This window comes from Castanea sativa, chromosome 8 (assembly GCF_040712315.1).
Source record: "Castanea sativa cultivar Marrone di Chiusa Pesio chromosome 8, ASM4071231v1".
Taxonomy (NCBI): Eukaryota; Viridiplantae; Streptophyta; class Magnoliopsida; order Fagales; family Fagaceae; genus Castanea; species Castanea sativa.
The window spans coordinates 15,390,130-15,462,218 of NC_134020.1; the positions used below are offsets into that span (position 1 = coordinate 15,390,130).

Genomic DNA, 72,089 nt, shown 5'->3' on the forward strand with positions numbered 1-72,089 from the left:
CATGAGATGCATAGTATGTGATTTATGTGATTTAGTCATAGAATATATAAGTCACAAGTTCTTTGTAAACTCAGAATTTTAGTTCGCAATCGGTGATGAAATTGGGCATTTCATTTGCGAAGATTATAACATATCAACTAAGATGATTTGTCTTGATCATGGAAGTGTAGACTTCTAGTTGATATGTTGATATGTTTTAAGAGTTAAGACATATTGAACTAGACCGCTGTGAGATTTATTATTTTCCTAACGACTGTCAAATGAATAATAAATCTCACGACTTTTATTTACATGAACTCTTAATCCTGAGAGAATAATGGACCTGATCATGAAGTGTAGGTTGCTTTGATATATCAGGAGTGAGATCTAAAGTTACGGTCAAAACCTCAGTATGTTGGGGAACCACATTTAGTGTTGATGGAACATATATTCTCAAGATGGAATTCATAGTCTCTTAATGGGGATATAAAATATTCCTTTGAGATAAGTTTAATGGGTTTAGTAATTCAGAGAGTTAGGCCTAACCACTTTGATAAGAAGTTACTAAAGTATATATTTATGAAATTGGATTTCATAAATATATGTTGAATAACTTTGAAGGATTAAACCGGGTACTCAAGGATAAGATGTAGTAATCTACAAAGTGGCAATCTACTTTCATGACTTTGTATTACTACGGATATTTTATGAAGGGGTTGCATGTATAATAAAGTCTTGGGATATAATTTATGAATAAGGCCTAGAGTGCAACTATATTTATATAGTGGTATTAAATATAGTTAATGGTAACTTTGGACTTGTCAAGAGTTGACAAAAAAGCCCAAGGCCCATTGGAGCTAATGTCTTATTGGTCCATTTTGGTCCCACTCCAAGCCACACACTAAAGCCCAATTGGAAAGGCCCAAAAGGCTAGCCTAATTAGATAATCAATTATAAGGAGATAAACATACAGATTTTTAATATATGAAAAAGTGAGACATCATTGTGAAATGGTGTGTATGTGAGAGAGAGAGACACTCTATCATTCTCCCTTAAAAACTAATTGACGGACCACACAGCTTGGGCATAAAGTGGAATTGGAGTGAAGATTAAAAGTGTTCCCGAGTACTTCAATCTTTGGTTTTGAATTTCACCGCACCAAGGTACGCTCTCTTGTTCTAGAATTCTGAAATTTACATAGGACATGTTATCAATTACGAATGAAGTAGATCCGTTAATTTTTCGCTGCATACATGTATATTTCCAACAACTTTGATGGTGCCTAAGCCTATCTTTGGTATTGATTCTGAGAAAGAGCCATTAACCTTGGATGGCTTTGAGATTGAGAGGTCTGACTTTGAAAGGGGAGAAGAAGAAGTGGAGAAGATCTTGATGGACTTTGCTCCCTACAGTAATAACAATGTAGTAGCAATGATGAGAAGAATGAACTACCTTCTGGGGATGAACTTGAGGAGAACTGTGAAGAAGCCTACTATTCGGGTCCCAATGATTCCTACTGCCACACCACCTTTTGGGCTAGGCTGTAAGCCTACTGATGATGACTTGTTAGAGATGGAAGTAAGAAAGATGGCCAGAGCCAAAGCCAAAGCAAAGGGACTTCCTTGTCCCCCGAAACCCCTAAGGACCTATATTCCTACATTGATTGGAAAGTTTGTCAAAGCTGGGGAAAGTCAACGTTATTGAGGAAATCCTGAACCAAGACTTGATCCTGCGATGAGGACATTGGTGCCTGGGTTAAAATTACTACTTGAGTGTAACAATAAGGTTCCAGAATTGAAGAAGGAAGATGCGACTTGGGTTCCTACTGATTGAGCTAATTACATGGACCCTGATGCCATGACTACACTCCTTAGGGATGGTATTTGTAATATAGAAGATGAAGAGTATTGGGAGGCCAGCCAACATGCATTGAAGAGCCCATATGAACTAAGAGCCAATGATGAAGATGAGGAAGGGGGAGCAACCTCTAGTGATGATGATGAAGGAAGTGATGCCAAGAGTAATAGTAGTAGTGACAGCAGCAGCAGTAACAGTGGACATGATGATGATGATAGCAACAGCAACAATGAAAGCAATAATAGCGAAGACTATGATAGCCAATATAGTGGCAATAACTGGGGTGAACCCCCTAGTGATAGAGAAGATGAATACGCAGATCTTTACTATGAAGAATCTGATGATGACGTAGACTACTATGATGAAGATGTTGAAGATGATGCTGAAGCTAACAGGTGGAGCGATATTGATAACAACCAATATAGGTTTGAGGGATATTCTCATTTTCACAATTCTCATTTTTTGTCAAAAAGGTAAAGCACTAGTTCTATGCTCCAAAGTTTTAGGTTTGAGGGCTAGGAAATCTTTGAAAATTCAATCTCAATTAATCATGGCCACTAAAATTAGTGTCTTTGTTTTACATTGACTTCACTTTCCAAGCTCTATCAATGAGGGGCATTCTGTAGACACTCGATTTTGTACCCATGATTTAATCAAGGAAGATGACTGAAATGACCATTTACGTACCCAAAATTCATCATTGTATTACACGCATTAATTTGTTCATTGCATATCATAAAAATTATCTTAAGGTTCTAACGGTTGCGATGGTATGCCGGTTTTCAAATCGGACTGTCGGATCGAAAGATATCACATGATCAAGTTTGCACGGTCAGCATGCATTGTGTCTAGGTAGAGTTGACCATGCATGATAAATTCAAATTAATTTTGATTGGTTAAACAATTAAAATTAATAAAATAATTTTGTGATTGGTTGATAATTAGTGTTTAAAATAGGATTGCTTGCATAGGAATAAAGGGGATAATTGGATAGTAATAAAATTATGGATAATCTTAACTTTATCAAGATTTATTTTGGAGTATTTATCTACAAGATAATTGTTGCTGAAAAGACCTGAATTATCCTAAAAAGACCTGAATTATCCTGAAAAGTGATAAAAATCTTAGATTACGGATTGAAAACACGCCTAAGTGCAAGGCCCGGCTTAAGAGAACCTAAAAAATGAGTCCAAAACATACCCGAACACAAAAGTGCAATCGGCGTCCAAGAGTACCATTTAGCACTTTTGGAGTACCAAACAACACTTTTGGAGTGCCGAACAGAACTTTCAAAGTGCCGAATGGCACCCTTTTGTGCTATGGATAACTTTCTTCGGGTGACGATAAGGCACATCTTTTTCGCAGAATGACGTGTCCCGATTTGCATTCTACCAGTTGTTGCTTATTTTCTAAGCACTTCAGCACACTCTTTCACGCTCTCAAGAGAAACTTTCTCACAATATCAAATTTTTTACCCCCTTTTCTGATATTCTCTCTTAAACTAGGGTTTTTAGGTTTCAAAGATAATTGCATAAATTTCTTTGAACCCTAAAATATTCTATTGAGAAAAAGAATATGTCCATGCAAGAGGTAGTCTTTTCTTTACTTTTTCTTCTTCTTTCTTTTTAGTTTTGTGATGTATGAATGAATATTTATGTTAGTATTGATGTTACAATTCTCATCTCATATGTTGTCAATATATTTTTATTAGAATGTGTTCATAATGTTGTTATTGTTGAGATCTACTTTTTTATTTCAAAAATCTGCTTGTTCCCATTTTTTTTTCTTTAATAAAAAACTGATCTACATCTTCATTAGATGTAGATCTGAATTTTTCTTAATTCAAAAGCTGATCTATACCTTCATTAGATGTAGATCTAAATTTTTCTTAATCTAAAAACTGATCTACATCTTCATTAGATGTAGATCTGAATTTTTCTTAATTCAGAAACTGATCTACACCTTCATTAGATGTAGATCTAAATTTTTCTTAATCCAATAACTGATCTGCATCTTCATTAGATGTAGATCTGAATTTTTCTTTAGTCAAAAACTGATCTACATCTTCATTAGATGTAGATTTGAATTCTTCTTACTCAAAAAATGATTTACATCTTCATTATATTTCAATTTGATTCTTTTTAAAATTAAAAAACTGATTTGTGTCTTACTTAGATACAGATTTGAATTTTTCTTTAGTCAAAAATTGATCTATATTTTCTTTAAATGTAGATCTGAATTTTTTTTAACAAAGCAGATTTTGAAATAAAAAAGAGTCATGATTGGTCTAGTTTGTTTTGTTTGATGCATGTTACGTAGGTTGATTTTATGAATATAATCCTCTTCTAAAATCCTTTTTCCACATAAAAAATAGATCTGATTTTTTTTTCTAATCCTCTACACCCAAAAAAAAAAAAAAAACATTCTTTATTGCAAAAACAAATTTGATTTTTACAAACCCAAAAGCGAATTTTTCTCGTTCCCAAAAAATAGAGCTGATATTTTTTACCAAAAGATTTTGTTTTACTTTACTTCAAAAATAGTCTGACTTTTTCTTTCACTAAAAGCAAGCTTTCCAAATTCACAAAAAAAAATCTAATTTTTTTTTTCTAAACCAAAAATCAATTTTTCATCACAACACAGATCTGAATATTTCTAAAAAAAAAGAGGGTGTATTCCTAAATAAACTTGCGTAATTTAGTTTTTATTATTATTATATGTGTATGCAACATATCATTCATGTCATGCATTAAGGGTACATTGGTCATAAGAGTCTAGAAGACTAGACTTTTTTTTGGGTAGAATGAGTGTCTAACACCTTCCCATTTCGTAACCTAACCTCCAAATCTAGTTCTTTTGGATAGGTAGATCTATGCCTTATCTTTATTTTTGTTTTGGGTAGATTATAACTAGGACAAAAAGCCATGTAATTATCTGGTAGTTTGTAACTAGGACCCAAAGCTATGTAATTTTCAAATTTTCAAATATGTACTTTTTTTATTCAATCAATGATAAAAGAACAATTCAGTCATGTATTTTATATTTCTTTTTTCTTTTCTTTTTTTTTTTGGTAAAAAAATAAGTGATGACTCCACACCACTTACCCAAAAAGAGAGGTGCCCTAAAAAGAACTCCAAAAATCTCTTTTTTTTTAGAGGAACTTTCGAGGTCTCTCACAAAGCCTATCATTGGCCTTCTTTTAGAAAGGTCCACAAGTGCTATCTAGGCGCAGTGCCTCATTGAGAGGTGGTGGGATACTACTCACACCTTTCATGTTGCTTAGCTGGAGATGACGATGACTCCCTACGACTTCCACCGCATGACCGCCTTAGCTTTGAAGGGGCCATCATCAACTTGGACGGGGAGGAAATACTCTATCGAGACCATCCGCTACTTCAACTTGGTGTCGGATTATATGCTTCTCCCACAGAGGACTACAGAGAAGCATGTCCATATGGCTAAGGCCTTCCTTCTACATTTTTTAGGAGCTTACCTCTTCGCCAATGGTGGGAAAACAATATCCTTGAGGTGGTTGACCCTTTTTCAGGACTTTGGAGATCTATAGAGGCCCAACTAGGGGCAGGTATGTCTCGCCTATCTTTACTCCACCCTCAATACTCTCAACTGAGGCACCTTGCGGCAGCTTGTGGGGTCTTGGAAGCTCTTAGAGGTTAGTTCTCTTTCCATCTTCTATTTTCATTTGTAGCTTATAGTCTTGCAAACTGTATCAACTTGTAAGCTATCATCTTGCAAACTATTATCTTGCATCTAACTTGTGGCTTGTGCTTCTTTTTGCAGTAGTGGGTGGTTAGGCATGGCCTCATAACCCCAAGCAGTGATCTAAGTTTGAGGGAGTTCCCTCGAGTGAGGGCCCACCTTGTTGGGTTAACTTCGAATGAGGTAAGTTAAAGAGTTCCAGTTTTTCATGCTTCTTCATTTATTTCCATTAGGATACTCTTCTTCTAACCTTATGTCATTTTAAGTTAACTAGACTCTATAGGTCAGCCAACCCCTTTTTGCTTCTCTAGACTTGGAACCTACTGCCCTCATTGTTTTGGAGATCACCCAACCCTCTGAAGGAGCGGGCTTAAGGGCCCTATACTTGGCGGAGAGGGTATAGTGCCAGTTGGTGGGTAGGGATGACGCACAGATTCCAATAGATCCTCCTAAGTTCATGTTGGGCCCACACTCCATGAAAAATGTTAAGTATAACTCATGAGGGAGTGATGTTCCCTACGCCGAGCAACTCCTTAAAGGATTGGACTATGAGGAGTTTAATATCACCTGCCTCGTGCCTTCCTTTACTACTCAAGTATATGCTCTATCTTTTCTTCTTCTTTTCCTTTTCCTTTACCTTGTTTATCATGACTTCTAATGGTAGGAAACTATAATAGGAGGAGCTTACTACTAGTGAGCTCATTGACCCTCCACATCTCCCTTGGAAGGTCTATACTTATGGTTATGATGGCTTTGCTAGAAAGCGCGTCATGCCCCGTAATCCTAATGTCATGGGAAATCCTTTTCCTCCCAACACCCAGGCGGTGAGTTCTTCCTTCCCTTTGTTCTATCTCTTTTTGGTTCGGTCACTAACCCTTCCTTCTTTGAATTGCAGCCCACTATCCAAGAGCATGAGGAGTTGGTATAATTGGCTGAGAATCATAAGCTGAAGGTGACCAACTATTCAAGGAACATGTACATTCCTAGAGGGTCGGCCCACTCGAGCAGAGGTGATGATGATGATGAAGATGATGGTGATGACTGTGGTGGGGAGGAGTATTCAGAGAAGACTCCTAGCTACCAACCAAGGAAGAGGTGGCGCCATTAATTACATGTAGTCAAGACATATAGGCATACAACACACAACTTTCTTTTCTTGTTGCTTTTGTTGTTTTTTATTTCCTTTAGTAAACATTTTAATTTAATTTAAGACAAACGATTGTATTTAAGTACATCTTTTTATATTTGTGCTTTTAATTGGGACTAGTACTTAATTTATAAGATATATGGTTAATTGTATGTTTCTATACAACATTGCTTCTATGATGCTTGAAATCTTGTGCTTGGAATGTGTCTTGAATGATCCTCTAGGTTGTAGGAACCCTATGAATGCCTTGGAGTGAAAAACCATGCTTAAAATAGGGGAGAATAGGCTTCTACCAAGTGCCGTGTGTATGTAGGGATGGGCCTGCATATGTAGCTTTGACTTTGCATACGTAGGGTTGACCTTGCATACATGGGCCGTGAGTCAAAGGAAACTCTAACCGCCCTACTTAAGTATAAAAGTAGTTATTTGAGTTAAAAACCCTCACCAACATATTTTTAACCCAAAAAGCCCTTTTTGAGGTCCCCCAATAGCAGAAAACTCTCCACTTGATGTCTTAGCTTGGATTGGGAGCCTTGGTCCCGATTTCAAAGATTTCATCGCCCCCTATGGTCTTTCTTGTGTCTTTCCATACCATCAAATAAGGGTGGATGAGCCTCTTCATCAGGCTACTACCAACTATTCAGTTCCTTCTTGGCATGTTTTCTGCTTCAATGGAATAGAACTATGCCCCACTATTGAAGAATTTTTTGCTATCATAAGTGAACTGGAGATTGATAATCTCATCTTCCCTACCGTGGGTGGGGATATCCCCTCCCTGCTGCAAGTTGTGTTAGGCGTCCCTTCTGCCATGGTAAATAGGTGGTGTACCTTCGGCAAACTCAGCCTTTGGTTGGTTTTTAAGTACTTTTCCAGCTCGGCCCTTCCCGTGGGTGAGAGGCCACATTTATACTTTCTTCTTGCCATTTGCTTGTGTGCTCTTGCAAGGTATTTCTTAATTCAAAGGTCATATTGTGTGGACTTCTGAATGTGCATGGTGGCTTATGAGCAAAAGAGAGGTAACCCGGTAGGCTTGATCTTGGTAGAAACTCTTAATGGTTTGGATGTCATAGGAAGGAAGCAAGTTTCTTTGAGGGAAGTCCTCTTCTTCTTCAGGTATAATCCCTAACTTTAGCCTAGGTTCTCAACCCAGCGGGATCCCTCTAATTTTGCATGAGTTGCCTTTCGGTTTTCAACCCATCGAGACACCTTATATCGTCTTTCATCATTTTTTATATTTTTTTCTCACTCATGCTCTCTCTTCTTTTTTCCTTTTCTCTCTATTCTTCTCATTCTCTTACTTTTTTCTCCCTCTCTTTTTTAGATATGGCTACAAGAGAGGCTTCGATTGCTTCAACCTTCTACTATACCTCCTAGCACATACCTCCCTAGGCATCTTATGGACTGTCGGTTTCATCAAATTGACATGAACTTTGAGGCGTACAAGGAGCTTATGGGTCACATCAAGGAGATCGACATTAAATGGGTCGTGGAGTGGTGGTACATCTCAAGCATGGTCCACAATAGTTGCAAGGACTGCTGTGTGCCTTTAGTTGGGTTTCATTGCTGCTCATACTACTCCATTTGTCCTATCTCAAGGAAATTTGGGGAACGTCATGGAGCTCCTGATGATGAAGGTGCCTTCCACACCGAGGTGTTTACCAATAGGATCTTGGGCAAAATTAGTAAGGCTTGCCATGCCGTAGGGTGACGAAAGGTATTGTTCCTCCTCGATCATCTATCTCACTACGAGGTACAAGTAATGGTTGGAGGATGACATGAAGTGGATTTCGAGGGATGAGAATGCTTAAATGAAGACTAGCAAGAAAGTAAGGAGGACCAAGTGACTATCTTGATATGCCCCATATTTTACTTTTTAGCACTTTTATGATTCTTGTGTTTTTGTTTTTGAACTTAATAAAGACTAGAATGTTCCAAATTCCCTATGAAAACAATCTTATTATCTTTTAATTTGAGCAATTAGAGAATCACCTTTTCATTATCTTTGCTTATTATCATCTCTTTTTTTTTTTCTTTTCTTCTTTTCTTTTTCCTTCGCTATGTAATTTTTGCCCATGACGTCCCTTTAGGAATTTTTGCCATGCCCATGGTCTTTTCCCCTAACTTTTGCCTGGACAGTCCTTTCGAGTTTTCAATCTAGCGGGGTTCTCTTGCCTTATTTTTGCCTAGGTCGCCCTTTCGGATTTTTAACCTAGTAGGCTTTTTCTTTTTTTCTTTAAATGTAGTATTTCCAGAGTCTATCCATATTAATTGGGTGAAGCATCTCTTCCCCATCTAAATTTGTGATCCTTGTAGCAACCCCAGGCATGATCTTCTTAACAATAAAAGGCCCAGACCACTTTGGTTTCATCTTTCCTCTTGGATCAAAAGTCTCATCTCTAAGCACCTTTAGGACCAAGTCTCCTTCTTTAAGGTTTCTCGGTTTTACTTTCTTGTTGAATGCTCTAGCAATCATTCTTTGGTACCATTGTGTATGATACTGTGCCCTAGCTCTTTTTTCATCTATCAAAGCCAATTGTTCATATCTCGCCCTAGCCCAATCCTCTTCTAGGACCTTGGTTTCTACCAATACGTTCAAAGATTGTATCTCCACCTTAATAGTAAGCACCGCCTCATTACCATAAACCAAAAAGTTAGGTGTTGCCCTAGTCAATGCACGGATAAAAGTTCTATAACCCCATAAAGAAAATGGAAGCTTCTTGGCCCAATCTTTGTACGTCACTACCATCTTAGCTAGGATATTCTTCACATTCTTATTAGTTGCTTCTACAACCCCATTAGCTTGTGGTCGATACGATGAGAACTTGTGATGCTCAATGCCATAATCTTCCATGACCCTTCGAACTTCACCCTCAAAGTGGGAACCATTATTAGAAATGATCTCTTGGGACACCCCAAACCGACATATGATGTTGTTTTCTAAGAGCCGAGCCACATGCATAGCCTTTAATACGGAGTAGGAGGCTGCTTTCCACCCACCTGGTGAAATAGTCAATTGCCATTAGAATGTATTCGTTCCCATTTGAAGCCTTAGGAGCCATCCTTTGGATCACATCTATGCCCCAAACTGAGAATGACCACAGAGAAGCCATGTTATACAACTTACTAGGTGGTACATGGTTCAAGTTGGCGTGCGTTTGACATTCATGGCAACTCTTCACATAGTCCACACAATCAGTTTCCATCGTATTCCAATAGTACCCTATCCTTAGGATTTTCTTGGCTAACATTCTTCCATTCATATAAAGGCCACAAATCCCTTGGTGAACTTCTTTCATCACCCTTTTGGCTTCTTCCTTCTTCAAGCAACAAAGGTGTACATCATTGTAGGACCTTCAATCTTTCCTTTGTGCACTTCCTCATAACTTTTCTTAATCTCCAAGGGTCTTGTCCACACTCCCTCAGGTATTTCAACCATAGAGGCCAAGGTAGCTAAGGCATCCACAAATTGATTTTGTGATCTAGAGATGATTTTGTACTCAATCTTGTTAAAGGTCTTGGTCAAGTCCTCCAAGTATTGTTGATAAGGCTTCAATTATTCCTCCTTCACCTTCCACAACTTTTGTGCTTAGGCTATAACCAAAGTTCAATCTCCAAAGACTTCAACCTCTTTTACCCTCAATTCTCGAAGAGCTTCTATTCTGGCAATACAAGCCTCACATTCAGCCATGTTATTTGTTGCTTTAAAGTTCAACTTGATTGCCAAAGATATGTGAGATCCTTCGGGAGTCATTAAGAGTATTCTTATCCCATTCCCATATTGGTTTACGGCTCCGTCAAAGTACATCTTCCATGTCCCTAACTCAACATCCAAAATGTCCTCATCTAGAAAGTCTTATTTACCATCTTCCCCCTTTATAGGATTCTCAGCACAAAAATCTGACACGACGCTCCGTTTGATAGTTTTCCTAGCCACATACTTCAAATCGAATTTTACCAACAAGATCAACCATCTTGACAATCTTCCACTCAAAGAGAATTTCTCAAAGAGATACTTCAATGGGTCCATTCTTGCTACCACCTATATTTGGAAGGGTAAGATGATGTGTCTCAATTTCTGTATAGTCCAAACAAAAGCAAAGCATGACTTTTCTATAGGAATGTTCCTAGTCTAATAATCATGGAATCTCTTGCTCAAGTAGTATATGACTATTCTTGTCATCGTTTTCTTGTGCAAGCATGCTTCCATGTTATGGAGGCACTAGGATAAGCAGGTGGAGGAGATATTCTTTGATAAGTTTAAAGGCTTTTTGGCACTCATCGTTCCATGTATGTGGTTCATTTTTCCTTAGGAGGTTGAAGATGGGCTCACAAGTGGAAGTGAGCTTGGCAATGAATCGACTAATATATTGTAATCAACCAAAGAAACCCTTTATCTCTTTCTCGCTCTTGAGTGGAGGCATCTCCAATATGGCTTTGATCTTGGATGGGTAAACTTTTATCCTTTTATCACTCACTAGGAAGCCTAGAAATTTTCCAGTGGTTACTCCGAAGGTACACTTTTATGGGTTCAATCTTAGCCTAGACTCTTTAATCCTCTCAAAGAACTTTCTCATGTTTACGGTGTGGCTTTCTTATCCTTGGATTTCACTATCATGTCATCAATATACACCTCTACCACATTATGCATCATATCGTGTAGCAAGGCTATAGCCATCCTTTGGTATGGTGCCCCGACATTCTTGAGGCCAAACAACATCATCGTGTAACGATAGATTCCTCATTCGGTAGTGAAAGTGGTTTTGGTGATATCTTTTGGAGCCATCTTGATTTGTTGTATCCTGAAAAACTGTCCATGAAAGACATCGTGGCACTTCCCGCCTTATTATCCACTAAGACATCAATGTGAAGGAGAGGAAAGTCATCTTTAGGGCATGCTTTGTTCAAGTTCCTAAAATCCACACACATCCTCACCTTTCCATCCTTCTTAGGTACAGGCACAACATTGGCTATCCATTCAGCTTGGCTTACGAGTTTGATGAACCCTACTTTTAATTGCTTAGTGACTTCCTTCTTGATTTTTAAAAGCCATTCGGTCCTCATTCTTCTCAACTTTTTTTTTATGGGTACCATGTGATCGTGAGTATCAATGTGATGTTGAGCTATCTCGAGGTAAAATCCAGGCATATCTTCATCGGACAATGTGAACACCTCTTGAAATTCCATAAGGAGATCTTGAAGATCTTTCTTTTATTTTTCATTTAGATTTGAGCCAATTTTAATTAAGCGTGGATTCTCATCATTGCCCAAATTAATAGTTTCAAAAGTTGGTTCCATAGGTTCTCTTTGATCACCATGGTAGGCTTCTCCTTAAAGGTGAGTTTTTCATCAAAGATCATTTCCCAATCCGAATACACATTTCCATCCTTACCTACCCAAGGTTCGGGGAAGCCACAATAAGGGAAGTTTCCTCCTTATTTCGCGAAGTTCCTATTGAGAGTGCCATGGTTTTTCTTGATTCCATCATAGCTTTCAAAGAATCCTAAACCTTCTCTAGTCACTTGAGACTTGACGTTGGGGAACTCAACTACCCCTTTTCCTTCTTTTCTAAGGCCCATACCAGGGATGTATCCCATGTTCTTCATTATTGCAATCACCTCGTGGCTACAATATGGGAACAAGTCAGTAACATACCTTTCATCCTTCAACCCATAGTTATCCATATTCATTAACTTAAAGCCACTCATTTGAAGCTCACTTCCTCCTTCCTCGAGTCCACAAACCGGTGCTAGAATTTTTCCATCTCCAAGTACTATGGTAATCCCTCCATTCCATAGGATCTTTATCTTTTGGGGTAGTGAGGAGGGGATTGCCCCATTGGGGTAAAGCTAAGCTCTTCCTAAGAAAAGGTTGTAATTTGGGGTGATATCCATGGCATGAAACTCCACAACAATTTTCGTTGGCCGAATCTTGTAAGGAGCCTTCAAAATACCAATGACCTTCCTTAAAGTGTTGTCATATGCCCTTAAGGTCAAGGGAGAAGGGATGATAATCTCCATATCTAGGCCAATAGTGAGGGTGATCCTAAAAGGACAAACATTCAAGGGGGAGCAATTGTCAATAAGTACCATTGGAACCTATGCACCCATCCATTCAATGATGATTTGCAAGGGTCTAGTGTGAGTAGCTCTTTCAGGAGAGAGATATTCATCAGAAAGGGCGAGGAGGGGATGTGAGGAACCCTCAACTCCCGTGAGAGACAAAAATTCTCATGGGGTAGTTTCTATAGGTACTTCTTTCCTATTTAAGGCTTCTAAGAGGGTCTTACGATGCTTTTTAGAGGCCATGAGTAGGCCCCATACGAACACATAAGCTTGGGTCTTCTTCAATTGCATTAAGACCCTATCTTCTTCTTCTTTGTCTTAGGTTCCATGGGCTTGGACCCTTCCCCTAAATCTCTACCAGGATAATCCTTTTCCAAAAAGGAAGGCTTGTAATGCTTTCAACTCTTAGTGATATTTGCTAAATTGTCCTTTAAGACCATTTTCTTTAATTTTGTCACTCCTTTAGGAAGTATTCCCCACACCGCTATCGCCTTCTTCAAGGCTTCATCTTCTTCATCCCATATTCCTTGGACTTCCACAGCATTAATATCAACATTTGTGATCTTTATCAACTTTGAGCAATCCCATTTGATCTCATCTATTTGCACCCAATTTTGATATGGAGGAGGAGCCCTATGGTAATCGAGCAAAGGGTTCTTTCTGGGTTTAGTGATAATTTTGGGATTTGTGAGGGTTCCATTGTCTATAAGGTCTTGTATCTCATGTTTAAGGTGGAAGCAATTGTCAATTTTGTAGCCGGATTTTGGTGGTAATGGTAATATTCATTGAGGATTCAAGTGGGAGGTATGGGATTAGGCATGGGGTAGGCTAATGTTTGTTGGGGTATGATGGTGCTTACATTTACGGGATTGGGTGCATTTGTAGTGGTTGCTCCCCCTCCATATGTTTTCTTGGTTGGAGGCTTACTTTCTCCTTTCTCTAATTGTCCATTGTTGAGGCATCTTTGATTCCTATCCCACAATCATATAGGTCTCCAAATGAGCTGATAAGCAATGAAAAAAACCGATTATTATAAGATGGAAGCAAGTTCTTGATGATCATATTGATTTAGTCCTTCTCATTCGGCCTATTGACCATTCTAGACGCCTTGGTCTTCCATCTAGTCATGTATTCAGAAAATGTCTCCCCAATACCTTGTTTGGTAGTTTCCAAATCCCTTAGTGTCTTATAAATCATGGTGTTGAAGATGAATTGGTCCAAAAACAACTCCGCTAGTTCATTCCACACCTTAGTTTTGCTTGGCTTAAAGCTATAGTACCACCTTGATGCACCTCCCGTGAGTGAGAAGGGAAATGCATGAAAAGTCTGCTTCTCATCTAGCCCCTTCATTTTAGCGATGCTTAGGTATCTTCTTATGTTGCTTCGGATCTCCAGTCACATCAAACTTTTTCGCATCGAAGATCTTGAAATTGGGAGGCAATGCAATAGGAGCCTTTGAACTTACTCCCCTCATGTTATAGAGGTAATCATCCATCCCTTGTGCCTTGCGGAAGGCAAGTTGCATTTTCTCCATCTTTTCCCTCATAGCTATGGTTTCTGCAATGAGCTTCTCAAATTGCTTGTTCCTTTCATATTCCACTTTGTCCTTTTCGTCCCATTCTTCCACTTCCTCCTCACCATCATGGATTTCCATATGTGTGGATTCTTAAGCTTAAACTCCTCTAACCTAGTGTGACGCCCTCCCATTTTCTCAAAGGCCTCTCCATGTTCATGCAAGGCCTTAAGGATCCTTTGTGCCATTGAGTTTTCCACGGAGGTAGTCATTATTTCTTGGGGGGTCGTTTCCTCTTCTTGGTATGTGTCCTCAATCTTGATCAAGCGCCTTCATTTCTCTCAAAACCAAATAGGAGTAGGGATGTGTTTTCTTGACTTTGGCGGTGCAATGATGCCTGAAAAGAAGCCCCATTTTCATCAAGTTCATGTCCCAATTAAAGGTTTTTTTTTTTAAAACTTTTTAGATGTCCTTAGAAAATTCTTAAGTTCATTTTAATGAAGGCCCAATTACAATATCACTCCCTTCCCTCTCGTGGATTTTTGCCCCATGTTTCATTGGGCTTTGGTCCATTTACAATAAAGCTCTCATCTTACTCTCATTGGTTTTCATTATAATGCACTTAGAAATTTTCAACCCTTTGTCTCAAACATGGGCTTACAATGTATTCATCACCTTTGGGTTGTTCATTTTTATTCATCATTTCACTCTTTTTGAAATAGGCCTTTAGCTAGAATATATTGTAGCCTTCCTCTAAAAGTCCATGAAGTTCTCATCATTTTAGGCCTAGGAATAAAACAAGGAGGCCCAAGATTAGGGAAGTTCATATTGGCTATGTAGGATTTTGGATGCTAAGTCCATAGCATATTTGTTACCTTAGACCCAAAATCCTCTTTTTTAAAAGGGCTTTTTCTACTTGTACCTATGATAGCAATTAGGCTATGGTCTTATAAACCTTTGAAGTTAAGATATACCTTTGGATTTAGGGACAAGCCTCTTATACGGGAGAACTTCTCTTCTTTTATCCCATAACATCTTAGGGAATACCATAACTTTAGAGCCATCCCTTCCATTTTTATATCTTTTATTTGTTCTTCAAGATTAGGTGAGCACATGATATATGGTTGAACAAACAAGAGATATAAAGGGTTACTTTGTGGTAGGGTCTAGGATCTCTCTAGTGTAGGTAGGCTCCCTAAGGCTAAAGGGACTCAGAACTAGGTGGGCTATGATTCCAACCGAGGGCCTAAGTGGGCCCCATTGTGGATTGGTAGGAAAGCTTTAACATACTCAAAGCCCATTATCGGATGGCATCAATTGTGAGTTGGTGGGATGAACTCTGAAAGATTTAGGCCCAAATGGAGCCTTCCATCTTCCCACTCATCACCAACCGAGGTTAAGGGACAAAAGAGAACAAATGATGCGTGTGCAAAAAAAAATTGAAATAGTTTTTATCAAGGTTAAGAAATAATACACATAGGAATTAAACTCACTATCCCCAGCAAAGTCGCCTCTGTAGACACAAGAGGGGTTGGAGTCGCCACCTAGTTTTTGCAATAGTCTAGGAACAATATACATAGCGTCCTCTCGAGGAAGGACCTTTTGATCTTACTACCAGAAATATGGGTTCGAAGTTTAGGTACATTCTTAGGAAGGTGTTAGGCACCCAAGGTCGCCCAACCCTAAGGTTGGCTTCCCATCATTGTGTCTTACATCTTAACCTTATTAAAAATATTTTCAATACTTGTATCTATACTCACAAACACACTAGCATACATCTAAGCAGACAACATGGCATCATTCATCCCTAAACACATACATATCTACCTTTAAACAAAGAAGAGCCAAACCCAAACACATGTAAGAAACCCTAGCATGTGAAACCCTACCATACAACCTAAAACAAGGCAGCAACCCAAACATATCATGTTGTCATGGCAGCAAACAACATCACATTATTAATTAAAAGCATGGTATCTATTTTGCATATCCATTAAGAAAAGATCGAATCAATCAAATGCATGTTCATATGAATGCATGACTGACCTTACTTATCTTGTAGCACCCCAGCACCTATGGCATTAATGCATCGACATGTGAATGAATGGCATAGCAATCCTTTAGAAAGAAAACCCTAATATAACAAGTTAAACACAAACAAATAAATAAAACATGTGAAGCAGGAACTCAGATGCAGACACATATGTAAAAAGGATTTCAAAAGAGGAAAGACATGTGAAATAAGAAAACCAAACAAAGCAAGATTCCAAATTAGGGTTTCTAGGCAAATGCCTGCGTACGCATGCTTATGACATGCGTACATGGGATTGTTCAAAAACCCTAACCCAAAAAAAAAGCATAAATGAAAATCCTAATTCGAACAACCACACATAGTCAAAACATAGAAAGAATTGTAAAACTAACCTAAGCAAACATGTATAAACATAAACTAAGCAAAGAAACAAGATTAAGACATAAAAGAAAGACTAAAAAAGAAAAAGAAAGGTTGAAGCTTGATACCTCAAAAAGGAGTTCCCAAGCTTTGATTTTGACTCCCTTCAGTCAAATCTATCACAAGTTATTAAACAAATGATTAATAACGTTAAACTAAAAGGATTGGGGCCAGAAAAGGTCATAATCAAATAAAATTAACTTGAGGGTATTTTGTGAAAAGTCCATTTTGATTCACTATTTTCTAGTGAATCTTAGGTTTTTCCCGTGGGATTTCTTTGTGTTTTGAAAATTTACCTTCAAGGTAGAGCTTCCCACTAACCATGACTTGAGAAAGTCACTGACCATGAAGCCCGCCCATAGTATACACCAGCTCATGGATCAAATCGATGAGCATAAGTGAGTTGAGAAGGATCAGTTGCAAGGAAAGGAGAAGGCCAAAAATTCCCCCCCCCCCCCGAAAGGAGTGATCCTCGATCTGATAGGTACAGCCATAGTCAACCCAAGAGAGATTTCAACAATCAGCCTACGCATGCTAACGCTCAAGTAGTCAACTCAGTATTTAAGGAGCCGATGCATCAGATCATAAAAAAAAAATTAAGAATAAGTCTTACTTCAAATGGCCCAACAAAATGGGAGGTGACCTAACTAAGCACAATCAAACCCTTTATTGCCAATACCATCAAGATCAAGGGCATACCACTAAGGATTGTAGAATCCTTCAAGACCATTTAGAGTAGTTAGTTAAGTTAGGAAAGTTAAAGCAATTCATGCACCAACCCACCATGCAAGGAAGCCAGGATGGATTGGGTTACCAAAGGGAAGTTGTCTCAAGGCCCCCCTGGGAACTATTAACGTCATTTTCGCCACCCTAAGCTCGGATGGAAGTCCCTCCTCTAGGGTCATGTCCATATCAGCAAGGCTAGATATTAAGGAACAAATCCTAGAATCCAAGAAGGTCAAAACAGAGACATGACTGACCCTGGGTTTCTCAGTAGAAGATAAGATCGGGACTTGCTAGCCCCATGATGATGCCCTGGTAGTAACCTTCCACAATGAAGGATATAACATGAAGAAGATATTGGTTGATTAAGGGATTGATGTTGAAATTATGTATCTGAATCTGTATAAAAGGTTGAATCTGAAGCCTATGGACCTAAGCAAGTATGACTCACCTTAGTGGGATTTGATGGAAGAATAGTCACTCCTAAGGGAATAATTAGAATACCTATGCAAATAGGGGCAGAGGTGGTTGAGGTGGAATTCATTGTGGTTGATGCTTATTCCCCTTATACGGCTATTCTGGCAAGGCCTTGGCTCCATGCCATAGGAGCAATGTCCTTAACTCTGCACATGAAGGTGAAGTATCCTACTAAAGGGCGAGTTGGAAAACTGGTGGAAAGTCAGGCAATGGCCAGACAGTGCTTAGTGGCTGTTATTAGGCACTAGCTAGTAAATAGGGTCCCACTCGGCCAAGAAGAGGTCCAATAACAATTAGCAAAAACTAAAGATTTGCTCGAGACTAAAGAAAGGGTTCTTTTGTGCATAGATTTGGAGAAGGTGATCATCTTGTAGGACATAGATAAGTATTTTCAAGTTGAGAGCCAATTACCTCTTAAGGAAAAAGATGAGTTGTTAGGATTCTTAAGAGAGAACATAGACGTCTTTGCATGAAGTGCTTATGAGACACCTAGGGTAGATCCAAATTTTATATGTCATCACCTGAATGTTGTGCCTAAGAGGCAATCACCTCGGTGCTCTTCTAAGGAACGTACCGAGGCAGTAAAAGAGGAGGTAGACAAGCTCAAGTGTGCTGGAGCAATTAAAGAAGCATTTTATCCTGAGTGGCTAGCCAACACAATCATGGTGAAAAAGAAGTCGGGAATGTGGAGAGTTTGTGTAGACTTTACTGATTTGATTAAAACTTGCCCTAAAGACCTTTTCTTAGTCCCTCGAATTGACCAGTTGGTAGATGCGATGGTCGGCTATCCATCGATGAGCTTTTCAAATGCTTTCCAAGGATATCATTAGATACCATTAGCCCTGGACGACCAAGAAAAACATCTTTCCTAACCCCTATTGGGAATTACCATTACCAAGTAATGTCCTTCATCCTGAAGAATACTGGATCGACCTATCAAAGAATGGTAACAAGAATGTTTGAGTCTCAGCTAGGAAGAATGTTGAAGCATATATTAATGATATGGTCGTAAAAAGTAAATAAGTTTTGGAGCACTTAAATGACCTGGGAAGTGTGTTCACGGTGCTTAGGAAACATAAACTACATCTCAATGCATCAAAGTGTTCCTTTGGCATTACTTCGGGCAAGTTTTTAAGGTATATGATTACTCATCAGGTAATAGAAGTTAACCCCAATCAAATCAAGGACATAAATGACTTGCATCCACCTCAAAACCCTAAAGAAGTTTAGAAATTAATGGGAATGACCACTGCCTTGAACAGGTTTATTTGTCAGTTGGCTGACCGGTGCAAACCTTTCTTTCAGCTCCTCCACAAATGGAAAGGTTTTGAATGGATCCAATAGTGTAATGTTGCTTTCAAGGGCTAAAGGAGTATTTATCTTATCCTCCTATCCTTTCTATACCTAAGAAAAAGGAAGTCCTATACACTTATATAGCAATTACTCGTCATGCAGTAAATCTATTTTTGGTTAGAATAGACGTCGAGGTGTAGAGGTCGGTCTATTATGTTAGCAAGTCTATTCAAGAGGCAGAAGTCCATTATTTACCTCTCGGAAAGGCAATTCTAGCCATCGTTCATGCCACGAGAAAGCTCCCCCATTATTTCCAGGCACATACTGTCATAATCCTTACTCAACTCCCCTTTTAAGCGCTACTTTGGAGATCCGATTACATGGGGAGAATAGTTAAATGGGGGACGATATTGGGAGCATTTGACATCAAATATCTACCTTGTACAACCATAAAAGGGGCAAGTGCTGGCAAGCCTGGTTGCAGAATTCACTGAGTGCCTCGAGGAGACTTGGTTCGAGGAGAGTAGAGTATTAAGATCATTGGTTTTAACAGTCACCACCCCCCATCCCCCAACCTGGAAGCTTTATGTGGATAAGGTAGCTAATTAGAAAGGATCTGGTTTTGGGATTGTCTTGGTATCTTCTGAGAAAATAACCATTGAAAAATATTTGAGGTTGGTCTTCCCAACCACGAATAATGAAGCTAAATATGAAGCTTTGCTAGCTGGAATGGTTATGGTAAAGAAACTAGGAGGTGAGGCTATGGAAATCTTTTTAGATTCGAGATTAGTGGTCGGACAAATCAATGGTGATTTTAAAGCTAGAGACCAACATATGCAAGGGTACCTTAGCAAAGATTAGACAATTGCAATATGGTTTTGAAGCTTTTCTTATAAAGCAAGTCCCAAGAAGCAAAAACACTTATGCTATCTCGTTGGCTACTCTGGCCACCTTTTCGAGGTAAGGCCTCCCTCGGGTCATAGTTGTTGAAGATTTATTTACCCTCAGCTGTCAAGGTCAAGCCACAATCGGAGTGCACAACGTGTAAGTTGGTCTAAGCTAGATGGACCCATTGGTCTTGTTCTTGAGGAGTGGAATATTGCCCAAGGATAGGGTCAAGTCCAAGAAGATCCGAAGAAAGGCACCACAATATTGGCTTTTTGAGGAGCAAAAACTATAGAAGCACTCTTTTTCTAATCCACATCTACTCTGTGTCCATCCCGAGGCAGTGGAACCACTATTGGAAGAACTCCATAAAGGAATTTGTGGTAGTCATACAGGGGAAAGGTCCCTGTTACATAGAGCTCTCACTCAGGGATATTGGTGGTCGGGCATGCAAAAAACTGCCCAAGATTACATCAGAAAATTTGAGAAATGTTAGAGGTACACCCCAATCATTCATCAATTAAAAGGCACCTTGAATCCCCTTTCCAGCCCTTGGTCGTTTACAGAGTGGGGTTAGATATAGTTAGGTCATTTCCAAAGGCAATAGGAAACTGAAGGTGGCTTCTCATCAGAATCGATTACTTTACGAAGTGAGTTGAAGCTAAACCCCTCTCCAACATTAGGTACTTGGATTCAAAGAGGTTCATTTGGAAGAATATTGTCACCAGGTTTGGAGTCCCTCATAAGTTAATTTCAGACAACGGACTTTAGTTTGACAGTAAAGCTTTCAGGAGGTATTGGTGGGAGTTGGGCATTAAGAATAGTTACTCTACCTTGGCTTATCCACAAGGGAATGGGCAAGCCGAAGTGGTCAATAAAGTCATAGTTAATAAACTAATGTAAAGGCTGGATGAGGCAAAAAGGAAGTTAGGTATACGAGCTTCCACACATGTTATGGACAATCGGGGAGACTCCATTCTCAATGATGTATGGCTCCAAGGTAGTCATCCCCCTTAAGACTGGATTCCCGACATTGAGGCCAAGCTAATTTAATGCTAAAGAAAATGACCAGCTACTCTTGGCAATCTTGGACTTAGTTGAGGAAAGAAGAGAGGTAGCTATGGTCCAATTGGCACATTATTAACGTAAGCTCAAGCAAGGATACGACAAGGGGATCAAGACAAGACCATTGGCTCTTGGTCATTTGGTCTTGAGAAAGGTGGTAGGTATTACAAAAAACCCATCATGGGGAAAATTGGGTCCTAATTGGGAGGGACCCTATCATATCACTTTAGTAGCTGGGATAGGGGTTTACTACTTGGAGGATTTAGATGAAAATGTTGTGCCACGTCCATGAAATGTAAATAATCTTCGAAGATATTATTATTAATGAAAGGCTCTACAACCATCTTTTGATTTTTCTATGATTATTAAGTTCCATTACCTAGCCGACATCCATGTAAATTTTTACTTGTTATTTAGTTAAGTGTTAAACAAAACTTCAACCGTGTTTGGTTCCTCGGACCACATGCCTTGGATAAATTAATACTTGTTGTTTGGTTAAGTGTTAAACAGAACCTCGGCCATGTTTATTTCCTCGGACCGCATGCCTTAGGTAAATTAATACTTTGAAATTTGGTTAAGTGTTAAACAGAACCTCGGCCATGTTGGTTATTTGGACCGCATGCCTTAGGTAAATTAATACTTATTATTTGGTTAAGTGTTAAACAGAACCTCAACCATGTTCAATTCCTAGGGTCACATGCCTTGGGTAAATTAACTTTTTGAAATTTGGTTAAATATTAAACAGAACCTCGGCCATGTTAGATTGCTCGAATCACATGCCTTGGGTAAATTAACTATTTAAAAATTGGTTAAGTGTTAAACAGAACCTCAACCATGTTCGATTCTTTGGATCACATGCCTAGGGTAAATTAACTCTTTGAAGTTTGGTTAGTTGTTAAATAGAACATCGGCCATGCTCGATTCCTCAGATCACAGGCCTAAGGTAAATTAACTTTTTGTAATTTGGTTGTGTGTTAAACAGAACCTTGGCCATGCTTGGTTCCTCGGACCACACACCTTTATCAAATTATCCCTTTTAAATTTGATTAAGTATAACCAAAACCTCAGCCCTGCTTAATTCCTAATGCACCTTGATTGAATTAACCCTCTTAAATTGGTCAAGTGTAAGATTCAATTTTAACCATTTTTGCCCTTATAATATATGTGAACAGTGTTATGCTAATTTATGCCTGTGCATGCGTAGTTAATTAGACGGAGTAGAATGAGGAGAAGACAAAAAAAAAAAAAAAAAAAATTAAGCACACAAAAATAGCAAAGCCAATCACTCTTCTATATATTTATGTTCAAAACAAGTACACAAAAGTTGCAAAAAAAAAAAAAGCAGACTAAAACTACTTCTATTTAGCTCTAGGGATAGCATTTTCCTTTTCCTTCAACGGCCTTAAAAGTTGGAATAACAGACTTATCCCTGGTCTAAGGGACTGGTACAGCAACCTTGTTCGTTGGCTGAGTAGCATTGACAAAGGACTTTCCAGCAAGCTCCAAAATTGAAGCACCATCATCTACCCTTCTAGTGCTGGCAAGGGCAACCTCTTTTAAGGTCATAGGGTAAAAAACCTTCTCAGGGTTCTTTACCTCAGAGGCCAAGTCCACCCCAGCAGCATCTAAGGCTTCCTTCTAAACTTAGAAGCAGTACCCATGGCAAACCTCAATGACCTAGAACCTACGAATGTCTTTGATCTCCTTCGGGCCTACGTAGTATCCGGCCTGCTCGGCATTGACAATTACTCTACTTTGCCTTTAAGCTTTTTCCATTGAGCCTCAATTTTTTCACAGGCTGCCTCTCAGCCCCTGCCAACAATGCCTCCATACTCTTCTTCTCCCTCTCTACCTCGGTTAATTTGGTGGAAAGGTTCTTACACTTGATTCTTCACTTGATTTTATGTATGTATGTATATATGCTCCAACTGGTCAAACACGCTAAAATCCTCTTCGAGAATAGAAGAAACTGGCTCTCAGGCGGTTTCCTTTCGCTCATTCTCTGACAAAATAACCTCTTCCTCGGCCTGAAGAATTTCAGCTATTTGATGGTTAGTTAGGGCAACGTTGTGGGTACCCTTCAGGGGGGGACCAGCAAGAAATACAGGAGCAGTAACGTTGATTTGAACCAACCGAGGATCCTTAGCCTTAATCACGTACTTGGGTGACTGGAAACTAGAGGAGATAGTAGTGTACCCGAGGATAACGTGGGCAGCTCCTAACTGGCCATCTCTGTGCAGGAAGATCTCAAACTTTAGAATCATATTGAGATCTTCTTGGTTCACTAAATTAAGGTTCGAGGCAGTGAATAGTCCTACAACAAAAGAAAAGACAAATCAAGTGTGAGTAAAAGGCCAGAAGACAAATAACAAAAAAAAAAATGGATGAAATGACACGCTAGAACCTAATGGGGTAAGATGAATAGCTCATGCCTATTCAATATCCCACCTTGTTCTCCGTCTCATGTAGGACAATGTAAGCCATTGTGCCATTCCCCCGAGATAATAAAAAATCCTTGTCCATGCCTATATTGGATTTAGGAAGGCAAGAGATCAACCTAACCGAGGAAACCCTAGTTTTAAAGCAATATCTTGTACCCTTGAGGTTTTGGAAATTATACACCCAATTGACATCGTGATGGGTAAGATTAACCCCCATCTTATAGTTTAACATGTCTACAGTACCTGGTATCCTAAATAAATTGGGAGAACACTAAGTTAGACAGAGCCTATAGAAAATTTTTAAAAAAATCTCTCATGACTTTACCCATGGAATTTGCATCCTGCCTTCTATAAAGGCAATCATGGGTATAACCACGGCACCTTCTGGTCTTTTGGTATGCCACTCCCTTAAGTGGTAGTGTTCTATTTCTACACTAGCAGGAATGTTGTATTTGGCTTTAAAAGCCTACCTCTTCTCAGGCGTGTCAACTAAATTAAGAAATCTACCCACTTCACTAAGAAAGGTAATGGAAAAAAAAAAAAAAAAAGAACCTTAATATAGGGAGAAAAGATGAGTGGGAAAACTCCCGTTCGAAACCCCATGAAAGATCTCCACTGTTGGATCTTCATTACACTGTAGAACGTGGGAGACACAGAGTCGTAGAAAGCAATAAATGGAGCGTTGCAAATGCCAAAGCGTTAGGGACATGCTCAAAGCAAACGAAATGACACCACCACGTGTGAACACTCTCAAAATGTGTGAGAATTGTTGAATGCAATCAAAACCCTATCTTCCCTAAAACAGGAAGAAGCAGAGTTTTGAGGGGCTATTGTGGGAGTAAACGATCCGAGCACATTTGTGGGCCATGGGCCCTGTCCGAGGATGAATAAAGAACCACATATGCATGAACCAAAATCTAACACGTGGATAAGAGGTCCGAGGAGAAAGGGTGAACCAATCAACTGACCAAGGATCCTGAGGAGCGAAAGCACCTCAAGAATACTTTAAGTAACTACCCACACCAGAAAGTAAAGCTTCATGGAGGACAACATAGTAGTGCAAGCAACTAGAACGAGGAAATATCTGGGAAGGTGACTGCCACCTCCATATTTAATGCACTGCACCAACTGAACTGGTTGCATTTACGAGGAAAAAACACCTAAACAGTGACTTCACAACTCTTAACCCTTCTACCACCTCTAGAAGGGTACTAAAGGGACAAGCATCGAAATGGTTTCTCTAAATTGTACAGGTGGAGGGTTGTAATGTAACAGAGGGGACTATATAAGGAAAAGATTCCCATAGAAATAAGGGGCATATTTGATACAAAGAGAGAAAAAGGGAAGGAATATAGAATCTCATTGTAAAAGGAACCACGTTGATCTTTAATGAGCAACACCTCCTCAGACTTGCTCGAGAAAGATTTTACACTAAATTTGTGTCCTTGCACTTATGTTAATATCGCTAGCCCAGTTATTGTTAAATCTGTACTTGCTTTGCATTGTAGTTGGCTCATAAAACTCATTCTCTTACAAATCTATTGTTTTGGGATTGTTGTATTAGGTCATACTGTTATAAGTGAGCCTGAGTAACAATTCTTGTCCCTACACTTGTAATGAACTCCGATTAACCTACAATAGCCACTGATAAAAGCAACCAAGTTAAGCAATTTCTCTATAATTTTCATAACAAGTAGTACAATAGTGGGCAATGAAATACATTTTTATGATTATTGTCGATGCTTGGCCTCAATCAAAAAAAAGCATCTGGCCTTCGTTCGACCACCTGCCATGGCAACGCTCCCGCACACGCAAGGCCTATTGGACGTCCCTCTCGATAATGGCATGGTTCGCGTGAATCTTCGGGTGCTCTCTCTATCTCTCTTGGGGGATGAAGGTTGGTTTACCTTTAGAGGTATGAAAAGAATATTGGCCAAATTTTAGGTTATTAGCAAAGGTAAGTGAAATTGCCACCAATCATTGGGTTTTTCTAAGGTGTGATTGGTCACCTATTTCTAGTTTATTTTATTACCAATCCTAGGATAAGAAAATGGGCATTTTTCCTAATCTAATGTGGATGGAAAAAATCTTGATTCTTGAGTACAGAAGTTTGGTTACATGTAGGGAAGGTGTTAGGCACCCTACAATGCCTATCTGAGGACAGTCCTTTGTTCTGATAAAACCTTAATTTTGGAGATTGACAGTAAAAAACATGATTTTGGCATTGGCTTTTGGGGCTTTGCATGGCTGAAGGGGGGGGGGAGGGAGGGGTTCTCTGAAGTTTGGCTTTTAAATGGGTGTGGTCTCAATCTATGCTTTCCTAAGGCATTTAGGCAAAGTACTAGATTTCCACGGTGAAAATCCAGTGACATGTCACCTTCCTTTCGTGGCAGAAATTAGGCATCACTTTGCCTTAGGTGACATGGATTGTGACAATCACACTAGAAAGGGCAAGCAGATATATATATACATACATCATGCACAATGCAAGCACACAAAGCAGGAAAGTAAATTCCTACACCCCTAGAGCATGGCCCAACATATAGGTGCAGGAAAGTAAACAGGGGTCGCCATACTCTAGAGATGAGGATGAATGGTACATGGCATGATATACCTAATACAACCCATCTAAGAGAGAAAGGATGGAGGAAGGAAGGGGGTTTCAAAGAGTACATAACCAAATGAGAGAGGCTAGATCCCTAAATCTACTGAAAATAGCTGCTTGGCTTGTATCCACATGCTCGCATCCTTGCCCTTTTTGCTTGCACTTGGGAGACCGTGCCCTAGCTCCATGCGTCCTCACTCCATATGTGTACATGCAAAGGCAAAGACAAAAAACCACCAAACAAGCAATGGAAGGAAAAAATGCAAAGAGCATATGAAAGAGGCATAAAGCAGATAAGCATGATAGACATGGCAAGAAAAGAAACAAGAAAGAAAGCAAAAAAGCGAGAAGGCAAACAAGCAAGAAAGCAAACAAAAGGTGGTGTCCGCGAATGAAAAATGTAGGTTTGGATCGAATGTCCATAACTTCATTGTGTTGAAGCATGGACGACACACCAACAAGCAAGAATCATGCATGGACATGTGAGCAAGCGTGTAAAGATGCATAGAAAGCCAACAAGTGGTGCAAACAAACATGGTAAGCATAGCATCGCACGGAGCAGAAAGGGAAGGGTATGTACGAAGCAACCCAGCATTCGAGGATGCTTCCCAAATGGTCACATCCAAACAAGGCCTCATGGGCATCGGGTATAACCAAACAAGATCAAGGTCGTGGAGCGCGTCAAGCATGGCACAGCCTAGAACAAGAGAGGCTAGCACAACCATAAAGCATAAAAGCAAACCCTTTAATGTGGGCCTTGGTGTATGGACGATGACAAAAACCATAGGTCTAGATCAAGTCCTAACCATTAGGCAAAAATACAAGAAAATGCGATAAAAGGAACAAAAGGGCTACAAAATCATATGGCATGACAAACAAGGTCTAGGCCTAAGCACATAAACATGGCATGAAGCATGCAAGCACATAGATGATGGCATAAAGCATGTAGAGAACATCGATCTAAGCACGTAAACACACCGATCTACACATATAAACTTGGAAATGCACATGTAAGCATGTGGATATACATCTAAGCATGTAGATATAAACATAAAGGCGCGAGAGAACGCAAACCCAAGCATACAAGCATGGATATAGGCATAGAAGCATAATACATGCAGTTGGATTTGATCAACCCCTGGAAAGATCTTGACTTCCAATTTCTAAAAAGGTATGAAACTTGAAAATCCAACAGTCAGATCAAAAGTTATGGCTCCCAGAACTTACCAGTGCATCGATCGGTTCGTTAACCCGGTTTTCATGATATCTTGGCCATTTTGACTCCAATTTCAACCCATGAATAGTCTTTGGACTAAAAATTTGATAATCTTCGTAATGGCGTTGATTTGAACCCGTTCTAACTATCGGATCAAAATTAGGGTATTAAGGGCCCGCCAAGGGTTAACTCCAAGTCAATTGTGGTCAAAGTTGTCAAAAAACTCCGAAAAGCTCAGGTTTGATGTAAAACTATGAAAAGTGTTGTTTTGAGGGGATTTTGACTTTGTTTGACTTTCAGTCTTCCCAGGGTTGACTAGGGGCATTTTTGTCATTTTAGCTAAAAAAGTGCATTTTAGTGTCCGAACGGGTTGCACCACATCATTCTGGATGTTCTCGCAGCCCCATGAAGAGAAAATAATATTTTTGGATTTTCAAGGTTCGGCATGCAAATCGAGGGAGGACAAAATACAGTATCAACAGCTACCCCTTCTTTATCTGACATCTTAAGTGCAATGAGAGGTGTTGGATAAAGAACGTGATTTCGAATTTTGTCGCCCCCAAATTGCGTGTGAAGACTACTTACGAATCAAGATCGAATTTTACTTAACTGGACTGATCTGCTACAGCTGCTTCTGAAACATTTTCTGGACCAGTCTTAGAGCTCTGGGAGAGGAAAAGGCTTTTTTTTTTGAAGTTTGACCGGGTCAACTGGTCAACGTTGACATGGTCAACGTTGACATGGTCAACGCTAACCAACGGCCCTTCAAGGTGTGCCAGGCTGACCCGATGGCCCTTCAAGGTGCGCCGGGCTGACCCGATGGCCCACGAAGGTGTGCCAGGTAGCCCAGGCCATACAAAGGCCTATAAAAGCCCACTTTTGGCTCATTTTGACCTCATTTCACTCCTTCCTTTGACTTCTCACTTCTAAAAAGTTCTCAGGAGAAACTTATGAACTTAATGGGTCCAGCTTTTTTACTTCAGTCTGCTGCTTCAGTTTTTTTTTTGCACTTGAGGTCAGTGTCTATCTTCCTTCTTCTATTCTTTTTTTCTGCAAAATGTTAGTATCAATATTACTAGGGATGCACGCTAGTGCTTATTTTATTTTTTGGAATTTTCATAAGCATATAGTTTTTTGCCATGATTTATGCCATGCCATCTTAGGAAAATGCATACATTTTTTTATTTTTGTCTGTGTTATATGGGTGTCCAAATATGCGGGAATTTAAATGTTGAAAATAAAGTGCGGGACATAGGTAAAGGGACTTACCTGGTAGTTAGGAATAGTGGAAATGGTGAGACATACGGCACGGCTACTAGTTAGCCTCAGAATAGGATCAGACAAAGAGAATTGTGTGAGGGTGAGCGTACGGCAAGGCCGCTAGTTAACCCACAGTAGATTAAGAACTTGGAAACTACTCAGTGACTTGATAAATGTGATGGCGAGGTGAACGGCACAGCCACTAGTTAACCTCAAGATAGGATGTGAGCATACGGCACGGCTGCTAGTTAACCCACTGTAGATCAGGAACTCGAAAACTCTTAGGAACTTGATAAATGTGGTGGTGAGGCATACAGCATGGCCACTAGTTAACTTCAAGATGAAATGTGAGCATATGGCACGGTTGCTAGTTGACCCACTGTAGATCAGGAACTTGAAAACTTTGTAGTGGCTTGATAACTGTGATGGTAAGGCCTACAGCACGACCGCTAGTTAACCTCAAGACAAGATGTGAGCATATGGCATGGTCGCTAGTTAACCCACTATAGATCAAGAACTTGAAAAATTTTTAGTGACTTGATAACTATGATGGCGAGGTGCACGGCATGGCCGCTAGTTAACCTCAAAATAAGATGTGAGCATACAGCACGACCACTAGTTAACCAATTATAGATCAAGAACTTGAAAACTTTTTAGTGACTTGATAACTGTGATGGCAAGGTGTACAACACAGCCGCTAGTTAACCTCAGGATAGGATGTGAGCATACGGCACGGCCACTAGTTAACCCACCATGGATTCTCGTAGGAATTTGCTTTCTTCTAAGACATATGCTTAACATGAATCTGCACAACATGTTAAGGAAACAGTGTTAGTTCATCTGTATTGCCATTTGTTTCATGGGCTTACCACTTGTGTTTGAATTTCTAGTTGTTTTGTAGATTATGCCTCGGAGGGCGAGTTCTAGAGGAGACCGAGGGAAGGCACTCATTTATGCTACGTCCCTTGGGGACTCTTCTTTTGATATTGAGACTATTTCTACTGGTGAGCAAGCGGCTTAAGTTTTGTAGAGCCATTTTGACCGCAGGGGTGATGACATCAGACCCACTGGTGGGATTCCCATGGAGAATCGATCCAAGAGACAGCATTCAATCGAGACAATTAGTGCTACCTTTGAGTCTTGCACTATTTCTATTGGGACTTCCTCATGGAGCACACTAGATATGGAGAGGAAGGGCTCAAGTGGAACGACGATGGCCGAGGATCTCATATTTGACCTAGAGGCTGATTTGTCAGGCGAGGAGGGGATCAAGCCAGATCCGAGTGCCTGGAGGCATAGTTTGAGGCCAAGATTCCCACCACATCAGGCCGGGGCCAATGCTTACACTGGATTAGTGGATGACAATATCAGGGACACTTACCTTCAACAAGGGTTGAATGGGCATCCTTCTACTCAAGCGCAGAAGGGACAGGTATGTTGTCTTCATTTTTCATCATCTAGATTCCTGTTGAGTGCATGTGCTAACAGGTATCTTTTGGTTTTAAATGCAAGTGCCCGACAAGATCCGTGGTCGGGGTGCTTGGTCTATTATGAGACCAACAGGTGCTATGCAGATTTCTTGAGAAAGCAAGGGTTCAAGAATGTTCTAAGGATCCCTCCATATACCATGAGGCATGGGGATTGGGGAGGCTTTGGTGCACCTTTCATTTGAGTTGCGAGGAGTATGCGATTCTCCCTCTTGACTGGATGGCCATCTTGGGCATTAGATTCATTGGATACCTGATTTTGACTGACGCCATGAGCTTCGAGATGGCTTGTGAGCACTTGGGGATTCCTCTCCCACTAACGGAGGCCACGAGAGCGTATTTTGGGCCTACCACGTCACTAGAGATTTATACTGACTGGTTACAAGGCAGCATACCCTAGAGTGTAACGCTAGCTGACATCCATCTTCGCTAGTTCTTCATGTATTTCCTTGGTAGTTGCTTTTTTGGCAACAACCAATCAGTATTGACCTACCAGCTGCTATAGGACTTGAAAGTGATTTTAGACATTGGGAGTTATAACTGGGGGTCCGTCACTTATGTCTTCTTCATAGCCTTCTTGACGTGAGCTTCATAGCGGGATTTCAGGACCTTGGAGAATGCTGGCAGATCTTGACATGGTAGGCCTATGTGTATATTCCGGACTTACGAACATGGTTCACAGGTTTGTCTACGACCGTTTATCCTCGAGCTATTGCTTGGTCTCTCTGTACTATTACCACAGTTGTCCTGATGCAGTCGGTTACTATCACTGGACCTTGGATTGTGTCACCTGAGGTGAGATAATGGTTCGTCCTTATGATGGCTCACTGCTGGGAAAACTGGAGCTTACTGTTGTCATGGGCTAGTCGAGACTACGATGCTAGTTCTGGGCCTTGTTGTGTTGGGAGTTCTTCTTGGCTGAAAGGACCTTCCATCAAGTCATGCCAGTTTTTGGAGTACCCTGGGATCCACCTCCTCTCGATTTGTCATTTAAGTCCATCGCTGTGGATGATTTGTATTGGGCTCCTTTGATGCATATATGAATACTAGCATAGACTATGCCACTTGATTTGCAGTGTTCTTTGCGGGACCTATTATGGGAGATGTCCCTGTGAGTGGAGGCAGAGTGCTAGGAGGCATTGCTCATGCCCAAGTAGCTTTTGAAGTTGAGTGGAGTTCATGGGCTGAGACTTTGCAGGCTAGGGTGACAGAGCTTAAGACTACCACTGCTGCTAGGGAGGCATATATGCAAGAGGAGATTGCTCAAGCGTTAGCTCGGGAGACGGAGCTTTGGTAGAGGGATAGAGAGGCTTATGCTACTACCGCAAACAAAGAGAGGACCCAGCTTTAGGTTAAGTTGGCCATACTTCACGACTATACCATGGTTTTGATAAGAGAGTTGCGGCTGGCTCGTGGCTATATTTCACCCCAGCCTCACATTCCAACTCAGGGGCCTATTATTCCTCCATACGAGCCTGGGTATATGCTAGTTCCTCCAAGCCTGGCAGGCGGTTAGGGTCCTTATGCTCAGACTCAGGGGCCTTCTTAAGATTCAGGATACACTCCAGCTGCTTCAGGTGGAGCCGGTCCTTCTACGAGCCCTTTAGAGATGATGATTCCTAGTAGAGTTAGCTTCCTATTGTAGCATGAAGTAGCCCTTGGATGGGCATGTATGTACCTTCCATGTATTTTGTAGACATTGCCCTATGGTGGGCCTACTATGTATATATATTATGCACCGCCTCTTGATAGGCCTAGACATGTGTGTATTATATTGCCCCACAGTGGGCCTTGATGTATGATATTATCTCTTTGCTTCATGATGTATGTACAAAACAATGCCTCTTGTTAGGACTTACATGTATGATTCTAGAAACTGCCTTTGAGAGGGCTAATGTATGACTTTAGGAAAAGTGCCTTTGAGAGGACTACTGACATATGTGAAAGACAATGCCTCTGATTAGGACTTATAGGCATAGTTCTAGGAAATTGCCATTGAGAGGGCTGCTGATGTATATGAAAGATAATGCCTCTGGTTAGAACTTTTATGTATAACTCTAGATAAATCCCCTTTGAGAGGGCTATAGACATATGTTAAAAGCAATGCCTTTTCATAGGGCTTACATGCATAACTCTAGGAAATCACCTTTAAGAGGGCTAATGTATCGCCATAGAAAAATCACCTTTGAGAGGGCTACTGACGTGTGCGAAAAGCAATGCCTCTGGGTAGGACTTAAATGCATAGTTCTAGAAAAATTGCCTTTGAGAGGGCTATAGTATCACCGTGGAAAAATCGCCTTTAAAAGGGTTGCTGACGTGTGTGAAAAACAATGCCTCTGGGTAGGACTTACATGCATAACTCTAGAAAATTTCCTTTGAGAGGGCTACTGTATCACCATAGAAAAATACCCTTTGAGAGGGATGCTAATGTGTGTGAAAAACAAAGCCTCTAGGTAGGACTTACATGTATAATTCTGGATGTCGCCTTTAAAAGGGCTGCTAATATGTGCAAGAAATAATACCTTTAGGTACGACTTACATGTATAATTCTGTAAATTTCCTTTCAAAGGGCTGCCGATGTATGCAAGAAACAATGCCTCTCGGTAGGACTTACATGTATGATTCTGGTTGTCGCCTTTAAAAGGGCTGTTGATGTGTGCAATAAACAATGCCTTTAGGTAAGACATACATATATAATTTTGTAATTCACCTTTCAAAGGGTTGTTGATGTATGCAAGAAACAATGCCTCTGGGTAGGACTTACATGTATGATTTTGGATGTCGCCTTTAAAAGGGCTGCCGATGTATGCAAGAAACAATGTCTCTCGGTAGGACTTACATGTATGATTCTGGATGTCACCTTTAAAAGGGCTGCTGATGTGTGCAATAAACAATGCCTCTAGGTAGGACTTACATGTATAATTCTATAAATCGCCTTTCAAAAGGCTGCTGATGTATGCAAGAAACAATGCCTCTGGGTAGGACTTACATGTATGATTCTGGATGTCGCCTTTAAAAGGGCTGCTAATGTATGCAAAAAAAAATGCCTCTAGGTAGGACTTACATGTATGATTCTGGATGTCGCCTTTCAAAGGCCTCTTGCTATATGTATGCACTATTGCATTTTCATCATAGATGGTGGTTTTGAACCAGCTTGTGTCATACTCATTTATATTACACCGTAGTTTCACAAGTTTATCAGTGGATTTTGACAATGATGGTCTAGGTGGAGGGAGAGAGAATGGAGAGACCGCGTGAAATAAACTGCCCCATTTTAGGGTTTCATGTGATTCTTGACATGAGGGACACATCCTCAGCAGGACCCATTCTTGTATATTGGACAAGATGGAGGGAACCGCACAAAATAAACTACCCCAGTTTAGGGTTTTATGGGGTTTGAAGCCTACAAACTGGCTGAAAATGGCCTTGACTTCATCATAGGTCATACCAAATGCTGGTAATGAATGTGGAAATTTTGAACAAGATCTCCTTAGACAAGCCATGAGGCGGTATGCACTAATTGCTCTTGTTTTTGCCCAGACCGGCTATCAATTCAAAGACAGGTTTCCTAGGCTGACCTTATGGGACATGACTCCCTCCATCCTAAAAATAAGCTGAAAAAGTTGCCGTATGGTTGAGAACAGGCTCTAGTGTCTTTCTGTAGTGAGTTATGGTTACCGAGGCTGAATCAACCCCTGAACCAGGTGAACCGAGCTTAGAAAAATGAGGTTTAAGATGTCTGAAAATGCTGAACAGGACACACAAAGATAAACTACCCTAGTGTAGGATTTGTGTAGTCTCACTTGCATGAGAGAGAGTTTTTGACAATCCTGTTTACTGCTAGGCCGACCGCGCACTACGGCGGCTGCTAAAACGAGGAATTCTTTGCTCCAAGGCAATCAAAAACGTCCCAAATAGAGGAGTAGTGATCAAAATACATGGGGGTTTGCGCCTGGGGGTTGAAAAGTCATGGCATGTGTCTTGAGGGTCGGCGGCGCTTCAAGGACCGCAGACTCAGTCCTCGTGCAAAAAAGGCTGGGTTCATCCCAGCCCTAGCTCATTCTGGTCTACGATTTTCCAGGGTCTTCGTCTACCCTTTTCTTCACCCAAAATGTGTAGAAAACACTATTTTTTTTTATCATTTTTTGCGTAGATTCTCATTAGATCATTAGAATTAGCAAGATCTGTTCATGGATACTTTTGGCACTCACTTCTACGACACTTTAGTCGAGCTTGAGAGGGAGTCTTACTTTGAGAAAAAGCTTAGAAGGTGGTTGAGCTCCTTTTCTTGCGATGATCGGGCATTCATCCAGAAACTTCTTGAAAATGCTACTGCTTTTCTTCACACCTCATTGGACTGGAATTTGTTGGAGGTCATTACCTTTTATTGGGACCCTATCTTGAGATGTGTCACCATTGGAGATGTTGATCTGGTGCCCACCTTGGAGGTGTATGATCATTCTCTTTCTCTTTCTACCCCTCTGGGCACTATTTTTGTTCCACCAGTGTGGCCATGCTACCACAAGAGACTTACTGATTTGTTGGGCTTGAAGAGGCCCGTAGTGGAGGCACTAACTTGGTATGGCAGTAGGATAAGAGGGAGCATGTCCTTCAATTTTCAATATGATCAGTTCCACCCATTCGTGTGTCCTGTTGGCTACCAAGATGACTTTGTGGACTTAGAGCGGCGGTGGACATCCTACCAACGCCAGGCCTTCCTAGTGGCCTTCTTTGGTACGGTGTTATTTCCTCTATCGTCAGGAGTTGTTAGCTTTGTCGTTCTCCCTCTGGTGAGTGCCCTACCTCATGGTACCTCTTTCATTCCTGCTCTACTTTCTGAGACGATTAGGTCCTTGTCTTTATGTCAGGGGACCAATAGGGGTAGGCTAGGTTGTTGTGTTCATCTGCTATAGCTATGGTTTTATAGCCACTTGAGTGTTATTACCAGGGATCAGCCTGAAGGCTTTGCCATTAAGAGTAGAGTTTGGGCCACTATAGTTCTTGATCTTCCATTTTTTGGGGATACCGAGGGTTGGCTGAGGTACTTGTGCAGCCTAAGTGATATGAACTTCACAAACAACTTTGATGAAACCCGATAACAATGATGGTTTGGAACCCCAAGATCGTTAGACAAGATTTGTTGAGCCTTGACCCGTCATCTAATCAGATGAAACACCAAGACTACGTTGGATTGAAAAAGCCACACCAAGAATTCCTAAGAAACTCTCAAGAATCAAGGTGATAAGTTTGGTTTCCTGAACGCCACAAGATTAACTTGATAAGCTCAAGAGTTCTTTTAAGAACCAAGAGGAACACAAGACCTCACAAGGAGAATAGTTTTTCTGAAAAACCCAAAATTGATTTTTAAAATTTGTACTACCCATCTATATACCTAGAACAACCCTCCAAGAATAGGCAAGTCATAATTATAGCTTTGAAAACAGCACAAAAATTAATGAAAACAAGTTCCCACGTTTTTTTGGATTCTTGGACTTTTAAAGGCAGTCAAACAAGCTAAATGACTAGATTTAATGTATTTTAATTTGCCTCTTCAAGTGCTTTGATGACATGGACTAAGCCTTGATTATTATCTGAGCCCATCTTGGTCTTTTCAGAATCAGCCCAATTCTCTTGGACTAGCCCTTTTAGTGCTTTCTTGAAACGTTTGGCTCTAAGTCTTATAATTGGGCCACTAGGAAGTGACAAAGGGTCATGTGCAAATTCAACTCCATTTCTACGTGTATGATCAGCATGACCAGCTCCTTGATTTGCATCACTAAGTCCCACTGACTGGACCTGGAGAGTTAAGTGGGGTATCACTAGATGGCAGGGGCAGACCCATTGCGTCGGTTTACTTAGCATTCCCCTGGTGGGTATCTAGGGGAGCACAAGGTACTTTCAGGGCATGGCCATGCAGCAGTTCGAGGGTATCCAACACATCCATCGACTTAATGATCTCTCCATTGCCACTTACAAGTACAGGCTCGTGGATATTGATGTGGCAGTGACAGGGCATGCCTATGATTTTTGGTATGCGCACAAGTCGAGCATTGACTTCCCTCTTTGTTTTAGGGATGACCAGGATGTTGGAAAAATGCATGGAAAATACTGAAAATACAAATTTGTATCTCATGCAAACATGCGCAACGGAAAATTAACGGATCTACTTCACTCGCAATTAATAACATGTACTATGTAAGTTTCAGAATTAGAGAACAAGAAAGCGTACCTTGCAGCGGTGAAATTCAAAACTGAAGATCAGAAACACTTGGGAAGACTTTTAATCTTCACTCCAATTCCACTTAATGCCCAAGATGTGTGGTCTCTCAATCAGTTTCCAAGGAGAGAATAGAAGAGTGTATAACACTCACATACAAACCATTTCGAAATGATGTCTCACACCCCTATGAAAAGGTCTCATAAAAAACCTTCTTAGAAATTCTGTATGTTTCTCTCCTTATATATAACTGATTATCTAATTGGACTAGCCTTTTGGGTCATTCCAATTGGGCTCTTGTGTATGGCTTGGAGTGGGACCAAAAGGGACCAAAAGACACTAGCTCCAATGGGCCTTGGACTTCTGTCAACTTTAGACAAGTTCAAAGTTACCATTAACTATATTTAATACCACTATATAAATATAGTTGCACTCTAGGCTTTATCTATAAATTATATCCCAAGACTTTATTATACATGCAACCCATTCATAAAATATTCGTAGTAATACAAAGTCATGAATGTAGACTGCCACTTTGTAAATTACTACATCTTATCCTTGAGTACCCGGTTTAATCCTTTATGTTATTCATTATATATTTATGAAATCCAATTCCATAAATATATACTTTAGTAACTTCTTACTAAAGTGGTTGGGCCCAACTCTCTGAATAACCAAACCAATTAAACTTATCTCAAGGGAATATTTTGTATCTCTGTTAAGAGATTATGAATTCCATCTTGAGAATACATGTTCCATCAACACTAAATGTGGCTGCCCAACATACTGAGGTTTTGACCGTAACTAATAGATCTCACTCTTAATATATCAAAGCAACCTACATCTCATGATCAGGTCCATTATTCTCTCCGAATTAAGAGTTCATGTAGATAGAAGTCTTGAGTTTTATTATTCATTTAACAGTCATTAGGAGAATAATAAATCTCACAGTGGTCCAGTTCAATATGTTTTAACTCTTAGAACATATCAACATACCAACTAGAAATCTCCATTTCCATGATCAAGACAAATCATCTTAGTTGATATGTTATAGTCTTCGCAGATGAAACGTCCAATTTCATCGTCGACTACGAACTACATTTTGAGTTTACAAGGAACTTGTGATTTACATCTTCTGTGACTAAATCACATAAATCACATACAATGCATCTCATGGACTAAGATAATGTCTCATTAGTTCATTTATAAATAGTCTCATATAATTAAAAATTTTAATTATTAATGACATGCCAATAAATTGGATTTTAGGGCATAAACCCTGACACAGGAGTGGTTTTCTGTTGAGTTTAGTGTGTGGTGAGACACCAGAGATCCCAACTTTATGTTTGACTTATCATCACCAGTCTTAGTCGAGTTTTCACTTTCAGCTGATGTTTTGAGAAACTATACTCTGGAGTTTGAGATCAGGGTTGAGACTTATAGATATGAAGGAGTGCCTGAGGGAGGCCATCAGGTATAGAGACTGCTACAGGGAGCTGGCTGATACCCTTGTGGAGGATATTGAGGAGATGAGTAATGCACATGAGAGTGAACTTGCTACTCTTAGGGCGGAGCTTGATCGAAAATGGTCAGCCCCTCCCGGTATAGAGGCAGAGTGTGTTCTACTAAGATCTTGGGTTGCAGGTTTGGAGGATGAGCTTGCGGATCTTACTCAGAGGTTTGCAGCTTTGGATCATACTTGGATTGAGGAGAGGGACGCACTGGAAACCAGCAGGGCCAAGACTAGTAGCAGGGTCGATGGCTTAGCATTAGAGCTAGTACAGGTGAAGGCCTACATTCATTCCACTTTGAGCATGGAGTATGGGCGAGAGGGTGATGAGCCTAGTGAGCCATAGTTGGCCTTCCGTCACCTTCAGACTAAGCTAGCTGAAAGGGATAAGGCTTTGAGAGTTGCTACTGCAAAGGTGGGCACCTTGCTGGCTTTGTTGGGGACCGAGAGATATTGGCCTACTTCTAATTCCATGATGGAGAGGGAGCTTGTCCGTCTTCTTCATTCACATGAAAATATCAGAAGGCTTGCCAAAGACCTGGGCTTTGATACAACCAGGTTACTTCGCACTCATGCTCATGATGACCCGATTCTCCGTACTAGTTTTGAGAGATTATGACAGGCCGTGTTTGATTTCTAGGGCCATGTTTGACTTGCTGGTGTTCTTTTCTGCTTATTTTGTTTCTGCACATGAGCTATGTAGTTAGTATCCCACCATGTATGGAAAGGTCCTTCGTAAATTGCTAGGCAATTGTGTAAGGCCTTCCTCTTTTTGTTTGAGTTCTTAAAGCATAGTCTAGTCTATTAGGCATGCTTAGAAACTGAGAGATGGTGGAGAGTGATGTTTATGATGATATTCATGAGATATATTTATGAGATGAGATTTCATGTTTTGGTATCAGAATGCACGAAAGAAATTGAATGGCACAATACATGCATGTTAATGAATATGCAGGCAAATGCTTTGAAAATACAAGGTTATACAAATAAGTGGTAGATGTAAAATCTATGCATATCAATATCTTATTTTTCCAAGGATACATCCTGTCCTAGACGGTTCGTTTCCTTTTCCCATTGAGATACATTTCCCATTGGTATGACCCAGAACATCTTGAGTAGACCACCAGGTCATGGCAGTATTGTGAACAGAGAGCGATCTTGGAGGTGTCTTCATATCTTATCTTGGACACTGGGTCCATCTAATTTTCAGATTTGATCGGGAGTTCAAGCAGGCACAACTGACTAATTTTTCTTTTAAGACGTGACCAAACCGAGATGGCTACCTACGTACCTCCACTAGGAAGGATCAGGTCATCACGTAGTTCAACTGACCTTTGATTGTCTTAATTTTTGCCTAGACCGCCCTTTCAAGTTTTCAATCTAGTAGGCTCTCTCACACTCCTTCTTTTGCTTTCCTTTTGCATAGACTGCCCTTTCGGGTTTTCGATCTACCTTTTTCCATTTTTGTTTTTTTTTTTTGTTTTTGTTCTTTTTTCTTTTTTTTGTTGACATAAAAAATATAGAAATGAGGTGCACTGTACCATATGACGGCGTTAGAATTGTTAGCATATTGAAGTCATGCCCGTCCATGTTGGCTAGAATCAAGGCTCCTCCAGAAAAGGCCTTCTTTACAACATATTGGCCATCGTAAGTTGGGGAAAACTTTCCCCTGTGATCAGGCATGGCCTGGTTGTGCTTCTTCAAGACTAGATCGCCTTCTACGAAGACCCTAGGTCTAACTTTCTTGTTGAATGCTCGCTCGACTCGGCGTTGGTACAATTGTCCATGGCATATTACAGTCATGCGCTTTTCATCTATCATGTTTAGTTGTTCATATTGAGAACCAGGACATTCAGCTTTTGACAGCTTTTCTTGAGATAAAATCTTGAGAGATAGCCTCTCTACCTTTATAGAAGGACGGCCTCCATGCTGCATATTAATGAATACGGGGGTCGCACCCGTGGAAGTACGAATAGAAGTGCGATATGCACACAAAGAAAACTGCAAGTATTCATGCCAATCCTTGTGTATCTATCATCTTTACCAAGATTTTCTTTATGTTCTTGTTGGTGGCTTCCACTGCACCATTCATCTGAGGGCGATAGGGAACCAAATTTATGTGCTCGATCTTGAACTGTTGCCAGAGTTGTTGGATCATTTTCCCATTTAGGTTTGCCCCATTATCTGTAATGAGCTCTTCGGGCACGCCATAGTAGCAAATAATGTTATGTTTCAAGAACCGGGCTACCACTGCTTGAGTGACACTTCTGTACGAAGCGGCTTCCACCCACTATGTAAAATAATTAATGGCCACTAAGATGTACTCATGACCATTTGAAGCTTTTGGAATCATGGGTCCGATGACATCCAACCCCAAGCTGAGAAGGGCCATGGTGCTGCTAAAGAGTGCAAAGGCTAAGGAGGAGCGTTATTCCTGTCTTGTTAGGCCTGACAACAGTGGCATGTCCTCACATGTTTAATGCAATCACTTTCCATGGTGAGCCAGTAGTAACCGGCTCTCATAATCTTTCGGGCCAATAGGGGTCCGCTGGCATGAGCTTCGAGTAAGCCTTCATGCATCTCTTCCATTAGATTATTAGTCTCAGAGGCATCTATGCATCGAAGCAGGGTAGAATTGTGGTTCCTTTTGTACAAGACTTCTCCACTCAAGAAAAATTGGCAGGCCATGCGCCAGACAAACTTCTTTTCATTGTCTGTTGCATTGAACGGGTATTCACTGTTCTTGATATAAGCCTTGATATCATGGTACCATGGCTTTTCGTCCGCTTCAACTTCGACACTCATGCATTCTTCGATGTTCATGCAATAGGTTGGAACGCCACGGACTTCTATGCGTAATTTCTGCATATCATCTCCTTCTGATAACTTGACCATGCTAGCCAGGGTAGCCAAGGCATCTGCAAACTGGTTGTGCGCTTGAGGAAAATAGGCAAATGTGATGTCTCGAAATTTTGGAATCAAGCGGTTGACACATTTCTGATACAAAATCAACTTGGTGTCTTGGGCTTGCCATTCTCCTTTGATTTGGGAGATGATCAACAGGGAATCTCCAAAGACGCTCAAGTCATTGGCGCCGAACTCTAGGGCTACTTGCAGGTCGACTATGCACGCGTCATATTCTTTGACGTTGTTGGTGCAATCAAAATTCAACTTGACTAAAATAGGGATTTGCTGGCCCTTGGGGGAAACTAAGATTGCTCCCACTCCATTTTCGGAAGAATTGGTGGCTCCATCAAAATAAAGCTTCCAATGCCACAGTTCCACACTGTCTCATTCTGGCTCTAGTGCCATGACATCCTCAATAGGGAAGAGGGATTCTGAAAGTTCTGGATCATTCAATGGCTGGTCCTCTAGGTACTCAGCTATGGCCTGGCCCTTGATGGCCTTTATCGTCACAAACACAATGTCGAATTCAGAGAACAACATTTACCAACGGGAGATCCTCCCTTTAAGAGCTGGCTTTTCAAAGATTTACTTAATGGGGTCCATATGAGAAATGAGCCGCGTGGTGTAGTAGAGCATGTACTGCCGCAATTTGTGCGAGGCCCACACTAAGGTGCCACATGTCTTCTCAATGGCGATGTAGTTGATCTCACAACTACTGAACTTCTTGCTTAAATAGTAAATCGCCTTTCCTTTCTGATCGAGCTCAGTTAGCCTGCCTAACATGCAATCCATGGAGGTTTCTTGTACCACTAGGTAAAGGATCAACGAATATCCCGGTGTCAGGGGAACCAAGATAGGAAGGTTCAACAAATACTGCTTGATATTGTTAAAGGACGCTTGGCACTTATCTATCCATTCTATCTTTGTGTCCTTCTTCAAGAGCTTGAACAGTGGATCACATGTGGCGGTCAACTGCGCTATGTAATTGACTTTGCCTAAGTAGCTGCGAATCTATTTCTCGGTTTGTAGCGTCGGCATGTCCAGGATAGCTTGGACTTTTGCTGGGTCCACTTCAATTCCTCTTTGGCTTACTATAAAGTCGAGCGATTTCCCTTAACTAGCTCCAAAGACGCACTTGTTAGGGTTTAGTCTCAATCTGTACTTGAAAAGGTGCTTGAACAGGTTGCTTAAATCTAACAAATGATCCTTGGAAGTGCGGGATTTGGCAATCATATCATCGACATAGACTTCAATCTCTTTATGTATCATATCATGGAACAAGGTTACCATGGCTCGCTAGTAAGTAGCATTAGCATTCTTTAAGCTGAACAGAATGACATCGTACGCATAGGTTCCCCAATAAGTGGTGAATGCTGTCTTAGCTTTGTATTCCTTGGCCATCTTGAATTGATTATAACCCGAGAATCCATCCATAAAGGAGAAGAACATGTTGGTAGCAGTATCATCGATTAGTGTATCAATATGCGGCAATGGGAAATTGTCCTTGGGCCTGGCCCAGTTCCAATCTCTGTAATCAATGCACATACGTACTTTCTCGTCTTTCTAAGGCACGGAAACAATGTTGGTGACCCAATCTAAGTAGGCTATCATGGTAAGTAAACCAACTTTCAACTATTTTCTACTTCCTCCTTAATCTTCAAAATGATCTTAGATTTCATCCTTCGAAGGGTTTGCCGCACTGGAGGGCATTCTGGCTTAACTAGAATTCTGTGCATGACAATCTCAGTATCCAACCTTGGCATATCTTGGTAGGACCAAGAAAATATCTCTCCGAACTCTTTGAGTAGCACTATGAGCTTAGGCTTTATGTCTTTAGGAAAGTTCACCCCAATCTTGACGGGTTTTTCATTCTCACCTTCGTTGGCAAGGTTAATCACTTCAATTTCTTCTATGTTGGGCTTAGACCCTTCGCTCTCTCTGTGTAGAGCTTCAAAAATATCATGAGAAAAACTCAAAATTTCCTCTAATCCTTCAATATTATGATCCAACTCTATTATCTCATTCACGTCATCAATATCCTAGTTATGGCAACAGGACGATGTACCCACTTAGGAATCATAATAGATCCTATAGAACGAAACATATACAGAGAAACATAAGATAATTTGCACACACATATTCATAGGAAAGCAAATAAAGTGATATATGCAAGGATTTCCTGAATAGTACGCTGGATACTTTTCATTAACAGGCTATAGATAGGGGATAACAAAGTTCATGCCTGATAATGATAATAGGAAAATGTTTTTTTTTTTTTTAGGGAAATAAACTGGGGAAATGCAAACAAGGAATGGAGAAAATAGGAAATGACATGCAAAGCAAACTAGATATGTTATTCCAACTCTTTCGGGCAATTGGAGGACCCAACCACACAATGATGGAATACTCCTTACTCAGCTAGTGCAACCACAAAGCAAGGCTCAATGGTTCAATGGCCTACTATCTCGCATGGCACACAGGTCCTAATAGTAGAAGTCAAATCATCCTCAGGAGATATGATGGCATTCACTAAGAATTCTTCAAGACACAAGCAAATGAGACAAGCTAGATCTAATTCCTCCTCGTATGATTCCTGTGCCATTTATGATTTGATGACGTTGGCCGGAGCTAGAAATGTGACTGTGATGTGGGGAATGGACATCCCTTGGCCAATGCACTTCCTTTTCTTTCCTTTCGAAGCCTGGAAAAGTTCTTCATTGGAGGGGTCGTAGCCTAGACCAAATCCTCCTTTGTAGTCTGGGAGTTCAATTAGAGAAGCATTCCCATGTCCTACGACACCGAGGCCTTGGCCTAACTAATAGCCAAATTTGAGCATCTCCTTAGCAGCCATTAAAGTAGCAGAAGGCCATGCTGACTTGAGTTCTAAGGCTCTGGAAATCATGGAGTCTAGCTCGAAACTGTGGAAAGTTGCCTCCCGAAAGGCATTAGCACCAATGTAAGGGATAATTGTCTCCTTGAAGATGGTTAGAGGCTCTTCAACCATAATAGTGACCTACTGATCCTCAGAGGGGAACTTCAGCCTCCGTTGAAGGGTAGGAGTAATTGCGCCCGCAGTATGTAACCAAGGCCTCCCTAAAAGCATATTATATGGGGAATCCACCTTGATGACTTGGATGTTGACCATGAAAGACCTAGGGCCAACTCCAATTTCTAATTCAATCTCACCTTGCACTTCTTGAAGAGTTCCATCAAAGGCTCTGATGATCATGGTGGTAGGGCGAATAAGAGAAGTATCCACATTTAGGCACTCTATTGTAGACATCGAGCACACATTCAGGGCTAATCCATTGTCAATTAATACTCTGGGGACGATCATGTCTTCACACTTCACCACAATGTGCATGGGTAAAGTATGCTTTCTACCCTATGGTGGTAGTTAATCATCTGTAAGGGAAATCTAGTTGGTGGCCAACATCATTAAGACCATACCTTCAAAGGAAGATTCTGTGACACCTGTAGGAACACATGTTTCTTTCAAGACTTTCAAAAGAGCCTCACGATGGACATCGGAGAATAGCAACAGTGCTAAGATAGAAATCTGAGCTAGTAACTTGTTTAGCTACTAAATCACACTGTATTATGAGTTTCTGATAATTTTCAAGAATTCCTCGGCTTCTTCAGTTATAACCCTATTCCTGACAGGCTGGGCTGTACTCTTGCCAATCTCTTTCCTTCTCTTTTCTAGCTCCTCAGGAGTATAGCAGCAGCCACTCCTAGTAAGCATAGATAGACCTAAAGAGATATTGGAGCATACCTCCTCTTTTCTGGTTCGAGTGGAGATCAAGGACACATCATATTTCCATGGGACACGATGGCTATCCTCATAAGGAAATGGCTTCAGCGTGCAAATGATAACACCCTCCTGAGTTTGCAAATTGGGCGCTATAAAGAATGTCTTCAGATTAATGACCGTCAGACTTGGCATAATGGCTTCAAGGGCCTTTGATCCAGATACCCCAAAGATTCTTGAGGTAGGCCTTAGTAGAATGAGAGCATCAAAACCTCGTATGGCAGGCACACTGGTGGTTCCCTCTTGAACTTAAGATGAAGCTAGCCCTTTGATTGAAGGCAATGTGAGAACTAGAGGGGTGAATCCCTCGATGATTAGTGGGGTTTGCCCTTTTCCTGAATTTGATGACTCTCGATCCGCAGGTGATTCTATGATCTCCTCAATGACTACTAAAGAGGGAGGTATTGAAGTAACCTTACCAAGGCATTTCTGTAGATATTCATCCGAATCTTTCCTTGATCCAATAGATACAACATTGCAGCTGGTTCCTGACTAGTTAGCTAGAGGACATAGGCCAGCTGCCATGCAATCATCTCTTCACACAATTTCCTTTTCAATCCAAATAATACCACAATCAGCTAGACTCTGAACCTGTGCTCGGAGCACTCTACAATCAAACAGGGCATGCCTGTCTCCACTATCGCAAAATGAGCAGATTCCCCAATCAAATCCTAGGGTTCCCATACCCTTAAGATCAAGGTGGCTCTCTTGGACCAAGGCTCGAAGCATGGCTTTCCATAGGAATAACGGTGAGGAGAAATCTGGGACCCTTTCTTCCACTATGATAATGGCATTTACATTCCCTTCCTGATGGGGAGGCAAAGGGTTGGTGATGATGTTCAGTGCGGCTACATTATCGAACTGTATCAACTTGTTGTCAACAAGATCCTAGACATGATCTCTCAACTAGTAGCATTCTTCCAGAGTATGCCCCTCGGCCCCAAAATGTTGTTCACACTTCTTGGATGGATCAAAGCCAGGTGATAGATGGCCTTTTCTAGGCCTGGCAAACATCAGGGTCACTAGCTTCCTTTCCAGCAAGTAAGCATAGAGATCTACCATGGGCATAAGTAACAAAGTGAACTTCTGGTTTTCCCTCCAGGGGGACGAGGTGGGTCTGGCCTCCCTCTCTGAGCCTATTACTGATAAGGTCTAGCAGTTGGGGTTGCATAAGTAATAGTAATACCCCTAGGCCTTACTGATACATTGTCGATCATGTGCATATCGGCTTCCTTAGTGTTGCGGTCGGCCATTTTCTTGACTTGTTGTTCAACAATGGAACTCAAGGATTCGGGATCCACGACCTTCTTGCTCCTAATACCCTCGTCAATACACTCCCCAATAGGGATGAGGCTAGCAAAATGAGTGGCTTAGGTGCTGATCATCTTCTCATAGTAAGGAGGCTTGTGGTTGTCGATGAACCATTTGGTCATCTCATTTTCCATCATGGGGAGTTGCACTTGTGCGGCTAGCTCTCACCACCTCTGGGCATATTCTCAGAAAGATTCCCCACTCTTCTTTTCTGTTCTCATAAGGACCGTGCAATCGGGAGCTATCTCGATGTTTAACCGATAGTACTCTTGGAAAGAATTGGCCATTTCCCTCTAGCTAGAGGTCTTTTCCAATCTTAAATACCATGTGGCCATGGGGCTGGTTAAACCATTAGGAAAAATCTGGCAAAGCAGAGGGTGATTATCCCTAAGGGAGCCATCTTCCTACAGAACATGCGCAAGTGCGCGCAAGAATCTCCTATACCGTTATACTTAACAAACTCTGGTGCCTTGAACTTGGGACGCATAACGACCTAAGGGAAGTTGGTCAGACTGTCTAGATCAACGCTTCCATGGGTGTTGGAGCCCTCTATGATTCGAAGCTTTTTGGCTAGAGTTTTCATTTGGCTCTTGACTTGGCCAATCCTAGATTCGGGGTTCTTGTCCTTAGAAGAATTTATTTCTTGGTCATTGCCCTAAGATGGTATATTGTGGCCCTGATCCTATTTTGGTAGGGGCTAATTTTCATTCTCAGTTCGAGGGCCTCCCTGACTATGACCAGAGGAGTTATGTCCTCTTCCTACAACTAGTTGTTGCATCATACGCATCATTTCTACCATTTGCTCCTTCAAAAGAGTGATTTCCTGGGTATTTTCCTCATGGGGAGAAGTACCACTAGTAGACATTGATAGTTAAATATATGTTTGTATCACATACAAAACATACGCAGCGGAAAATTAACGGATCTACTTCATTCACAATTGTTAACATGTACTATGCAAATTTCAGAATTCAAGAACAAGAGAGCATACCTTGGTGTGGTGAAATTCAAAACAAAAATCAGAAGTACTCGGGAACACTTTTAATCTTCACTCCAATTCCACTTTATGCCCAAGAAGTGTGGTCTCTCAATCAGTTTTCATAGGGAGAATAAGAGAGCGTCTTACACTCACGTACACACCATTTCATGTTCTTGTCTCTCATTAAAAATTCTGTATGTTTCTCTCCTTATAACTAATTATCTAATTGGGCTAGCCTTTTGGGCCTTTCCAATTGGGCTTTAGTGTGTGGCTTGGAGTGGGACCAAAAAGAAACAAATAAGACACTAGCTCCAATGGGCCTTGGGCTTTTCTGTCAACTCTTAACAAGTCCAAAGTTACCATTAACTATATTTAATACCACTATATAAATATAGTTACACTTTAGGCCTTATTTATAAATTATATCCCAAGACTTTATTATACATGTAACCCCTACATAAAATATTCGTAGTAATACAAAGTCATTAATGTAGACTGCCACTTTGTAGATTACTACATCTTAATCCTTGAGTACTCGGTTTAATCCTTTAAAGTTATTCATCATATATTTATGAAATCCAATTTCATAAATATATACTTTAGTAACTTCTTACCAAAGTAGTTAGTCCTAACTCTCTAGATAACTGAACCCATTAAACTTATCTCAGGAGAATATTTAATATCTCTGCTAAGAGACTATGAATTCCATCTTGAAAACATATGTTCCATCAACACTAAATGTGGCTGCCTAACATACTGAGGTTTTTACCATTACTTTAGATCTCACTCCTGATATATCAAAATAACCTACACTTCATGATCAAGTCCATTATCCTCTCAAGATTAAGAGTTCATGTAAATAGAAGTCGTGAGATTTATTATTCACTTGACAGTCGTTAGGAGTATAATAAATCTCACAACGGTCCAGTTCAATATGTTTTAACTCTTAAAACATATCAACACATCAACTAGAAGTCTCCACTTCCATGATCAAGACAAATCAAATGAAATGCCCAATTTCATCACCGACTACAAACTAAATTTTGAGTTACAAAGAACTTTTGATTTATATCTTCTGTGACTTTTCACATAAATCACATACTATGTATCTCATGGACTATATGATAATGTCCAATATTCATGTTACTATTATTTTAGATAACAATAAAACAGCTTTATTAATCACAATATTAAGTCATACATAATATCATACATAGCATCATACAATAGGACTTAAGGGCACTAATCCTAACAATGTCCCACTTGCCCTAAAGACTATTGTGCACCAATCTAACTCCCATTCCCTCCAAATGTGACTCGAAAGTCCTTTGAGGCAAGGCTTTGGTAAAGGGATCTGCTAGATTATTTGCACTTTCAATCTTTGCTACTACTACATCTCCACGAGCAACAATGTCTCAAATGATGTGGTACTTTCTCTCAATGTGCTTTCCTTTCTTGTGATTTCTTGCATCTTTGGATTGTGCAACCGCTCTACTATTGTCTCAAAACAATGTGATAAGAACTTGCTCCATTCTCACAACACCAAGATCAGAAAGGAATTTCTTAAGCCAAACAGCTTCCTTTGCCACTTCACAAGCAGCAACATATTCAGCTTCCATGGTGGAGTCCGCAATACAAGATTGCTTAACACTCCTCTAACTTATGGCTCCACCTCCCAAGGTGAACACACAACCTAAAGTGGATTTTTTTGAAATCAAGATTTGATTGAAAATTTGAATCTGTATAGCCAATGGGAATCAAATCCTCACTATGGTAAACAAGCATATAATTTCTCGTTCTCCGTAGATACTTGAAAATATTCTTTACAGCTTGCCAATGTTTTGGTCTTGGATTTGATTGATATTGGCTGACCATGCCAACTGAATAATAGATATCTATTCTAGTACAAAGCATAACATACATGAGACAGAGGAACTCCATGTTTGAAAGGAAGTAATCATTTCTTGGAGTTTTGCATGCTAAACCGTTCTAGAACCTTATCTATATATCTAGCTTGTGATAAGCCTAACATTTTATTCTTGCGATCTCACCAAAGCTTAATCCCTATAATAAAGTTAGCCTTACCCAAGTCCTTCATATCAAATTGGCTTGACAACCAAACTTTTACTGATGACATTACCCCTACATCATTTCCAATGAGTAGAATATCATCAACGTAAAGCACTAGGAACATTACTACTTTATCTCGATGTCTTTTGTACACATGGTTCATCAAGATTATGTTCAAAACCAAATGACTTGATTGCTTGATCAAATCTGATGTTCCATGACCTAAATGCTTGCTTAAGTCCATAAATGGACCTTTTCAGCTTGCATACCATATGCTCCTGGTTCTTTACTATGAAACCTTCCGGTTGCATCATATAGATTTCTTCATAATCAATGCCCTCTTTTTGTGTGTACCCTTTCGCCACTAGCCTTGCTTTAAAGGTTTCAACCTTGCCATCTATCCATCTCTTCCTCTTGTAAACCCATTTGCAACCAATAGGTTTAATGCTATTAGGCATCTTTCCATGATCCCAAACTTGATTGGAATACATAGAATCTAATTCAAATTTCATAGCTTGGACCCAATGATGTGCATCTATATCATTCATTGCTTCTTGATAAGTGTAGGGATCCGATTCAGCCTCTTCTGAGATAGCTTCATAAGTTTCTCCCAAACCTATAAATCTTATAGGAGGCCGAACAATTCTCCCACTACGAGGAGGCACCTATGTACTAGTCATCTCATGAGTAATATCTTGTGGTGTATCTAATAAAGCCACATCATCCCTAGTTTCATCCATTGGTTGTTCAACTATAGGTTCATTCATTTCAGCCAATACAACTATACTTCTAGGAGTATAATCATTCATATATTCATTTTCCAAGAATTGGGCAATTGTGCTAACAAACACTTTATTATCCTTATGACTATAAAATAAACCTCCAACAGTTGCTTTTGGATACCTTACAAAAAATACCACTTCTGTTTTAGACTGTAACTTGTTAGACTTTCCTTTCAACACATGTGTTGGACAACCCAAAATATGGAAATGTCTCATACTAGGCTTACACCCATTCCATAACTCTACAGGTGTTTTAGGAACAAACTTCAAAGGTACTAAATTTAGAAGATACATTGCAGTACTAAAGGCATATCCCCAAAAGGAAATTGGTAGAGTCAAATAACTCAACATGGATCTAACCATATCTAAAAGAGTCATATTCCTTCTTTCTGCTACACCATTTTGTTGTGGAGTTCCAAGTGTAGTCAACTGGGATATAATCCCATTTTCAGTCAAGTAATCCTTGAAATCCCCAAGAAGGTATTCGCCACCTCGATCAGATCGAATGGCCTTTATTCGTTTACCTAATTGATTCTCAACTTCAACCCTAAACTCTTTGAACTTTTCAAAAGCTTCGGACTTCCATTTCATTAGATACACATAACCAAATCTAGAGTAATCATCAGTGAAGGTAATGAAATACTCATAGCCACCTCTTGCTTGGATTGACATAGGACCACATACATTCGAATGTACTAGTTCTAGCAACTCTTGGGCTCTTCTACCTTTTGCATTAAAAGTTTGTTTGGTCATTTTGCCCTCCAAACAAGATTCACAAATTGGAAAACCATTAAAGTCCATAGGCCCTAAGAGTCCATCTTTGAATTTTGTTTGAATTAATATGATCCAAACGCAAGTGCCAAAGATATGCATCACTTGTAGAAGGAAACTTTCTTGTTAATGATTTTACATGAGAGTTATTATCTAATTTAGAATTGTATAATTCATGCTTATTATGAGTTAAAATATAAAGACCATCCACAATATTGCTAGAACAGATAAACACTTTATCCTTCTTTATTACAACATTGTCTTTAAGGATAACACAATATCCATGTTTACCTAAATAAGTTACAGAAATTAAATTCCTACGAACATTAGGTACATATAGACATTCTTCCAATATTAAAACCCTAGACTCAGCATAAATTAAACACTCCAACAGCTACAACCGGAATCCCGCTCCCATCAGCCAAAGTAAGAAACAATTCCCCTTCATTAAGCTTTTTGGTTTCCTAGAACCCTTGCAAAGAATTGCATAAATGATTAGTACAACCTGAATCCACACACCAAGAATCCATGGGAGTCTATACCAAACATATTTCAAGAAGAAAGGAACTTTTCATACCCTTATTCTTGGCAGCTTGAAATATTGGACAATTCCTCTTCCAATGCCCTTTCTCACAACAATGAAAACACTTTCCTTTGGTTTTCTTTCCTTTGTTAGCAACTCCTAAGGCAACTTGTTTAAAATCTTGCTTGGTAAAGTCCTTCTTCTTCTTCTTCTTCTTCTTCTTCTTCTTCTTCTTCTTACCCTTGCCTTTCGACTTAGGTTGAGAAGTAGAAGCTTCAGCCATATTAGCATTAACAGTAAATGTACCAAGAATTCCTTCTGCCGCTACCAATTCATTCATTAATTCAGACAACGAATAAATCTTTTTGTTCATATTATAATTATGTCTAAATTCCTTGAATGATTCCGGTAGTGACTGGAGTATCATATCCACTTGGGATTCTCCATCAATATTAGCACCTAAAACTTCCAGTGTATTCAGATTAGAGATCATTGTAAGACAATGCTCCCTCACTAAACTGTCTTCAGCCATTTTGGTATTATAAATTTGCCTCATGGTTTCTCTCCTTGCAGAACAGCCTTGCTTACCAAACATCTCCTTCAGACTTGGCATAATGTCCAAAGCTAGTTCTACATCCTGCATTTGGTGTTGTAGAACATTTGAGATAGATGCCTGGATATAGTACTTGGCTATCTCATTAGATTTCTGCCAACGATCATATCTCTGTTTTTCCTCAAGAGGAGCATCTAATGATGAAAAGCTAGGACATGGTTGACTAAGCATATATTTGTGCTCTTCAGCCATAAGAACAATGTCCAAATTTCTCTTCCAGTCAACATAGTTGGATCCAGTCAGTTTGTTTTAATTAAGAATAGCAATAAGTGGGCTAAATGATGCCATGATTTAAATCTGAAAACAATAAACACAAATATAATAAGTAAATTGGACATTATCAATTTAGCATATAAACATATAGTATGGAACCTTAATAAAACCATAATATAATTTATGGAACGACAACCTAATCTCATATTTAATATCCCTCAGCATAGAGTGAATATAAAATACTATGATTGATTGAGAACTATTCTCATTATTAGTGCTATCATAACTCTTATTAAACACTAATAATATGACGTTTTACATTTAGCCTCTAAGTAATAATAGTAAGAACTTAGCATGGAGGATACTATAATACTTAATCTAATGTATACCATTGTCTAGAATCATGTGTAGCCACATTTCATCCCCTTAATAGGCTTATTTTGTAGTACCATGATACAAAACACCCTCCGCATGGAATTCAAAGCTCAAGGCTAAGACAAGGTGTTTGATCAAACCACTATAAACCAAGAAATTCAATTTTGTAGGACCATGAAATAAATACTCTCCACATTGAATGCTAAGCTTGATGCAAAGACAAAGTATATATTTCACACTACTATGAACCAACAATGGAGGCCATGAGATGCAACCCATGTGTGTCTTGGAGTGGGACCAAAAGGGAACTAATAAGACACTAGCTCCAATGGACCTTGGGCTTTTCTGTCAACTCTTAACAAGTCCAAAGTTACCATTAACTATATTTAATACCACTATATAAATATAGTTGCACTCTAGGCCTTATTAATAAATTATATCTTGATGATGCGAAGAAAATCAGTAGGTTGGATGCTTTGGATTTCAAAGGACTAGTGACTGTCTTGATGGCCTGAAAAAGAAAGAACGATGATCAAAGGTGACCGAGGTTGCCGGCCAAGAACCCTCTGATGCCAAAGTTGATTTCTCTCTTAAATTTTGGAGTTCCAACTTTTCAGGAAATGTAAAAAAAGTACCTTTGTTTGGTCTGAATGGGCGTTTATATAGTACGCCCAGAAATGATTATTTAGATTTGTAACTTCCCCGATATTTGCGGAGGTCTGAGGGTTCGGGGATAATTTCCACAACCGTTTAGGAGTTACACTTTTTCATATAACTGTCACTGGAAGTTATGCATGTGATAAGGAGTCGTAGCACTGAACCTGGATTTCGCTCATGTCCTGGAATACTAGCGTGTAGGCAAGTTTACGCTTGGGAATTTTCCCAAGTGTTAAGGGCTCGTCCAGAACCCTTCCTGACGAGCGTACCTTGCTCCCACGGAAGGTCATCCTTCTATGGACGACCTTCTCACGGGCGACTATCCTTACATGGACGAGCTTCCTATGTTGGATTTCCCTTCTGTTCTGGATGCCTCCTTTGGACGAGCTGGAGTTGGTCAGATTTATAATTCACCATCAGTGGCCCCCTTGTCCAAAAGGTCGTCCAGAGCACTAGAGGATCTATTGTTGTTCTTTGGTCGCGTGTCTTCATGTTAGTGATCGTATGTTACTCTAGGTGTCAATGATGATTTTGCCAGTTCTTTTCCTCGTCCATGGGCTGGAAAATTGGCATTCATCTTTCGTCAAGACGTTTCTAGTGTCTCACTCGTCCAGAACACGGGAGCGTCTTGACTAGACACTCGTCCATGGACTCTAGTGCTCACTGTATGCTTTTTCTCATCCACTACTTAGGCGTTACGCTTACAGTTTCTTCTCATCCTTTTCTTTGGACGAGTATAAGTTATTCCGTCTTTTTATTAGATTAGTATGCCTTAGCTTATTTTTCTTTGCTTTATCCTCATTTCAAGGAAAGCTTATGAATGTTACATCCCTGCGTCCAAAGATTTTCATTCGTCTTAGGCTTTAGCCTTCTTGTGGGTACTATTATGGAAATTAGATTCATGCATTAAATACATTGGAAATCCAAACCATATTATTATATAAACATCATCCACAAATATGGCACACGCTTAGAAGCTAGTGCTTTAGGAAATTAAAATACTTATATACACAACCTCATTTTTTACAAACTTGTCTATAGACGGTGCAAAAGTTTAGGAACTAGTGCACTTTTTATTTTTAAAACACATAATAGTAGTAAAAACACCAACAATAAACATGAGAAAAAACGTAGACCATAGCTGTAACCTCGTCCATAACTCTCGTCCCTGGTAATTCTCGTCCAAGCTCATCATTGATAATACCTCCTTAGGTGCTCCACGTTCCAAGGATGTTCTAACTTCCAACCCTCCAGAGCTTCCAAGTAGTACGACACCTGCCTTTTACAGTTGATTATCCTATAGGGTCCTTCCCAATTAGGTCCTATTTTCCATAAGCTGGGTTCATGGTTGCCAAGGACACCCTTTTAAGAACGAGGTCCCCAACGTTGAAACACCTGGGTTTTACCATGGCATCATACTGCCTAGCCATAAGATTTTTGTATCTTGCTGTCCTTTGCTCTACCTCTATCCTTACCTCATCAATGAGATCGAGGTCAAGATGAAGTTGTTCCTCATTTTCTTTCTCCTAATACTTCATCACTCGATGGTTAGCCATATGAACTTCCGCAGGTATGACTGCTTCACTTCCATAGGCTAGCTTGAAGGGGGTTTCTCTTGTCGGGGTCCTCACAGTCGTCCTGTAGGCCCAAAGAACACTTGGCAACTCATCTGGCCATACCCCCTTTGCCCCCTCGAGCCGAGTCTTGATGATTTTCAACAGGGGTCAGTTTGCTACTTCTGCTTTTCTGTTCACCTGTGGTTGAGAGGGTGAGGAATAGTGATTCTTGATTCTGAACTATTCACAAAAGTCTCTGAAAAGTGCGTTGTCAAACTGTCGTCCATTATCAAATACTAGTACTCTAGGTACCCCGAACCTACATACAATGTTCTTCCAAACAAAATTCTTAATATTTTGCTGAGTAATTTTTGCGAGAGGTTCTGCCTCCACCCACTTGGTAAAATAGTCAATCCCTACTACCAAATATTTCATCTGTCTGATTCTTAAGGGGAAGAGACCTAGGATATCCAATCCCCATTGTGCAAAGGGCCATGGAGCCATCATTGAGGTCTGGTACTCCGAAGGCTGTCTAGGAACGTTGCTGAAGCGCTGACACTGGTCACACACCTTGACATAAGCCTAAGCATATGCTTGAATAGTAGGCCAGTAGTAGCCTACACGAACAACCTTATGGAGTAGCGATCTTTCTCCCGAGTGATTCTCACATGCTCCTTCATGGACCTCCCTCAATACATAGTTTAACTCATCCAGAGCTAGGAACCTTAGGTAGGGCTGAGAAAAGCCTCGCTTGTATAGCACTTCATTTATAAGGACGTACTTGGTAGCCCTGACCCTCAGCTTCCTAGCCTTGTCCTTGTCTTCTGGAAGCCTTCCATCCTTAAGATAGATTATTATTGGACTCATCCAGTTTTCTCCTCCTCCTATTTGTTGTATATCTAGAAGGTCTATGCTCAGTATGTATTGGATTTTGTCATACTCGTCCATAACTCCTCCTGCCGAAGTTGCTCTCGTCAAGGCATCTGTTTCCATATTTTCCTTCCTTGGGAGTTGAACAAAACTCACTTCTTTAAACTTCTAGACGAGCCGCTTCACCTTGTTGAGATATTTCTTCATTCGATCTTCCTTAGCTTCACACATTCCATTCACTTGATTGATTACTAGTTGAGAGTCTCCCTAAAGACTTAGCCAATTCCGCCCCTAAAGACTTAGCAAATTCCAGCCCTTGGAGTAGAGCTTCATTCTCAGCTTCATTGTTGGTGGTTTGGTACTGTAAACGGGCTGTGTACTCCAACTTATCACCCTCTAGGGACTTTAGTATGATTCCAATCCCTCATGCGTATAGTGTGGACGATCCGTCTACATTGATAACCCACCTTCTAGCTTCTACCTCTTTGTCCAACTCATCCTGGCTAGGGGTGAACTTTGCTATGAAATCTGCCAACGCTTGTGCCTTTATCGCACTCCTTGGCTAGTACCTGACATCAAACTCACTAAGCTCCACTGCCCATTGGATTAGTCGTCCTACGGCTTCCAACTTGTTCATTGCCTATTTTAGGGGATGATCCATTAGGACGTTGATAACATGAGCTTGAAAATAATGCCTCAGCTTCCTAGAAGCCGTGATCAAAGCAAAGGCTAGCTTCTCCATCATCGAATATCGTGCTTCCACTCCTCTTAGTGCCCGGCTCGTATAGTAAACTGGATTCTGAATCCGCCCTTCTTCTCTAACCAATGTCGAGCTCACTGCGTGCGGGGACTCTGCCAAATACAAATATAATTCCTCGCCAGGTACAGACGGGCTTAACAACAGTGCCGTCATGAGGTAAGCCTTCAGGTCTTGGAAGGCCTTCTAACACTCGTCGGTCCACTCAAATGCCTTTTTAAGGACTTTAAAGAATGGTAAACATTTATCAGTAGCTTTCAAAACAAACCTGTTAAGGGCGGCAACTCGTTCGGTAAAAGACTGGACTTCTTTGATATTCTTCAGTGGTTCCATATTTAGTATTGCCTAGATTTTGTTGGGATTCGCCTCAATTCCTCTATGTGAAACCATGAACCCCAAAAACTTCCCTGACGAAACTCCAAAAGCACACTTGCTTGAATTCAATTTCATGTTATACTGCCTAAGTGTGTCAAAGGTTTCTTAAAGGTCATCCAAATGCTTCTCCTCATCCAAACTCTCTACCAGCATATCATCTACGTAAACCTCCACATTCTGTCTAATTTAAGGATGGAACATATGGTTCACTAGTCTTTGGTAGGTAGCCCATGCGTTCTTTAAACCGAAAGGCATTACCTTGTAGCAAAATAACCCTTGGCTAGTAATGAAAGAAGTCTTCTCTTGATCTGTCTCGTCCATCTTTATTTGGTTGTAGCCTGAAAAGGTGTCCATGAAACTCAGCAGTTTGTGACTTGCCATCGAGTCTACCAGCTAGTCAATGCTTGGCAATGGATAACTGTCCTTAGGGCAAGCTTTGTTTAAGTCACTAAAGTCCACGCACATCCGCCACTTGCCATTGGCCTTTTTTACCATTACCACATTCGCCAACTAGTCCGGATAATAGACTTCCCGGATAAACTCTGTCATGATGGCATTGTCTTGCTCAGGAGCAAAGACCCTTTTTCTTCTGATGTACAGGCTTGGAGTATGGATATATGTTTAAACGATAGGTAATGACATTTGGGTCAATACCCAGCATGTCCTCGTTACTCCATGCGAACACGTCAAGGCTTTTCTTCAAAAACTATACCAAAGTCTGCTTCATCTCCTCTTCCATACTCGCCCCAATTCTAGTAAATTTCTCGGGATTGCTTTTGTCCAAAGGAATATCCTCTAGTACCTCGGTGGGCTTCGCAATGATTCTTCTCTCATCTATATTCATCGTCTGCACATGCTCGTCCATAGCTAGCATGGCCAAATAGCATTCTTTGGCGGCTAGTTGATCTCCTTGTACTCGTCCCACTCCATACTTAGTCAGAAACTTAATAGAAAAATGGTAGGTAGAAGTCACCGCCTTCCAACTATTCAAAGTCAACCTTCCAATGATAGCATTGTATGATGACAAACAATTAACCACAAGGAAGTTTACCTCTTTGGTTATCTGTTGTGGGTACGCCCCGACTACCACAGGTAACGTAATGGTGCCCACAAGTTGCACTTTCATCCCTCCAAATCCCACCAAGTGTGAATTCACTGGACGGAGCTGATCTCGGCTTAACCTTATTTGTTGGAAGGCGGGGTAATACAGGATGTCTGCTGAACTACCATTGTCTATCAACACCATTCTGGTTGTATAATCGGCGATGAGTAGGGTAATGACGATCGCGTCGTCATATGGGTGGTGAACTCTTTCAGCATCCTCGTCCATGAATGTGATGGCTTGCTCGTCGGCTTCCCTCATTCTGGGAGATCGTCTAGACAGCTGGACGTTTTGCACCACCTTTAAGTATGTCTTCCTTGATTTGGATGACTGAGCTGCTGAGGTTCCTCGTATAATAACTCTTATTTCTCCAAGTGGGGATCGTGATGACTCTTCCACCTTGGCCTTCAGCTTCTCGTCCTTGTGGTCTCGTCCAAAGAAATTCTTCAACTTCCCTTGCCTGATAAGATTCTCTATCGTCTGTGTTGTGCCCATGGTCTCTGTGAAAGTGACAATACTTGTTCCTATTGCGCTTGTTAGGATCTCCATTCATTTTCTCTGGCCACTTCAAGGACGGGTCGTCCTTGATTTGCATAAGCACTTGCTCTAGTGGCGTATCCAAGGGAGTGTATTGCTGATTTCTCGCTGAAGAACTCGCCTTCTTACTATCTCTATCTTTTTTCTCTTCTACCTGAACCTTCTTTGGAAGAAGACCCTGATCAAGATGACGCGAGAAACCCGCTTCCAAACGCTCTGCTCTCTTCCTCTTCTTGGCTATGATTGCATCCTCAGCATTCATGAAATTTTGAGTCGAATGGATGAGTTCGGCCATAGTTTGTGGCTCTTGCTCGTAAAGCTTATGAATGAACAAGTCAGAGTTGACCCCATTATGGAAGGCGGCCAATAGCAACTTGTCATCCATCTCATTCACCGTCAAAGCTTCTCTGTTAAACCAGGTAATGAAGGACCGCAAACTCTCATTTTCCCCTTGCTCTATAGTTAGCAAACTGGAAGAGGAATGCTTGTGGCATTGTCCTCTAATAAAATTATTGACGAACAACTTACTCAACTCCTTGAATAAGCCCACCGTGTTTGGGGGTATCTTGCTGAACCACACTTGCGTTGGTCCCTTGAGGGTGGTAGGAAATGCCCTACACATAATCTCGCCCAAAACCCCTTGAAGATGCATAGAAGTCTTGAAGGTAGCGATGTGATCACATGGGTTGCGAGTTCCATCATATGAATCCAAGGAAGGCATTTTGAACTTCAGGGGTAGGGGATGACTATTGATGGAAGCCAAAAAAAGGGAGTTCGTTCGGTGGACTAATTCATCCACGAGGTTCGCCCGTCTCATATTCTCCTTCATTTCATCCATAGCTTTTCTCATCTGGTCCATCTCCCTCTCCAAGTGTGGCACTCTTCTTGAAGCAGTACCCCTTGACTGATTCTCAGACTCAACGTTTTCTTCTCGACCATCTTGACTCTGGGCTTACCCTTTCGCATGTCTCTTATGGTGCTGCCTCCTTAAATTGATCTCCATATTCAACTCTTGGTTCTAACGGGTTAGTTCTGCCATAGCAGCAGCCATGGACTGTATATGTTGAATGGAAGGCGGTTGCATGACACGCGCTGACTAACAATCACAGTGGAGATTACTAGAAGCATCCATACTCTCCTGGTGGCCTAGGCTGGTAGCCCTTAATCTTGTCTGAACCATACAGCCTTTTGTCTGGGAAAGGCGAATCGTCGAAAACAAATAATTGAACGAAAAGAACTTCCCCACAGACGGCGCCAACTGATGATGCAAAGAAAATCAATAGGCTAGATGCTTCGAATTTCAAGGGACTAGTGACTATCTTGATGGCCTGAAAAAGAAAGAACGGTGATCAAAGGTGACCGGAGTTGCCGGCCAAGAACCCTCTGATGCCAAAGTTAGTTTTCTCTCTTAAATTTTGGAGTTCTAACTTTTCAGGAAATGTAAAAAACGTACCTCTGTCTGGTCTGAATGGGCGTTTATATAGTATGCCCCAAAAACAGTTATTTAGATTTGTAACTTCCCCTATATTTGAGGAGGTCTGAGGGTTCGGGGATAACTTCCACAACCGTTTAGGAGTTACACTTTTTCATATAACTGTCATTGGAAGTTAAGCATGTGATAAGGAGTCATAGCACTAAACCTAGATTTTGCTCATGTCCTAGAACACTAGTGTGTAGGCAAGTTCACGCTTGGGAATTTTCCCAAGTGTCAGGGGCTCGTCCAGAAGCCTTCCTGACGAGAGTACCTTGCTCCCACGGAAGGTTGTCCTTCTATGGACGACCTTCTCACGGAAGGCTATCCTTACATGGACGACCTTCCTATGTGGGATTTCCCTTCTGTTCTGGACGCCTCCTTTGGACGAGCTAGAGTTGGTCAGATTTATAATTCACCATCATATCCCAATACTTTATTTTACATGCAACCCCTTCATAAAATATTCGTAGTAATACAAAGTCATTAATGTAGACTGCCACTTTGTAGATTACTACATCTTAATCCTTGAATACCCAGTTTAATCCTTTAAAGTTATTCATCATATATTTAAGAAATCCAATTTCATAAATATATACTTTAGTAACTTCTTACGAAAGTGGTTAGGCCTAACTCTCTGAATAACTAAACCCATTAAACTTATCTCAAGAGAATATTTTATATCTCCGTTAAGAGACTATGAACTCCATCTTGAGAATATATGTTCCATCAACACTAAATGTGGCTGCCCAACATACTGAGGTTCTGACCGTTGCTTTAGATCTCACTCCTGATATATCAAAGCAACCTACACTTCATGATTAGGTCTATTATCGTCTCAGGATTAAGAGCTCATGTAAATAGAAGTCGTGAGATTTATTATTCATTTAACAGTCGTTAAGAGAATAATAAATCTCACAACGGTCTAGTACAATATGTTTTAACTCTTAAAACATATCAACACATCAACTAGAAGTCTCAGCTTCATGATCAAGACAAATCATCTTAGTTGATATGTTATAATCTTCGCAAATGAAATGCCCAATTTCATCACTAACTACGAACTAAATTTTGAGTTTATAAAGAACTTGTGATTTATATCTTCTGTGACTTTTCACATAAATCACATAATATGCATCTCATGGACTATATGATAATGTCTAAATATTCATGTTACTATTATTTTAGATAACAATAAAACAATTTTATTAATCACAATATTAATTCATACATAATATCACACATAGCATCATACAATAGGATTTAAGGGCACTAATCCTAATAGACATCTCTCTTGCATGAGACCTATTGATGATGGGATCACAACGTGGTGGTTGCTTAGACAGTTTCTTTTTAGCAATCTTTTGATCCTAAGAAAGAATAGGAGGTGAAAGAAATGGGGTGCATTTGACAATGTGGAAACACAACACCAAAATCAAGTTAGTTTATGCGCTTGCTATTTAACATGCACCTACCATTTTCAGAAAAATTTGGCTTTGCACCCTTGATCGGGTATATATCATGGTAAGTTTATACTATGATGCAAGACTAATGCACAAGATTGGCAAGTAACCCAAAGCGAGACGGGCCCTGTTTTTTATTACATGGAAAAGAAATGCTTATACAATACTTATCTTTACAATACTGAGTTTATTGGCTCCAACAGTGGACCTTTTGGCAACTTGGACCTCTTGGCAATCTTTTTGGATTTTTCCTAGGAAAGCTCTTGAAATCTTGATGCTTTGGAATTATTGACAGCTTTTTGGCAGCATTTCCTCCTGAACGGAGTTTCAGCTACTTGCCACATATTCTATCTTTGCACAATTAGGTGACAGGACCATTTGGTGTATGCATGAATGCCCTTGTAGGGTTGTAATCCCTTAGGGATAGGGTATAATCTAGCATGTATAAGCAACGGGCTTTTCCTAGGGATTTAATTATGGATGCTGTGCAAGTAGGATAGAAAGAACCTGGAGTAGAGCACAATTTCTTTGGTGCAAGCAAAAACGATGCAACTGTTATAAAACACTTGGATGTTCACTCTTTGGGCTTCACCTAGTCCTCATAGGCTCTGGGCTTAATCTAGTCCTCACGAGTTTTACAAAACTGGGCCAACTGTATGCAAAGGCTTAACTGGTAGGTTGTTCCTATCCTAGGGGGACTCAATCGCCATACCCCTCCCTTCATGGAAGTTGTGGGGCAGGAAGGATCAAGGGGGCCTTTTTAGCTACTCCTATCCACCCATGGACCTAGAAGTGCCTACAAAGTTAGCCCCATAATCTAACTATGGGTAACACTACTGATGTTTGTGTCTGGGCATCTATAGATGGGGTGGTGAAATCCCCAAAGAGATGTGACAACGCCAATAGTGCGGAGCTCGGGTTCGGCTTAAGAAGGGTGTATATGTCATGCAATCCTTAATGAAGGGAAAAGACTATTTCCAAACACAGTAGATATATATATATATCTATATATATATGAAAGCAGATAAAGGTGTAGCATAAATTAAATTTTGCTACCCTATGTTTGCATGTGAAGGAAAGCTATAAAGCATGTGTGGAAAGCAGTAAAGCATGTGAAGAAAGTGGTAAAGTATGTGTGGAAGGTGGTAAAGACCTATGAAAATACCTCATAGCCTCCCTTTTGGAAAATGATTTTTTGGAAAAAGATTTTTTTGCTCTTTGGAAAATAGTCTACTAGGATATAGTAAAAGCCTTTTTTAAAAGGAAAGCCCCGGAGGCCAATGCCAGTTTCTGTGTTCTTGAAAGCCAATGTCCAAAGATTATGGTTTTTTCAAAAGCTCTAAAAGCTAAACTCTCATCGATCCCCAGTGAAGTCGCCAGTCTGTCGACGCTCGGCCTCGATCGGAAAAAACCATCAGGCCTTCATTCGACCACCCGCCATGGCAACGCTTCAGCGCATGCGGGGCTTGTTAGAGGCCCTTCTCGATAATGGTGTGGTTCACGTGGAGCTTTGGGTGCTTTATCTCTCAGGGGAGGAAGGTTGGTCTACCTTTAGAGGCATGGCGGGAATCTTGGCCAAATTTTAGGTGATTACCAAAGGAAAGTGAAGTTGCCACCAACCATTGGGTTTTTCTAAGGTGTGATTGGTCACCTGTTTCCAGATGAATTTATTACCAATCCTAGGCTAAGAAAAAGGCATTTTTCCTAATCTAATGTTGTTGGCAAAAAATCTTGATTCTTGAGTCCAAAAGTTTAGTTACGTGTGGGGAAGGTGTTAGGCACCCCACAACGCCTATCCAAGGACAGTCCTTTATTTTAATAAAACCTTAATTTTCGGATTGGCAGTAAAAAACATGATTTTGGCATTGGCTTTCGGGGCTTTGCATGCCTGGGGGGGCTTTGAAGTTTGGCTTTTGAATGGGTGTGGTCCCAATCTATGCTTTCCTAAGGCATTACAGGCAAAGTACCAAATTTCCATAGCGAAAATCCAGTGACATGTCACCTTACTTTCGCGGCGAAAATTAGGCATCGCTTTGCCTTAGGTGACATGCACAATGACAATCACACCGGAAGGGGCGAGCAGGTATATATATACATACATCATGCACAATGGAAGCACACAAAGCAAGAAAGTAAATGCCTACATCCCTAGAGCATGACCCAAAATATAGGTGCAGGAAAGTAAACAAGAGTCGCCATACTCTAGAGAAGAGGACGAATGGTACATGGCAGGATCTACCTAATACAACCCATATAAGAAAGAAATGCGGGAGGAATGAAGGGGGTTTAAAAGAGTACATAACCAAATGGGAGAGGCTAGACCCCTAAATCTACTGAATATAGCTGCTTGGTTTGTATCCACATGCTCGCATCCTCGCCCTTTTTGTTTGCGCCTAGGAGACAGTGCCCTAGCTCCATGCGCCCTCAATCCATGTGTGTACTTGCAAAGGCAAAGACAAGAAACCAGTAGACAAGCAATGAAAGGAAAAGATGCAAAGAGCACATGAAAGAGGCATAAAGCAGATAAGTATGGTAGACATGGCAAGCAAAGAAACAAGAAAGCAAGCAAACAAGCGAGAAGGCAAACAAGCAAGAAAGCAAAAAAAAGTTGGTGTCCGCGAGGGACAAATGTAGGTTTGGATCAAAAGTCCATAACTTCATTGTGTTGAAGCATGGACAACACACTAGAAAGCAAGACTCATGCATAGACATGTGAACAAGCGTGTAAAGATGTATAGAAAGCCAATGGGTGGCACGAACAAACATGGTAAGCATAGCATCACACGGAGCGGAAAGGGAAGGGTATGTACGAAGCAACCCGGTATCTTGAGATGCTTCCCAAATGGTCACATCCAAACAAGGCCCCATGGGCATCATATGTAACCAAACAATATCAAGCCTACGGAGGGCGTCAAGCATGGCAAAGCCTAGAACAAGAAAGGCTAGCACAAACATAAAGCATAGAAGCAAGCAAGTATAGACATGCAAATAGGATGATCCAAACCCTTCGATGTGGGCCTTGGTGTATGGACAATGACTCTGACCATAGGGTCTAGATCGGGTCCTAACCATTAGGCCAAAACACAAGAAAATGCAATAAAAGGAACAAAAGGGCTACAATAGCACATGGCATGACAAACAAGGTCTAGGCCTAAGCACATAAACATGGTGTGAAGCACGCAAGCACATAGATGATGGCATAAAGCATGTAGAGAACATCGATCTAAGCAGGTAAACACATAGATCTACACATATAAGCATGGAAATGCGCATGTAAGCATGTAAATATAAACATAAAGGTGTGGGAGAACGCAAACCCAAGCATAAAAGCATGGATATAGGCATAGAAGTGTAGGACATGCACACAAACATGTAGATCTAAGCAATGCATAACCATAAACATGCTATCAAGCATATGGGCATGTAGACCCAAACATCAACACAGAAGAAAGAAGGATCCAAACATGGCATAAAGCACAAAGCATGAAGAAAAGGCAACTAGCACATGAACAATCATGGAAACATATGGAAATAAACCAAAAACATGCTAGAAGCAAAATAAAGCGAAAAGCATACTAGATAAAGAAATAAATCATGTTATTAAGGCAAGAGAAAGCAAGATAAAAGCTAGATGAAGCTTTAAAGAAAAAAGGGGTATGGATAGTAGCTAAATAGCTACATCCATATCCCTTAAACCTCAAATCCAAGGTATGGAACCAAGGAGAGGAAGATGGAAGGTATGAACACTACCTTGTATTTTTGGTGAAGAGAAGAATCAAGAGGCTTTGATGTGTTTTTTGTGTGTGCTTTATGTTTGGAAGAGAGGATAAAAGCTCAGAATTCGTCCAAGTAGAGAGTAGGCAGCCAGGAAGTTTCCTATTTTTGGTCTGGAGGTGCCTTGGGCCTTTTATAGTCTCGGCATGGATTATGAGGCAATGGCCCTTGTAGGGCCGCCACCTATAAACCTCCTTGGATGGGTTTGATCTTGAAACCCCTGGAAAGATCTTGACTTCTAGTTTCTAAAAAGGTATGGAACTTGAAAATCCAATGGTCGGATCAAAAGTAATGGCTCCTAGAAGTTAATGGTGCATCAATCGGTGCGTTAATCCAGTTTTTATGATATCTCGGCCATTCTGACTCTGATTTCAACCCATGAATAGTTTTTGGATTGAGAATTTGATAATATTCACAATGGCATTGGTTTCAACCCGTTGTGACGGCCGGATCAAAATTAGGGTTTCTAAGGCCCACCGGTAGTCAACTTCATGTCAAACTTGGTCAAAGCTGCCAAAAATCTCTGAAAAGTTCAAGTTTGATGTAAAACTATGAAAGGTGCTGTTATGAGGGGATTTTGACTTTGTTTGACTTTCAGTCTACCTAGGGTTGACCAGGGGCATTTTAGTCATTTTAGCTATAAAATGCACTTTGGGTACTCCGGTGTCTGAACGGGTTACACCACGTCATTTTGGATGTTCTCGCGGCCCCATGGAGAGAGAATAATATTTTTGGATTTTAGGGGTTTGGCACGCAAATTGAGAGCAGACAAAATACGGTATCAACAATTATGATTATGATGGGTGTAATTTTGAAGACATAAATTGATATAAACATTGTATAAAAACAAGTATTATACCTAGTCGGGCCATATCGTGGTAATTTGATTGCGATATGTAGAAAGCACGTGTGTGGAAGTGTTCTTTGTACACTTATCCCATGCCCAACTACATGCACGTAACATAGCATGGTCAGTAGTTGTTTACGTAAAACTCAAACAATAAAAAGATTGTGGCATAATACATCTAATGATAGCATACTAATTATGCAATATATACTTACTTCATGGCAAGAAGAATTGGTGGTGGTGGTGGTGGTGGTGGACCACAAAAACCCTCTGGTGGAGACACCTTCTGTGGGGACATGTGGGAACCTGACATATTCCACAATCGGACCAAAATCAATGCTCCACCAATTTGCTTTGCTGTTTTTTCGATTGCCTTGCAAAATTTTTTGTACAACCATGATAGGAGTGCACTATCTCCGTACTTGTCAACAAATACCATATCCCCTAGTAGAGCTCGTACATAGCAACAAGCATTCTGATGAACCTACATCTAATTGGCATCCAGAGGCAGCGGCTATGCAATTCGGTCAACGAGTGCTTTTATTTGAATCCTTTGACGATCTAGCATGGTTTTATTTTCATCTAGAATTTGAATTCCAAGCATTTCAGCACACACAGTTTTCCAAGTTCTTTTAGTGGATCCAACTATTGCCTCACCCTCAATGAGCATCCCCATTATAACTTCCACATCTTACAATGTGATCATCATCTCACCATGTGGAAGGTGGAAAGAATGGGTCCCTATTTGCCATCACTCTACAAATGGAGTGATCAATGCATGATCAAGCTTTATAGATGGGACCATGTGCAGACACTCTAAACTCTCATCTATCATAGGATCACAATGTGTCAACTCTTTATGGCGACATAGATAACTTAGTATGCCAAGAGGATCTTGCAAATGTTTTAACAATAGATAAATATAATATACTTTGATCAACTACATAATATGCCATTAGTGAACAAGTCAACATCCAAAAGCAATAGTATAATCTATAAGTTTATTTTCGAATCAATTTTAGTTGTGATCAATTTATTTATTACTGCTTTAAATTTATAAAAACTAGTGTGTATTTTCTTGCATATGCACAAGCAAAATTAAAAAATTAGACGGACACATGTAGCAACAACTGCTAATCACAAAGAGCAACACTAACTACAAACAAATTACTCAATACAGTCTAGCTAAACAGATTACTCCTCTAATGGCTACAAAGCACAATACTCATGATGGCATTCTTTGTCTTGAACTTTAAAGCTAGGCAAGTTCTCACACAAAAACACATAGTGATAAATTAAACAACCCTAGTACTTGACTACTAAAATTTATCATAGCATGGGGAGGAAAAAAAAGTCAAATAAAAAGATCACATATCAAGTCTAAAATGAATTTAAGATACATCACCGATTTGGTAGGAAAAGGAAAGATGGTGGGAGTAAATCTACAACTCAACAGTTTCAAAATGCAGCATGTATGAGGAAACATATTATAAACATGTGACTAATGTGAACTGATAGGTGTATTCTTGTAAACAATGCTACTTTAGATACAAAATGATATCCTACTCCCTGTTAGTTTCCATGGATGTGGACAAAGGTTTAAACCAAATAGATTCACAATGGAGCAAAATGTTAAAAACCTAAATGCCAAACGAAATAGCAAAACAATGTAAAGTATAATTTCAAAGTCATAAAGAAAATAAAATTAAATCTCTTATGTGTTATCCATGTCAGGTTTCTTTTATTATTTCACAAAAAAAGTTGATAAATCACCAAATAGCATTATGCAAAAAAATTTACTTGGCCTCCAGGGTTCCAAAGTAATTTAGATCGATGATTCACTTGTTCCGTCAAAATGCTACGATCAATGGGTCAAGATCTACCATCATGCTGCAAAATTTTTTATGTCATATCAAAAAGAAATAAAAGAGAGGAAAAAGAGAAGACACAGGATATATGCATAAATTAGCCAAGTATGAGAGGAAAAAGAGAAGACACAGGATTTCATTTAAACCATACAACATAAAATATCGACTAAAATCCTATAAATTTAGAACATTCAATAATCAAAGCAATAACTGAAAAGAATGCATATGGCTGACCTTGCATAATCTTTTAAGGATCCATAGCCAACCCAAAAAAAAAAAAAATGGGACTAAAAAGCTTGGCTGTTGTCAAAATAATCAAAGTCATCCAAATTCTCAAGACTTTATACTACCCAGATATTAATTTTCCACACTCAAAAACCACAAATCTTCACATTCATCTAAAAGAATAGCATACTCAAATATCTAGTCCATAACCCATTCAATCAATTATATCCTAAACAAACTTAAAGTAATTCCTCAAAAAACCCAAACAAATTTAAACAAATTATTTAGAACCCAAAACATATTTACAACAAAACCCTAACAAAATTTCACAAATAAGCACAATATAAAAAGATCTAGCTTGCCTTATTTTCTAAGAGCATCCACATCAGTGGGTGTATAGTTTTCTAAAATAGAAAAAGATACCCATTTTACACATTTTAACCAAAAAAATACCCACATTAATGGGTGTAAAAATGTGTAAATATACACATTAGCTACAGTAACCGTGTATATGTACACGGTTAGTGTAGCTCGTCTATCTATTATTTTAGTATTTGTTTCTCTTTGCTCACCTCACTCTCTCTTTTTCAACTTCAACTCTCACCTCTCTCTCCGGTCCCTTAGTCCCTCAGTCCAGCCTCACCGACATGATCAGTACAGAAAGGAGAATCGGAACCACGGTAAGTGATGACATCTCGGCCTGAGTGATGCCAATCATGAAGGATGAAGCTCGTTACTACCTGGATAGCTCCAGCGCCTCCTCCGGTACCGTGGGGTTTTTGTGTGGGGCCGAGTCTCGAACTCCAATGCTACTGGGTCTCGAACTCCAGCGTCGCCGAGGATCATGACAATGAGAGTCGTTGATGATGGGGTTTAGGGGCCTTGATTTTCTGTGGGATTTGGATTTTCTGTGGGGTGATGGTGGGTTGATAGTGGTGGCTAGGTGGGTGGGTTGATGGGTGGGTTTGATGGTGGTGGCTGGGTGGGTGTGGATTGATCTGAGGATGAATATTTTATTTGAATAAATGTGTGTAATAGACAAATTGATGTGGGTGTTTTGTAAAAATAGAAGTGTAAAATAGAAAAAAAAAAAAAAAAAAAAGTAGGTTTTAGATGTTTAAATTTAGAAAAATTTTGCACCCACTGATGTGGATGCTCTAATGGAGTGCCACCGCTTGTTACCACCGTTGAGAGGTCATCTTCCGTTGAGCAAGATGTAAGGGATGGCACGGTGGTGGAGCAAATGAAAGAGACGAAGAGAGGAGGCACTCAGAGAAACGAGGGACTAAGGAATACGAGTCAGAGTGAGGGACGAGAGTGAGAGTGAGGGACAGCAGTACTCTGTGTGTGTGTGTGTGTGTGAGAGAGAGAGAGAGAGAGGGAGAGAGAGAGAGAGGGACGCTGTCATGTGACTTGGGAAAAATAAAAAATTGCAAGATGTAGAGCGTTTAGTGCCTTGGAACTTGAGCTTGCTACATTCGAGTTCCATTTTAAAAAAATTACTTGATTGGAAATCAAGTTTGGTAAACTTAAGTTCTGTTTGGGTACATTTTTTTAATGGTCTAGAACTCGAGTTTCCTAAACTTGAGTTCCACTTGGTTTTTTTTTTTTTTTTATAATTTCACGTCAGAATTAGACTAGTTGGACCTCAAGTTTACTAAACTCGATTTTGGGTTAGAACTCAAGTTTGCCAAACTTGAGTTCCAAAAACAGTCTACATAATTAAATAACTTTAAACACATGCTATTCACCTAAAAGTTTTTCGAAAAGTTACAATTCATCAAATTTTTCCACTTAAACACTATTGTTATTAACCCCATATGTTATTAAAAAGAAAAAAAGAAAAGAAAACCCAACCACCAGAACTTATGTGCAACATCTCGAACATCAACCCACTCCTCCTCGTCACTCACAATCTGCGCTGCCACATCGCCGATGACTACTTCCTCTCACTCGAAATGTCTACTTTTGATCTTAAATTGTAGGCAAAACCCAAAAACATATCATCCCTTCAAACCAAAATTTCTTAACAATCCAAACACAAAACCAAAACCCCAATAAAATTCAATTCATAAAAGGTAAACCTAGAAAAAAGATCCACCCAAAAAACCAAAATTTTACTAAGAGAATCTCTGCAATCTCACCAGAAAAGTTTCTAATCATTCATGGTTAACAAAAGAAAAGACAAGATTCATTGTTGGATTCGCTGGCTTTGTCACCGAACTACGCCGTGTGTCTTCTTTGCCACCACAAACTTCTTCAACCATGGGAGTGTCTAATGTGTAGGGAAGGTGACATGAAGAGCTTGCATGTGTTTGGACAGAGGACGGTGGAGGCAGTGGGCTTGTGGCAGAGAGGACTAGAGTGGTTAGGGTGTTGAAGTTAGAGCATCTCTAGTAGACTCTCCAAATTTTTGTACTGTTTGGAGAGTGAACAGTTACATTTACCTTTTGCCTAATTACTTTTTTAAATATATTTTCCAACAGACTCTCTATCTTTTCTCTATCTTATTTAAATATTATTCCTTCATTCATTCTTTATTCTTTCTTTATTCTTTTTTTTTTAATCTTTCTTTATTTATTCCCAACTATATTTTCTAACTCTCAACGAGTAAAAATTTTAAAATTGTGGTTGGTCTTTTTTTCTTTTTCTTTTTTTCAATGGATCTCTTGAAGCACTTGAGATAACAAATAATATAGTCATGAGTTGTTAGTTTTTATTTATTCATTATTATTCACTAATTTATCACAAGATTTAAAAAAAAAAAAATTTATCACAAGATTTTTTAATATTATTCATAACAAATCATATATGGTAAGTTGCTATTGGTCCTAATTTAAATCACAACTTAAATTATTTTTTTGCCTATTCATAACAACCAATAACAACCTACTATTTAAGATTTATTGTGAAAATATTATAAACATAACATCCCTCAAAAAATATATATCCGATCATATAATTTTTGCAATTATCATTAACCCAATTTTCCACCACACATGTATAGACTACTTTTTACAACCCATTGTTTCCACCACACACTCCACTATAACTACAAACCAATTCTCCACCACATACCAAAAGTTAAAGAATAAAAAATATATCATCTCAAACTCAAAGTCAAAGACTCAAACAGAGAGAGGATTTCAGCCAAAAACAAAAAAAATAAAGAGAGAGAGGAAGACTAGGCGACAAAGATGGCAAGGAAGATGATCATGGAGATTTGCTGCCAGAGGAGGCTGAGGAAGAGGGATGAGGAGCGTGATGAGCGAGTAGTTCATGCAATACAGCTGGGTCTTTCTCTATAACCAATTTGCTCCGCCTCCATAACCGCTTGTTCTCCTCCCTACTGCCGACAAAATGAGATTTTTGCTTTTATTGTTCGGATTTCATTAGACTCATGAGAAAGATTGTTTTTGTATTTCAAATCTTTCGATTGGGTTTTGTGTTTTTGTTTTGATTGTGTTATGTTTTAGTTTGTAACTGTTGAGATAGAGAAGCAAGAGAGAGTGAAGAACAAAAGAGAAAAGGGATGAGAGAGAAAGAATTATTATTTTATTCAACCAATGATTATTTTAAGAGTGAAATGTGTTCAGAGTTGCTACAGTAATTGCTACAGTGCTCTTTAGTTCAAGAGAGCTACTGTAAAAAATCTTTAAAAAAAAAAAAATTTGAGATGGAGAGACTGTTGGAGCTTGATTTTTCTATTTTTGCTCTCCAAATAAGGCTTTAGAGAGCCTATTGGAGATGCTCTTTAGGTGGGGTTGGGAAAAAAATTTAAACAGAAGTCATCTAGTTTTTGACACCGTTAGTGAATATTTATTTATTTATGTATTTGACAAATAGCTGAAATTTAAATAAGAAATCTAAGGAACAGCACCTAAGTTACTATACTTAAACTTGTTTAAAAATCATGTAACACCAAATTAAGGTGCAACAATGTTCCATTCACAATTTTTACAAAATGACCTTCTTAAAAAAATAAATAGATGGCAAATTATGATTTCACCCTTGTAAAAAATTTTGGATGGATAATTTTGAAGATTTTTTTTTTTAACTTAAAGTTGTAATTTGAGACTTACATATTTAATTTCTTTAGTTTGGGTTAAAAAGAGAGCTATTTTAATTTCATTGAACAAATCTAACATTAACTTTCATATACCACCACAAATTAATTACTCAACATAGTCATGCCACCATCTTTGTTGTTACCACTGCCACCACTACCACATCCACCACCATTTCTACTGCCATTGCCACCTACTATTGCCGTCATCATTCCCACAAAGAATTTATGTGCTTAATAACATGATGCTTTACATGTTT

At 40.0% G+C, this 72,089-nt stretch overlaps 2 protein-coding genes across 2 annotated transcripts; both read right to left on the bottom strand.

Moving 5' to 3' along the window:
* Positions 1-8,933: 8,933 nt before the first annotated feature.
* On the bottom strand, positions 8,934-10,727 carry LOC142605913 (uncharacterized). The gene is made up of 2 exons (XM_075777339.1): positions 10,562-10,727; positions 8,934-9,697 (listed from the first exon to the last, which is right to left on the bottom strand). The coding sequence occupies exons 1-2, from the start codon at positions 10,725-10,727 to the stop codon at positions 8,934-8,936; spliced, it is 930 nt and encodes a 309-aa protein (XP_075633454.1).
* A 27,542-nt stretch (positions 10,728-38,269) lies between these two features.
* On the bottom strand, positions 38,270-41,353 carry LOC142605914 (uncharacterized). The gene is made up of 5 exons (XM_075777340.1): positions 41,216-41,353; positions 40,379-41,170; positions 39,951-40,196; positions 39,489-39,835; positions 38,270-38,405 (listed from the first exon to the last, which is right to left on the bottom strand). The coding sequence occupies exons 1-5, from the start codon at positions 41,351-41,353 to the stop codon at positions 38,270-38,272; spliced, it is 1,659 nt and encodes a 552-aa protein (XP_075633455.1).
* Between the last annotated feature and the right edge of the window lie 30,736 nt (positions 41,354-72,089).

What these genes read in the sequence shown, in the direction of transcription:
- LOC142605914 (XM_075777340.1), bottom strand. Translation starts at nt 41,353, where the DNA reads ATGTTGTTCTCTGAATTCGACATTGTGTTTGTGACGATAAAGGCCATC. An exon ending in TCCCTATTGAGGATGTCATG is followed by an intron (nt 41,171 to 41,215) that starts GCACTAGAGCCA and finishes TGGCATTGGAAG; the next exon opens with CTTTATTTTGATGGAGCCAC. An exon ending in AAAGTGATTGCATTAAACAT is followed by an intron (nt 40,197 to 40,378) that starts GTGAGGACATGC and finishes TATTTTACATAG; the next exon opens with TGGGTGGAAGCCGCTTCGTA.
- LOC142605913 (XM_075777339.1), bottom strand. Translation starts at nt 10,727, where the DNA reads ATGGACCCATTGAAGTATCTCTTTGAGAAATTCTCTTTGAGTGGAAGA. An exon ending in TCCTATAAAGGGGGAAGATG is followed by an intron (nt 9,698 to 10,561) that starts GTAAATAAGACT and finishes CTATTTCACCAG; the next exon opens with GTGGGTGGAAAGCAGCCTCC.